At 32.3% G+C, this 72,089-nt stretch overlaps 1 protein-coding gene, 1 long non-coding RNA gene and 1 other non-coding gene across 3 annotated transcripts; 1 reads left to right on the top strand and 2 right to left on the bottom strand.

The window, feature by feature from the left end:
- Nucleotides 1–7,227: 7,227 nt before the first annotated feature.
- Nucleotides 7,228–11,266, bottom strand: LOC133203407 (uncharacterized). Its single transcript, XR_009723405.1, has 3 exons — nucleotides 11,027–11,266; nucleotides 10,039–10,155; nucleotides 7,228–7,342 (listed from the first exon to the last, which is right to left on the bottom strand). It is a non-coding gene; the product is annotated as an uncharacterized LOC133203407 (long non-coding RNA).
- A 15,524-nt stretch (nucleotides 11,267–26,790) lies between these two features.
- LOC133203352 (uncharacterized) lies at nucleotides 26,791–29,215 on the top strand. The gene is made up of 5 exons (XM_061339147.1): nucleotides 26,791–26,795; nucleotides 27,630–27,691; nucleotides 27,881–28,015; nucleotides 28,581–29,028; nucleotides 29,164–29,215. The coding sequence occupies exons 1-5, from the start codon at nucleotides 26,791–26,793 to the stop codon at nucleotides 29,213–29,215; spliced, it is 702 nt and encodes a 233-aa protein (XP_061195131.1).
- Nucleotides 29,216–42,747: 13,532 nt separating this feature from the next.
- Trnaf-gaa (transfer RNA phenylalanine (anticodon GAA)) lies at nucleotides 42,748–42,821 on the bottom strand. The gene has a single exon. It is a non-coding gene; the product is annotated as a tRNA-Phe (tRNA).
- Between the last annotated feature and the right edge of the window lie 29,268 nt (nucleotides 42,822–72,089).

Raw genomic sequence — 72,089 nt, 5'->3', positions numbered from 1 at the left:
CATTATTTTTTAAGCATAAATTAAGAAAGTATATAACACTTTTCCCACTGCATGAAAATTTGGCTTTACAAAACAAGTAAAGATAATGTAAATTTAATATTTACAATGCCTTTAATTGGCTTTTCTGAAAAAAGTCAAAGTTGGAAAAGGTAACCTTTACATTAACTTTACATGCACTTAAATATGATGTAATGTCCCACTTTTTCTTGACTTTACAAAAAAGTAAAGTTAATATTTACAAACATTAAACACAGTATTTGGGGTACATTAAATCTGATAATTACAAATATTAAATTTAATTAAATACCATCTTTAATAGCCACAAAAGTTAATAATTACTGTTTTCCATTCTTCTGAATAAAGCTTGTGCATATGATAAATAAGCTTTTCCTTCCTTAATATACTAAGTAACAACAGATTGAATTAAACTTTGTTTATTACTACAGTTGTGTATACCAAACATTTTTATACAAACATATAATCAAAAACATCAAATTTCGTGACAGTATCTGTTGTTCATAGTCTATCCTGCAAATCCCATACACATAAATAAGTATCCAGGACAGAGTACATTTCACCAAAATCCTTTTCAAATATGTCATTTTGTTTTATAAAGAACCAATTGTTCATCCTTGAATTTAAAGATTTGAACTGACATGAAACTGTGCTCCGCTTTCTTGTTACTGGACATGTGTTTCTGTGGAAATCAACAACTGTCCAAATATATATTTTGTCACATCTTCCTTTTCAGAGTCCAAAACTTTTATTCTCATGCAGGCAGTCTTCTACTATTTTCCTTAAAAGAAAAAAATATATGTATTTTCAGTGACATGAATATGAATATTTTCATAGGCATCTGTGTTATCAAATAAACTGTGATATCAGTATTCACAGTATCATGACTAATTAAAATTGAAACAAGATGCAACCATATTAATAGATAAAAATTTCATACATGACCTTTAACCTCAAAAAGAAAATATTTTGAACCATTAATGTCAGCCTTTATTTTTACCAAAAAGACAATGTTAATCTTATTAAATAAGACAGATACAAACAGATGAACATGTTGTTATTAACTTATTTTATGATATAAATGGACTGGGCCACTAGCCCTTATCTTACCCCTAAGATTAAAATTTAATAACTGTAATTTCTTTGTTTATCATTACCTAATTTTTCTTTTGAAAGGATTATTTACAAAATATACTAATGTAGGAGTAATATAAGATTTCTCGTGACCTTCTGTAGCTAAAATACTTTTGCAGAATTGGAAAATGGTTGACTTACTTGCAAGATAATTTGTGAAAAAGTACTGGCATCAGTATCTATGCATAATTACTGAACACATATAATTAACTCCATTTTCCTTCTTAGTAATCAGGTAACAAAAGGACCAATAGTTGCTGCTTATCGAGCTATAGTATGATACTCAAGTTATGGTTTACGATATATGTACCTTTCTCCCAGTAGCATGTTGCTGCTCATGAATTATTTCCTAACCTTGTAATTGTAAATCTGAGAGGTCCCTCATTTTGAAGATAACATGCTAAAATGGAATTCATACTTTGATAAACATTTCATACATTGTACATCTAGAGAAATATAGTCAATGTTTTCATAAATACATTTGAGTTTGAAGCATACCAAAGAATGATTTTAAAAATACACAATACAATCACAGTCAATAGTTATGAATTGCCGAACACCCTTATGTTTGTTTTCTTCACAATTAAAGAATACTTTAGGTCCAAGCAATACTTGCCATCTATAAAATTAAACTATTGAACCCTTCTCAAGTGTTTCTTCTTCATGAAAGATCTGTCAATAAAGTGTTTACTCTCTCACAGTAAGCTGAGTAGCTGGTGCCTAGAAAAAGTAATAACACATTTTTTTGAAAACAGAAATGTATAATTATACTGACTCCCGAACAAGTAAAGTAATTGATAATGTAAATAATTGTTTAAGTAACATTTTTATGATACTATTTATTGATTTTTTTTAAAAACTAATACGTACAAGTACCGTCAAAAACATTGGTATCCCTTGGTCTGGTAAATCATACATTGTTGTCATCCATGACTTTCTTCAAGAACCTGCATAATTGATTTCACTGTACCTGTTTTTGAAAAATGGACATGGTTTAGAATACAAAATAATATCTATAAAATATAAACTAACTTGCCCTCTATTAAGAACATTGCCCCTAACCTGGCTTCTATTTTTTTTTTTCTAGCACTAATGTAAACTGCTAAACATTCTAAAACTGTGACCTAGAATTGTTTTTCTTGGTCTTGTTTGATCCATGATCCTTTATAGAAAAAAATGGAACATCATCCCCAATTTATCAAGTTACTTATCTAAAATACATATTTAGCGTAGTTTTTCCTTACTTTCATCAGTTTCAATGTTCCACAATGTATGCTGAAAACAGATGGAAAACGTAAACAAACCTGCAGTGCATGCCAGCCCCGGAGCTCGAGCAGTTTTCCAAGCAATAACCTCGAGCTCCTTAATTCTACCGGCAGATGAAAAAGTATCAAGTCAACTGATCACTGGTTGCATATTTTCGTCAAAAATACCAGAAAATCCGATGAGACCCGCTCAACTTAATTTGAAATGATTGGCTATTCAACCGAATACACAGTGCCATATTTGGGTTACTATTAAAAGTAGATCGTTCGTTTTGTATTCGAGAAGACTAAGATGAAGAGGATTACACAATACTGAGGTGGAAACATCTGTATAATATGATAATATATAATTCAGTATTTTAAAGTAAAGGTTGTCAAATGAACGGGACATATTACTGATATTACCTCTTATAAACAAAACTAATAAGCGTATGACTTATTCAGGGCACTTCCAATGTATGGGAACCAGTCTACAAGGCCACAAAATTCCGCCAAGAATAAACAAGGACTGAAAGAGATTGCGGAATGTTGTTTACGTATGTCACTCGACACTGACTGCAAGGTAATGAAAATGTGCTTATTTGTTGTGTATAACTGTTTTCTGTCTTTCAAGATATTGAACAAGAGTCGTTTAACATTTCAGACGAAACATCTAGGGGAGGGAGGGAAGAAGAGGGGTCACCTCTTAATTTGTTGCATCTACTACCACTGAGTATCAGTGTCAGGATATAATAAATTAAAATGAAAAAATATCATCATAATAAAAATTTTGTTATAGATTTAGGACAGATAAATAAAGGGGCGACTATTTTTTGTTTGATGCGGGGAGGGGGGGGGGGTTAAAGATATATTAACCTCAAAAATGTAAAAAAAAAAAAAAATGTTTAAAAGATATAATCTCATCTCAACTGAAAAAATGAATAATAATCTTTCCTTGTCTGATGCCATTATTGCCTTTTCCTCACTGAACTAAAAGTTTCTGAGTCAGTTTATTTTTTTTCCTTTTGTAGTGGCAATGGGGGGGGGGGGGAGTCAAACTTTGTTCATTATAGATAAACATGAATAATCTGTCCCTGATTTTTAAGGAAATCAAATATTCTGTTCATCACTGGCTGGAAAATAATTAATCTAACTTAGCTGTCAAAAAATTACGTTTTCATAATTTATCTTTTGTAGAAACAAAGAGTGGAGAGCTAATGCATGGTGCTAAGTATGGAAATGTCTCTTGTGGATTGATTGTGCCAGAGACAAATGTACATTATTTCTGTGTTGGGTAATGTCCTTAAGAATGGAAGTTTTTTTTTCAAATATAAGGGACATGACTTTTTCATGTTATCACTGTACAGAGATCAAAATATTTTTAAACATTGTTAGATACTCACTACATTATTCCATCTTTAGAAAAGTATTTAAAATTATTTTCTCACATTTTTGAAAGAGACCAATATGGTGAAGAGATTTTTTTTTTATTTTAATCTTGAATTTGGATATTATACAGGTCAGAGGTCTTGGTACACTTTGGGTGAGTGGCAGTTGGGAAGATGGATGACCTTCAAATAGTTTGAGATGAAGAAGTTTTTTTCAAATGATTGAAAGTGATCATCACAGAATCAACTCCATTTTGAAGATAAATTACGAGCAAGTCAGGTGAGGAGTTGACTTCAATGTTTATCACATTGTGTAAATGAATCTTCATTATTAAGATCTTTTACATCTTATTTTTATATTTGAACTCACTTTTCTATTATTCTAAACTTCCAAAAATAAAATTAAAGTAGTTAAAGCATGCTACAAACATTTTAGGTATCTTGGCAAATTTTCAAGGATATTGCAGATGTGCTTTAATTTCAAAAGATAACTAATTAATGCAAACCTGGAAAAGAAATGGATGTTATTATCTATAATTTCGAAGATTATGTTTATTATTAGCACCTCCTTTTGTCCAACACCAGAGAGATCTGAGTACCCATCCTGCTGTTGAATTAATCGGTGACCAAGAAAAGATGACAGAGAGGGGAATCAAATATGGATACCATTGTGATCAAGAATATATACACTGACTCGAAAATATCTGAAAATCTATAGATGAACATTCAAGCATTTATAATAATGAAAGTTATTCAGCAAGAGAGTTTTTGCACAAGTTTAATTTCAGTAAAATTGTGTATATTATGCACTGAGGAACTTAGTATGTAACTCATTATGATTATCCATTTCTTTAAAAGATGTATTCGGAGTATATTTAAATAATCTTAATTATCTTGTAGAAAAGAGCACACAAAACATCTCTCTCTGAAGCATGACACATATGCATACACTCAAGCATTTACCACAACCACAGTTACATATTTTCCAGGGCGTATGAAGTCGAGCACACACATGAAAATGTGTGAAGCTGGACACATATGCAAACATACAAGCATCTACCACAGCCAATTACATATTTTCCAAGGCGTGTGAAGTCGAGCACATACCTGAAAATGTTTGAAGCTGGACACATATGCAAACACACAAGCATCTACCACAACCAATTACATATTTTCCAAGGCGTGTGAAGTCGAGCACACACATGAAAATGTGTGAAGCTGGACACATATGCAAACACACAAGCATCTACCACAACACCAGTTACATATTTTCCAAGGCGTGTGAATTCAAGCACATACATGAAAATGTGTGAAGCTGGACACATATGCAAACACACAAGCATCTACCACAACCAATTACATATTTTCCAAGGCGTGTGAAGTCAAGCACATACATGAAAATGTGTGAAGCTGGACACATATGCAAACACACAAGCGTCTACCACAACCAATTACATATTTTCCAAGGCTTGTGAAGTCGAGCACGTACATAAAAATGTGTGAAGCTGGACACATACGCAAATACTCAAGCATCTACCACAACCAGTTACATATTTTCCAAGGCGTGTGAAGTCGAGCACATACATGAAAATGTGTGAAGCTGGACACATACACAATCACTCAAGCATCTACCACAACCAGTTACATATGTTTCAAGGTGTATGAAGATGGACACAATGCAAACATAATCTCCTACCACAGACACAATACACATGTAACATTTAATCCAAAGTATAAAGTCAAGCCCAAACAGGCTCACTGTGTGAAGCTGGACACATGCATTTACTTATGCATCTTGCAAAACTACATCTGAACCTATATTCTAATAGGTGTTTCAGCATTTCTTTTCTTTATTTTGTGAATATGTAAATTGCACCATTATGCATCTTGCAAAACTACATCTGAACCTATATTCTAATAGGTTTTTCAGCATTTTTTTTCTTTATTTTGTTAATATGTAAATTGCACCATTATGCTTACAAGATGTCAACATTATTAACCTGTACATAAATACTCATTAGATAGCCTTCAATGGTTTAAATTGGAAATACTAGTACTTTGCCTGATTTATGTTGTGTAGTTTCTCATCAGTGGTCTTAAGTAATAACTGAGTATGGCATTTTTAGTTCCATTTAAACTGCAAAGTTTTAACACATGTACATGCACCATAAAGGATAAATAATGTATTGTATTTTAAACCTTTTAATTTTATTATTTGTCATTTTATTGCCTGTTCTAGTAAAAGATTTAATCTTGTAATGTTTGTAACTGTTTTTGGTAGATATTTATGAAGCAGAAATTATAACAGAAAAGGTTTCAATATATCTACACTAAAAGCAAATAAAAAAGAGCTTATATTTTGTAGGTGACAATCTCTAATACTAAATACAACTGGAAATTGATATAACGCTTGAAAATTTGTGTGTTTTTAGTAAGATCGAGTTAAACAAAAATGGTGTGGGGGTAACACAATAGACACATCAGATACCTATTTATTAAAAGTTAAAAACCATTTGTTGAAATCTTAAGTACGAGTGTATTAAACAAAAAAGCCAATATTTAAATAAGGATTTAAAAAAAATTCATATCTATCTATCTATCTATCTATCTATCTATCTATCTATCTATCTATATATATATATATATATATATATATATATATATATATATATATATATATATATATATATATATATATATATATATATATATATATATATCAACTTTAATGCAGCATTAAAGGTGAAAGGTTAAATTTAATTACCTTTTAGTGTAAGTAAAGATTACCTTTTCACCTTTACTTTTTGTAAAGTTGATACAAAGATGACCTTGCTTTTTGGAGCACCTTTAATTAGATTTACTTTGCAAGTTAAGTTTTGTAAAGGTGTTTTTTCAAGCAGTGTCCTCAGCTACATATTTCAAAAAATTAATTTTATAGTTTAAGGTATGAGAAAAAACTTCTATCAATATTTAAATAAAACAAAAATGCATTGATCTATTATTTTCTAAAAACAATCAGAATTTTCTGTAGCAAGAAAACAGATTTTTAAAGCTGTTTTTATACTTTCACCATCATTATTTCCGATTAAAAAACTTGGAAATTAATATTGAAATCCTTTTAGATATTGAAAATATTATTTAACAAGGAAAATCTCACTTGTAAAAACAGAGCTTAATATTTTATGAATGCTTTTAAAAAATAAAATTTGATCAGTTACTTTACAAATTGTAATCAATGAAATTAGACTTGTCATTTCTATAATGACAATGCATTCTTGAATAAACTGGTAACTTGCCAAATACCAAGTAAGGTTTTTCAAGATCACAGGATCAAAAAAGAACTTTTAATGTTTTTCGTGATGCTGTTACTAAAACTAGATTAATAAGATTCAAAATCTTATATAACTTTTGATGTTTCGTAAACAAATGCACAACATAAACAAGATATAGCTACATGAATTGAGAGGGGTGTGTGAAATAATACTTACGGAGTTTTCTCGGTCGAGTGATTGTTAGATGAAGTTGTTTTGGCTTCCCAATTGCATTTATAGCATTCTTTATCTGCATAAAAGTGTATCTATATTTAATTTTGAATATGTTAGAAAAATCTGCAAGTTTTTATTAAAATTGAATACATTTGTGGGAAATAACGAATGACAATTACTCGCCTAGGTATACATGTATATTATATTTTTCTACCTCATTTCATCATATATTATCAAATTCTCTCAATTTCTATCAAACCAATAATTGAATTATATACTATTATTGCAAACTAAAATGTATTTGTATCTCTTTCTCAAAATATCAGACTTAAATAAGGTTAACATATGCTTAACAATAACTTTTTTATTAACAATTCGGTGGATATAATTAAATATCCACCGAAATATCTCACAGATGGAAAAAATACATTTTGGAGTTTATGAATGCAAAAGCCATTTATTTGACTAAGAAAGGGACAATTTTTATATGGTAAGAAGACAGTAAACCAGAAATAACACTTTTTTTTCAAACAAAATGCTGGGGCATTATGATTAATCAGTGCCTGCGTTTTTCAATTTCCCTAGGAATGTTATTTTTAACATAGAATGCAATGTACATGTTTTAAATTTACACAAGTTTATTGATGAAAAGAAAAATTCCGGATAATGTTAAAATAGACGATAACTTACATGTGTATTAAGGAATGTTTTTGAGTTTTGTGTGAGTTATTGGTGTGTAAATCTCACAGACTTCTCATGAAAGCATTTTCATGAAGCGTGCTAGAAAGAAGTGTAGGTTACTTGTGTTCGTAATTTTCTATAAAATGCACAAACAATTAAAGCATAATGTAAAATATTATCTAATAAATTGATTGAGAAGAAATGTATAATAAAGAACCTTTGCCTTTTTCAGATATTGATGTGAATAGAAAGCGAAGTTTGAAAAAAAAAACAATTTCACTTCAGTCAAAAAAACTATACAATATATAAACTAAAAAACAAATGATACAATGGTTATAATCTTATCACATTTATAAGACTTTTATTGGCTAGAAGGAATTTTTGGGACACATTGAATGTGCAGACGTGTAAGTTTTCATGATTTAAAAATAGATCGTCCTGTCTAAATGGATAATTTGATAATTTTTATAAAAATTATTTTTTTTTTTTTTTAAATCGTCAGACCTCTCTTTTATAACGTATAATTACATTTTTAACAGTGAAATACTGAAATTAATTTATGAAATAAAAACGATATTGTGTCACACTGTGAAATGATATCAAAATGATATCCTTTCACGGTGTGACAAATATCATAAATATCAGTGCGGTAAAACTCTCGTTTTCCTTCTCATAACTAGGAATGTTGTAAAAGGTACTCCTTGCCCTGTTTTAAGATAGAGAAGGTAAATAAACTATTTTGAAAGAGAATAAAACTGTCAAAATTCCTCCAATATGTCGTTGAAATTCATGTTTACAGAAATTTCAATCTCACATCATTTAGCTATGACGTCTCAACCGCTCAACTATGACGTCATGTAGCCTATGAGACTGTATTACAAAAAGACAAAGGCAAAAGAAAAACCAAAGGAAATGTAATAAACAGAAAATTCAATGTTTTGTTGTTGAATATGGAATTTATTTCACTCGTGAGACAGGATTTCTTTCATGTTCACTCGTGAAAATATAAAAAAAAAATCCTGTCCCACTCGTGAAATAAATTCCATATTCAACTACAAAGCATGCAGTATCCTATATTTGTTAGGGGGCATTCATTAAACAAGAATCACCATTTACCTAGTGGTTTCCGCTCATCACTCATTTATTTTAAAAAGGCAACAAAGATAAACTTTAAATTACAGATCTTTGAGATTAAACAAATAGACTTTACAAGATTTTAGCGTTCGCTCTTGCAAAAAAAAAAAAAAATACAAAAGGCTATAAACAAACTCGTAAGAAATGCAATATCAGTATTTACGGTATCAAAGGTTTTTATAGCGATAAATGCAAGATTAATATTAGAAATTTTAGAATAGTGCATGGAAAATGATAGTGAAGGATTTTTTTTTTTTTTTTTTTTTTTTTTTTTTGATTTCCAAAAAACGTTCGATTCAGTCAAATGGACAATAATTTCTCAAGTTCTTAAAAAATAATTTTTGGTGACAACTTTATTGAATGTGTTAAAATTCCATTTGAAATCATAAAATAAATGGAAATAGCGCACAGTTTTCAAGTCCAAAGTCAATTCAAACAATACAAATCAGAAGCAGAGGAAACACAGACCTCTAAAACATCAGAGGTGGGATCAGGTGCCATGGAGGAGTGACCATCCTCTGTCAACCGGAAATAACGGAACTAATGACAGATTGTATTCGCTGTCATGCAATACCTAACTTAAGAACCCTGAAACCAGGGCCATGAATTTTGAAGTTTAAGTTGAGCTAAGACTCAATGTTAACTACATCTATGTTAATAGTTTGGCTGCATGGTGTCAACTCGTAAGGAAGATTTCGTGAAAAAACACTAATTTTTATGATTTTATCCCCACCTCTCAGGCCGTAGAGGGTCGGGGATCATAAGATTCTTACTCTTTCAAGGGTTGATGATATATGCCAAAATTCCTTGAAATTGGTTCATAAGGCCTAGAAGAGAAGTTGAAAATGCTTAAAAAGTTTATAAACGATGATGAATGGACTTCGCATGACGCACGACGGCAGATAAAATTAGATGGCAGTGGGTCACCTGAATGACTCAGGTGACCTTAAGACTTACATAAATAGGCCTCTGTTGAGTTGTACTGTCTTGGACAAGGTGAAGTATAATTTGTGCAATCAAAGTGGTAGTTGTCTTGAATGATTGCTGCTTCGGTGTCAAACTCTGTACAAAAACCTTCAATTAAACATTAAAATTGTGTATTTGGATTTACACTGATACATGTAGACATTTATTTAACACAAAGTTTGATTAATATCAGACTTTTTCATCTGATGTACAGTACGGTAAACAAATGCAATCAATTGCTGCTAGAAAATAATTATACTAAGTAAAACTTAGTCTTATATTGGCATATATGTAAACGTTTGAAAGCAGATCAATCTCATCGCTACACTATTATGTGACTTTATTCATTTTAAGAATCATTTCCCTTACGTTGAAAACCGAACATATTTATACTAGCTAAACGTATCGTTCAACCTTCCCAGAATATAAATTCCTAGAAGTAGATATTTTAGGAATAACAAAACATAATCATTAAAAGTTTTCATTTTAAACGGTTTCATATCTCATAAGCATATTTATACATTAATTTTTAATAATCCCCATCCACCCAACGCCTCCCGGGAAAATATCGCACACACAACACTAACTTATATCCATAGATCAGGCCAGTCTTCCGGATTACAAAAATGTATATCTAGAAAAGTTTATGAAACCTTAATTTATTCTATTCATGTAATATTACTTTTTTTTATTATTTAACAAACTGCTGCTCGGTCACGTTGAGAATCGATTGTATCAATAATTGATAGATCTAGAAAGAGAATATGTGATGCTTGTGTTTAGTTAACACTCTTGCTTACACAATCCTTCAACCACATCTACATGTTTTTTCGTAATAATCTAACAAAAGACTAGCTAAAAGTAATCAAATGCATGAAACTTGATTGAATCATTTATATCTTATCCTTTGTTGTTTTAAAAACGATTTTGTTTCTAAAATTCTATCTGAATATTTTCTAAAATATCGAATAAAATTTACCGTTAACCTTCTTTCCAGGTGCACAAACTTCAATATTTTTGTCTCCTTTTGCATTTATAACGCAATGGTATTTGAAATTTTTCGGATTTGTGCATGATTGTAGTCTTGCATGGTGCTCACAATTTTTGCGCAAAGCTGACTGTGCTGCTTCTAATTTGTTGGAGGGACAGGAGACTACATACTCTACTGTACCCAAGGAATAGTCACACGATTCTAATAGACACACGATGCAATCCTGAAGAAATAAAGATATTTTATTAACACCTCATTTCGCAAGTTCTATGGTAGATACAATCACCTTGTCAGCAAATACAATAAAATCACTGAGTCAAATGCTGACTGACGTTTTTCATACTAATTGTTAGGCCATTATTTACACACTGATTTTTCCGTTATTTTCCCGATTATGACAAGGAGCACACGGCGGATGTGACAGGTCGGCAGGGGATGCTCACTCCTCCATGGCATTTGATCCCACCTGATGTTTTGGAGATCTGTGTTTGCTCTGCTCCTGCTTTGTATTGTTTAATGGACTTTTGAGCTTGTATACTGTTCGTTATCTTCATATATTTCATTCCCCCATTTTTTAATCCTGAACTAACATCATAAATTCATCTACACAATGCATAAAGTTGAATTGTACACGATTTAGAATAAAAAGAGTCCAAAGGGACTCTATGGTCCCTTAATACAACGTTTGAAATGATCAATGGAATGAAAATTTAATAACTCACACCTAATGCACACCTTAACAAAGGTATTTTAGAAGATTTTGAAAGTTATCTATCTTTAATTGCGAAAAAAAAATACATAAACACTAAACTTACGACACCTTAACCAAAAGAGGTCATTATTTAAATGAAGACTTGCATCAACATAATATGTCAAAATATCTAATATCCTTGCTATCTGAATGATTTTTAAGAAAAACTATCCCAAATTAAAATGCCATTCAAATCCAAGGTTGATATGATGGGGAAAAACTGGATTAAAAAAAAATGAATATCTGCTTATCAATAAAGATTATTGTAGCCCAAACCAAATTAGTCAAAATTTATAAAATATAGGATAAATCTGAAACACACTGAAATACTTGCATAATAATATGACTACTCACAATGCACCGATCTTTCTTCTTAGGAAATTTTAAAAGTTTTTGCTCATATATATATACTGAAACGCAAAAGAAACGCAACAAGCAGTAATCTACAAATATTTGAATTTTTTTATCTAATGATTTTCAAAAATAAATACACTAAGGTAAAACTTGATTTGAAAACATCAGAGATTTGATGAAAGAGTTATATGATTATCTTTTACCTTTAGAAAGTAACATATGACTGTTAAAACACCCCCACCCCGGCCATTCAATTACAGCGTGCAAGACTGCCATGTACAACAGTTGCAGCTTGATTTCTACGATGCAATAGGTTCATCAATCTCGAGATCTGAGCGAAAAAAATATTCTTTACCAATTTTAAATGCCTGTTTTTCGGACAATGAGGTCGAATTTTCTCTAGCCAAGCGCAGTATAGTAACCCTTGGACTTCCGGTCCAAGGAGTGTCATTCATGCTAATGATACGTAAGAGTCTGTTGAGGCGTGATGTGGGTCATATTTGCATCTGCAACTCTCCATCATCTTTAGTTTGAGATTGTCCAGCTAGAGCAATGGAAATGCCTGCTTAAGTCATTTTCAGCAAGCCTTGGCGTCGCTTACGGAAAAGAAAGGGGAATTTATTCTTCGGATGCTGCATTACTTATGATGAACAGATACAAATCCTTAAAACCCCATATTATTGCCAAATGTTTTGTTAAACATGCAATTTTTGATTTCTGTTAAGCAGACTCAAACTTAACTTACGGTAATGGTATGAAAATCATTCAACCGTTAAATTACCACTATTTACAAAGTTGAAGATGTCCTTATTTTTTAGATAAAAAATTATATCTTATATGTAATATGTCCTCCGAAAATATGATGTTGCGTTTCTTTTGCGTTTCAGTATATATATATATATATATATATATATATATATATATATATATATATATATATATATATATATATATATATATATATATATATATATATATATATATATATATATATATATATATATATATTATATGGCTATTGAACTTATATTGGTGAATATTGGCATGAATTGTCTGCACAGCCAACGAGTGCAAATATTCACCAATATTAGTTCCATAATTCTTTTAATATACAGCTAAAACACTTTTCCATGATCTATGATAATTATTTCAACTAAAAAACTTGAATTAATGCTTTTTTTAGCATCGGTTTTCAAACTAACGCCTGTCCTGTAAGTTTTCAATACCGCACCATTCCAATGACAAACCAAGCGTCATATTTTCCTTATTTAGGTTTCATTTCTGCTAATACGTACCTTTTCAAATATTGTAAACATAAGCAGAGTTTTGATAATAGGAATCCATTTGCTCATTTTCACGCAAACATATCTTTAGATCTGTAAAAACAAGAAATAAAAATATTGTTTTCTTTGCATTTCCTTGAATCATGAACAAATGTATAGTTTCCATATACCCAACTATCCAACTTCCTCCTACGACTACTTATCTACTCTCTCTCTCTCTCTCTCTCTCTCTCTCTCTCTCTCTCTCTCTCTCTCTCTCTCTCTCTCTCTGATCCATATGGAAATAAATTTTGTAAAAAGAGAAACATTTAAGGAGGCTGGGGGGTCAACAAATTAACCACAAATTAACCACCAGATTTAACTTATTTTTTTAGATATGATATCTTAAGCTGTCAACTATCATTTGGCAAAGAAAAATTTCAAAAATTTTAGTTTTAAAATTTGATCATTTTCTATATCTTCATATGGAGCTCTTCTTCTAAAGGAGATCAATATAGTCTAAAAATGGCCACAACCCCCCAGCCTCTTTAATCAAAATTTTAGTGCATAATGATATATAAATATGTTGTACTTTGATTACAAAGTATAAATAATAGGAACCTAAAAATACACTATTTATATACATACATACATATATATATATATATATATATATATATATATATATATATATATATATATATATATATATATATATATATATATATATATATATATATGCCTCCTCTTTCCCTACAAACACATCAAAATTAGACAAATACACACACACACACACACACCCTCACACACACACACACACACACACACACACACACACACACACACACACACACACATATATATATATATATATATATATATATATATATATATATATATATATATATATATATATATATATGCATTTAAATTAATTTCCTTACAGACTGGAAATACAAAATATATATTTATTATGAATCCTATTACATCTGTAGGAAATCGTGATAAGCATTGTAAGTGCATGTTTTCTATTCTTTTGTTTTCTGGGAGCTAGCTTTAAAAAAGATAAACATATTAAAACATTATATAAAAAAATCATCCTACTCTATATAGACAACGTATGAAAATATGTATGTTCAATTTTGCATAAAAATATAAAATTAATTTCCCATTGGAAAGAATGGATTCAACGTAATCGTGGTTAAGTGCTCTAATTCTAAGCAAAAATTATCTGACAATAAATTCCGATACGCTATGGTTTACTCACGCATGGAACCCAGCTTGGAAATGTCTTCGTTTATTGAAAGAAATGCCTTTTGAATCTAAAACGAAAGTAGAATAACTCAGCATAAACAAACATCCATTAAAGATGAGTATTTCAAATATATTGTGCAAAACGTTCTTTTTTAACATTCCTACTAATAAAGCACACAGATAAAGAAAATGATTGTCACACTTTGCAAAAGGAAGTTTCTCATTTAGGAATACGAACGATCAAAGTGCGCAGACGCAAAGTCCCACATAAATCAGGGTAGATAAAGCTAGAATCTTGCTAGAGGATTATTAGTCTTGCTAATCTTAATATCTATGGTTTTCTCTGTCTAGTAGATTGGTCCCCACCCTTAATATGAAAATAAAATTTTATGTTACGCGATTTTCTTCATTATATATTCAATGTTAATTTTCTCCATTTTCATTTTCGCTTCAGTGAAAAAAACCCTGACATAAGTTAAAAAAAACGAAATAGGCAGTTAAACGAAATCCATATCATATCCTTATGCAGTGTATGTACAACTCTCGTACTTTCATCATTTCAAAATATTATTGATATCCTCTGGATTTTGCTTATATCCTGTAAAAGTCCTGCTTTCTCATCTCTGAAATAAAGTATATTTCATATCATTTATAATTCTAAAACAAAGCTTCTATGCAGTACCCTGACAAAATATCTACGCAGCATACATGCAATATCTTTATGGCTCGTTAAATTTTGAAATAGTTAGGGCAATTGCAAATCATGTATTTACTGAATTGTGTCTTGGTAAAACTTACAGACTCTTCATTTTTTATAAGACAAAATTTCAACGTTACACTTTCATTCCTTAGCTGACATAACATGTTGTGTTAAAACCTATGCACGCAGTAATTATGAAACTTCGTGCCCTTTCAATGATGTTATCATAAAACAACATTATGATAATAGATAGAAGGAGATTCTATAATTATTTCACAATTGTTAACATGTATAAGAACTACATTAGCTAGAGAGATATAACTACCATCTCATTCTATTTCATAAATTTTGTTCCTGGACAAAGTGCTTCTAAATTTGCTGAGCAGAATTCCGCACAAATAAAATATAAGAACAGTGTGTAAAAGATAATATTTAAAACGAAAATGTTTGTTACTTCAAAGGATATGGACCCTGGTAGAAAAAAAACATTGTCAGAAGTGTCGAAACTGAACATATCAAGTAAATACTAAGAAATGGTTCCAGATGACAAGCTTGTAACAACTTCGTCTTTGTTCGTAAGACTCAATATCACATCTGTATTTTAGAAGAACTTTTATTCAACATCTGGAAATCCTAGTTAGTATACTCATAGTTCACCTTCAATGGATAAATTTCTTCAAAATCATTTTTCAGTTTTAATACTGTTAACATTCTAGTCACCATAAATGACTTAGAACAACCTACCTATACTAGATTCCTAAACTAAACAAAAATCCTTATAAAGATACATTTTTGTAAAGGAACCAATACCCTATAAAACATGTACTGCTCTAAGAGAAGACATCAGGCGCACTGAGTTACAGTATATTCGAGAAGTGGTATAAATTAAATCTGGATTCTCAAAATCTCCTAAGAACTTTTAGAAAACTCGGAATTATCATTTTGTCAAAATTCAGTAACATCAAAACGTATGACTTTTCTACAATTTAAACAGCCATTCCCGACAATAAATTAGAACTTGGCGTTTGATGTCAAAGACTGCGTTTTCATCCAACTGTTTTTTTTTTTTAATCTTGCGATTGGTTGTCTACAAAATTACTTTGTTAACCATCACTCTGATTCTATAAACAGGTGCTCTGAAGTTGATATTCAGACAATGCTGGAGTTCCTCATTGACAATATATACATGTATGTAGTCTTTGGAGACCAGGTCTTCCAACAATCTTTATCTAATCGTTATCTAAGCGAAAACGTACAATTTAATGTCTAACCATAATAGGGAGAAAATATGACATTGTACATAAAAAGTGTAGTGCCATGCACATGATTTCATATAATAAAACATATTAAGTGTACTATTCTTCAGAATAATACAGTCATTCTGATTAATCTACATTTTTGATGTCTCCCTCACATGCAGGGTGACAAATGTGCTGTTTCCTTTAGATGACAAAAAATAATGCTAGCAAGCATGCAGAATAACAATTGTGCTGTCTCCCTTTAGATCTGGATCGATATACAATAAATTCTGTAACGGTGACTTGAAATTGCCTGATGGCATATTTTGAAAACAGTGGGTAGGAGAATACAATAGGTTAACCTGGTATTTTAAATTCTATTTCATTAAATTCAGAATAATTTATTACAAGTTTGTTAAATTTTCGATTCTTCGGGATAAAAAAAAGTATTTGGATTGTGTTACATGTAAATATCAAAAATGCCCTCAGTTGACAACCGTACTCAGGCCTCATAATTTGTGATGTCTCCCAACTAAACTGCCCATAGTTTTATACTGAAACATTGCTTTATAAATCGGAATGTCACATTAATGTTTTTGCCTGAAGCAAAGAATCCATTTATTAGCAAGACTTGTCTTTCTTTAAATTATTTCTTTATTTAAAAATATACGCACTACCAATAAAAATTCTATATATGTTAAAAGATAAATTTGCATTTAAATTATTTATAACGTGATCAATACACATAATCCGGTTAGAGTCTGGACGTGTCAAGAGTTACAGGTGGGTGAGTATAATATACAGTCATAAATATCAATTACAGTCATTTACCAGGAGCTGTTTATTTTTTATGTACAACAATCTTCCCACTTTCCAGGTGTCAGTGTCTCAGTCAAAGTGTTCTGACTCTTAATATATACAGGTATATGATTCATAGAAAATATCAGCAAAAACACCTTTGTATCCTTTTTAGCAATCTCATTATAAGCGAAAGAAAAGTGACTTAACACTGAAAATTAGTAACTAGAAAATGGTATATAGCTTGTGTTAAATAATTCTATTAATTCAGTTTAGTTATTTTAATCCACAAAGTATTTATTTATTTATTTATTTAATTTTTCATTATTTATTATTCATTTATTTGTATCTATGTATCAGTATGTAGCCATTCATTTTAGACATGAATTCAACTTTTGAGAATTCATAAGGACATGAACTATGACGCTTCACGCCGGCATATTTCATGAAGCGCGTGCGTTAGCGTTAGGGCATCATAATAAATGTGCATCCATGAAGCGTTTTAGTTGTACATGTACCTCATGGATTTTCAAAAAATTGAATTCATATCTTATATATATTAACATTTGCAAATTTAAATATTTCATGCGTTAAAGATTATAATCGGGAAAATATGTTTTAAAATAATTTAATTTTGGTTGTAACGCGTCAATTGGATAAAAAATTTAGACTATATCGTATAACCTGGGTTGCCAACGTCACAATGACTTAAGTCAAAAACGTATCAATCTGCTTTACGTTTCATTTAAAATATGCACAATTTGAAGGTATTTTTGAAGGAGAAATTGTTTTATTTTCTACTCTTAATGATGGAAATTAAATTATAAGGAGTGAGTTTAATAACTACCCAAGTTATACTTGTATAACCTGGATTGGAACAGTTTACGCCTTTTTATAAACCGCTTCACAGTTAAATAAGTCACAAATGTAAATGTAAGTAATAAGGTATCATTTTAAAACATGTACACTGTATTGGGATATAAATATGGGTTGATCAAATATACAATAAAGCTCTTCAGGGTGATACCTCATTTTTTAAATATTAATATCATTTTTTCTGATTATTTGCCACAATTTTATGTCATTAAAGGATCTTTTTTGAAGAACTTCTAATGTCAAGTACAGTATTATGATGTCACAATGGTGATATTCATGTTCATTCATGGTAGTTCCTGAGAAAATGAACTGCATTCTAATTTGCAGAGGATTTTGAGGAAAAAATTATATCTTTAAGATATATGATAGGAATATCAAAACGCAGACATGATAAAGTTTCCCATAGAATATCACTGTGAACTCTGACTACCTACATATGAGGGCATAAACGAAAATGACGTCAGGTCTCTGCATCTGAGCTGTCATGACGGAGAGAGTGTCATGAAACATATAATTTTGAAATGTAAGCTATACCATGTCCCCGGTCTGAGATGGAATTTATATCATAAAAATCTAGCACAGGCAATTAAATTTAATTGGATAAATTTCAGATTATTTTGTTGAAACCCATAAAAGAAGTTTGTTCTCTAACTTATTCTTGTGAAAAGGTATAATACAAAGTGGAAAATACTATCAAATGTATACTAGTTTTAAAAATATTTTGTAATATTTTTTATGCAAGTAAATGCTTACGTAATGCCATATTTCAGGTGCCCTAGAATACGGTAAGTTCATATACAAACCAGAGTCAATAATTTATCACCTGCGGCGAAGCGATTTTTGTACAACAATTGAAAAAAATCTTTATAAAACTTTTCGTGACCAAACAAGTCTTGTTATGTTACAACAAATGCGTTGATCTATAGCCGATATAACCCTCTACACCAAGTGCTTAATACCTTAACCTTTACTTGGTAAAGTCAAATCAAGTTGGCAATTCAATTTCACGTTGTAACGCATTTAAAACCCTCAGGCAGCCAAACAAAGATAGCTACAAAGATATATAAGGTGAAACCTATTCCATTCACATTCCATCCGAAGACAAATTTATGTCAGAATAGAGAGGTTGTCGGATAACACCGAACATGGAAAACAGTAAACGGAATTTTAAGCGGAGTCACAGTGACACAGATTGTAGAGATATCGGATTACACAGCTTTCAATATATATATATATATATATATATATATATATATATATATATATATATATATATATACTTAGGCGGTGTCTGTTGCATAAACCTATGCGAATTATGCTGGTCAAAAAACGAAATGTGGCTAAAATTAATTATATATTTACGAGGGTCATTCAAAAATGTTCCTCAATATCATATTATTTTTACAAGATCTAAGATCAAAACATTTTCATTTTTAATAACATTTATTTTGTTGATGTGTGAAGTTTCATTCCATTTGTTAAAATGGAACTCATGTAACTCAATTTTAAAGCAACATGTTTAGTCACCACGGAGCAGGCTATAGAACAACGTATCGTCAAGTACAACGTCGAGAAAGTTTCAAAAAATTTGCCATTTCAATATACAAACGGTTTATAGCGTGATATCCATTCATGAAAACGTATCCATAACACTTGACACCTAGTTTGCTAATAGCTGTTCAAGTAGCTCAAATTTAAATTGTCAGAGATTTCAAATTCTTTAACGCGTTACTCTGCTTTCACAAGTTCCGCAATAGTGAAGCTCACATCACGTTTCATGATGTTACTAACTCTTTTGACAAGATTATTAACTTTAATCTGTTTCTTTGCAGACCGTACATCGTCCGGTTCAAGGTCTCTACCACTCAAAAACTTTCTTTTCCATGTTTATACGAATGCACAGCTCATTTCTGATATATTTTGTGTTCCTCCAACATTTTCAGAGTTTGTTTTAGACGTTTTCCGAATGCAAAGCGAAAATTCATCGTTATTCGCTGCTTTCTGGCATTCTTTTAAGTCATCGTTTTCTGCTTTTTTAAATGAAGTATATCTGTCTTAAGAAATTGATCTCTTTTTAACGAAGCAATGTATTACATTGCATTTTAGCAACAGATGTGAAACAACAATACTAAATTTGAACATTTAAATCTTATTTCGTTTAAGAACCATTTATTAGGGGAAGTATTATACACATAATAAAGTATTTAATTAGTAAATATCTCAGTTTTGACCCTGTTCCGTGACCCCATATTTGATGTCTTAAATCTTTGATAACTTGATAAATATCAAGATTTATTTATACAGAGAAAATGACATAAAACTCAGTATAGAATTTATACTTATTTATTGTGGCGAGTATTGGCCGTGGCACAAGAAAATGCAAACATTTGTGGGATGCCATTTCAACTGGGCAATCCCACCAAATTCAAACTGCATGTGTGTTTCAAAGTCTAACCGTCCCGGGTTTACCGCGGAGGGTCAGTACACATACAAACTGTTCAAAATCAACATACAAACTGTTCAAAATCAACGTCATATCTCAAACTTCAAATATCAAGCATATCAACTTCATATATCAAATCTTGTACATAATATATCAAATACCGTATATCCGGGGTTTTTTTCGCGATGATCTAATTTTCGCATTTTTGCGATCATATTTAATTTGCAAAAACTAAAACACGCAGAAGTTTTATCGGTTATTGTGTGCCATAAAAACGTTACCTTTTTTTAATTTGTTTTTTTTTTTAAATCGCATAAAATAACTTACGCAAAATAAAAACTGTACAAATCTACCCTTTCTTCGCAAAATTTGCAACACGCAAAAAAAAAAAAAAAAACGGATAATTATACGGTATCTCAAACTTCATAGATCAAACATCTCAAACTTCAAATATCAAACTTTTTCATATTTCAAACCTGTACTATACATTACAGCTCTAAAGTATACATCCCTGTCACCAGGAGTAAGCTTATTAGCTTAGTTTACACTAGCATTAGCATATCAACAAGGTGACAGTTCAGAACAAGTTTCACACAAATATTCAGTTATCAGTAGACTTGGTGTGCGCAGACGCCACATGGCTACAAGCTGGCTTAGATTGCAGTCACCCCTCACATTGGGGGAAGCAAAACAAGTCAACTGTTCCACGACCAATACTGCCCATGCAAGACCCCCCCCCCACCTTCCCGCTGGGTACTTACACACATCTTGATGTATGGTTGTGTTAATCTTTCAGCAGACTTGGAATAAATTTTGAAATTCCCTCTATTAAGAAAGGTGCTATAACACATTAACTAATAAAAACTTGCCAATGAAATATGTGCAGCAGAGCAAACATGTGCACAGACCTCTAAAACATAGAGGTGGGATCAGGTGCCATGGAGGAGTGAGCATCCTCTGCCAACCGGTCACACCCGCCGTGTGCTTCTTGTTATGACCGGGAAATAACGGGAAAATCCCTCGATAATTCAGTGTGTAAATAATGGTCTAACAACTACCAGGAAGTATGAAAAACATCAGTCAGCATATGACTTAGTGATAGATTTTATTTGCTGACAAGGTCATTGTATCGACCATAGAACTTACGAAATGATGACCTTAGACGAGAGTTGATATTGTGATATGATATCATATATATATATATATATATATATATATATATATATATATATATATATATATATATATATATATATATATATATATATATATATATATATATATATATATTTATATATTTATATATATATATATATATATATATATATATATATATATATATATATATATATATATATATATATATATATATATATATATAATGTGATGTATCTCACCTATTCCCTCTATGCTTAATAAAGCTTTAATTGGTGTTCTAGAAAGAAACTTCCCTACTATCCTGCTTCACAAATGTATATGCCACCTTGCAATGCATTTACATAAAGTTTAACATTGCTTGTTAATTTTGTTTTGAATTGTCCATTAGCCAAGACAAGTTTTATATACATGGTTGTAATTAATCAAAACAAATATCTGGAGATTTATAACGAAATAGGGGGAGTTTCATTCATTATCATTACATATAGCATAATTCTCAATCCATGAAAATTGCTAGGAAAGCCAATGCATATGCTGCTTTTTGATGAACCAAGTTTCATACATTCACTCTCTAATTAGCAATTTTAAGCAGAGCTATTTGAAATCCTTAATCACATTTCAAAAACTCCAGTTTCAAGGTTGAATCTTGCTATATTCCTATTGATACCTAAATATGTAGTTTCTCGGGAGATTCCCAACCCAAATCTGGATTACACAATTATAAGAATATATCACACTACTTTACTTAGTGATGGTTACCAATGGTTGTAGAACTGTTAATTATAATAATATTGATATTTTGAAAACATATACTGGTCTTATTCCTAGGAAAAGATACATTACCTGATACATGTAACAAGTTTATTCAAATTTATACTTACCAATAACCAGTTTAGCTGCAATGAAGATATCTGGCACTTTGACAGTGCCAATTTGAACCTGTGATTTTTAGGCTGCAATATTATTTCAGATGCTTGCAATACTAGTATACTTAACTAATCATATTTATGTGTTAATTCCTTTACCTCTGATAAAGAGTCTTTCAATAAACATTATTAATGCCTGTGACCCATGTATGTGCATCAGAACTCTATACAGCTCTGCATGACCATATTGTTCCAGTGTAGTACAAAATGCACAGCAAAGTATAAAATTCTTTTAGGTATAGATGTTTGATTATTTATGACACCAGTTAAAGAGATATATTTTCATATGCAATGAGCCTGAATATAACTAATACTGCTATCAATATGGACTTGATCCAAAACGGAAATTATATATTATTCTGGTGCTCTGATTAAAAACAAAACCAAACTCATTAAAAATGTAAATCAATTGTACATCCTGAAGTCTTAGAATCAGCATTATATACGTACATGTACAAAATTACAAAATATAAGCACCCTGCTAGGAGTTTTCAGATCCAAACACCTTAAAATGTCATCCAAATGCCCTAAGTCAAACAATCAGCATTATCTGTATAAAATTACAAAATATAAGCATCCTTCTAGGACTCTTCTGAGAAATAATTGCTACATTATGAAGAACTTAAGGTACATGTACTTGACAAAGTCTTTCTTTGGGTCACTTCTGATGTCTAAAGATAACTAAATATAGTTAAAATAAGACCATATATTCATTTTGCAACATACAATCTGATGAATATTCTATATGTTTTAATTGCTTTACAGAAGTAATTGTAATATTAACTTTGGTATTTGGAACACTGATATCTTAAATAAAATGGTTACTTCAGATTGACACCTACTCCTCAAGCATTCTACCCTTGACATCTCAAATATCCGACATCTCAATTGAAAGTTATTTCTTGACCAATAATTTCAAGACAATGACGGTTGACTGTATTTACTTTTTTGATTTAATAATTGGTCATCAAGATATACATGTATTCATTAATAAGTGATCACAAAACATTCTTGTACAAGATGTTGCAATTTCCAACCTTTCATTTGCACTATACAGGATCATAACAAAGATATCCTAATTCCAGTAATAGAAGATGGATGTTAATATAAAAATATTTTGCATTTTCCTTTTCATTCAAACTTAATCAATATGAGATTTATAAATTATGTGGTTTAACAATGATAAATCCCCCCTTTTGTAATACAAGATCATTTCATTTCCAATTTAATAGCTAGCAAATAGAATCCTCAACGAGAGCACCTAAAGATACGAGACTTGAGAAAGGCCTTTTCTAGAGGTTTACTGCTCCCAGACCCCACACAATTAAGATCCCTCTGTTTCAAGTCATATATATTGAGTTGGAAGCTCAACTCCAGTGTAAATCTGTAATAACTTATGATATGCAACTGATCTTATGACTTACCTATATAGCAGAGCCTCCTTTTCACAACATTAGTCTAAAATTTCATGAATACAAAGCACTGAACTCCAGGAAAGCTCTGGAGCATTTAAATAAATATAACAATACTCTTTTCTTGGCAAGGTAGGTGGTTTCATTCTCCCTTTTATTTAAATTCATCACATACTAGAGATATGATAAGGAGGTTTGCTTATAGATTTTATTTTTTCTTTATATAATCTAGTGTTCTAACTTTAATTACAAATTCTTTCATGAAACAAGAATTGTAGGGCTTTCTTTGTTTTGATGCTTTCATAAATTGTTTCTTCAAACAAATTATTGTTGAGTCTGAGCCCTGTTGTAAGTAGTGACTAATAGTTGGATTTGAAAGATTCACCAAGTTCTACTTTTACAATTACACAGAACATTGTATCTGTTATATTACATACTACCTGAATTTATATAAAAACTAAATTTAATCTTATTACAAATAGAAACCTAATATAAATGTATAATAGGTCCAGAACATTCTACTAATATAACCGGACATATGGCAAAGTTAAGGCTGCTGTACAATGTGCACCTAATAATAGCACCTATGCACAATCTATTGAATTATTTTGACCTTAGTTTTGAACAATTCCAGGCAACTGCAAGTCTTTTGTCCTTATTATGAGAGAATTCTATGGTAAAATTATAATATGATTTTTTTTTTTTTTTTTTTTTTTTTTTTTTTTTTTTTTTTTTTTTGCAAGATTATTTTATTGTGACATAATTTTGTAGGATTTACTGGTAGTTATATTTAAATATATATATTTTTTTCAGCTTAACTATAAAATATATGGAGATAACGAACAGTATTCAAGCTCAAAAGTCCATTAATCAATACAAAATAGGAGCAGAGCAAACACGGACCTCCAAACATCAGAGGTGGGATCAGGTGCCATGGAGGAGTGAGCATCCTCTGCCGACCGGTCACACCCGCCGTGTGCTCCTTGTCATGATCGGGAAATAACGGAAAAATCCGTCGACAATTCAGTGTGTAAATAATGGCCTAACAATTAGTGTGAAAAACGTCAGTCAGCATTTGACTCAATGATAAATTGTATTTGCTGACAAGGTCATTGTATCGACCATAGAACTTACGAAATGATGACTTTAAACGAGACAGCTGATATTCTTGTTTCATCAACTTATTTGTCAATAATTTACCTCGTTTTAGAAATTGTACATACGTAGAGCACGCTCTTGCGTATCGAATCAACTGAGAGATATATACCCCGTATGCAGGTGATGAAGGTATATTGCTGCATAAGTAAGGGAAGTTGACGACTGAAAAGTTAAAGTCATCACGTTTATCATAAAGTTTGGTTGTTAGATTATCATTAACGTCTTTTTCAAGTAAAATATCCAAATATGGAACAGATATGTCAGAATCTGTGGTATCTTTTATCTCAAGTTCACAAGGATATATCGTATCGACATAAGAATGGAAATAGCCATTGTTAATTGACAATACATCGTCGATATATCTAAATGTCGAGTTGAAGGCCACAGCAATTATGTCTGGTACTTTTATCTGGTACTTTTGTTTGAAATTTAACTTAATAGATTTACCTTAGTAAGCCCCCCCCCCCCTTTCTTTAAAAATAGAAATAAATTCTACACTCTAAGCTTGAAAGATAACACTTTAAGCAAGGATCTACACTCTAAGCTTGAAAGATAACACTTTAAGCAAGGATATTTTAGAAGCATATCTATGCACTGTATAAGCAGACTATTGCTTATATTTTGGTCTCATTCTACAATGGCAAAGATTAATCAAGTATAAACATTCAACCGATTTATGTATCTCAAAGGTGTTGGATGTACCTGATATATTGGATTGTGATGATACATATTTTCAATGTCTGGTTTTCCAACTGTTTCACAGATTATTTGCTATTCTTTTCTTTGACGTATTTGGGCCCATCCTCTCTGTGTCCACAAAAAGGTCCGACCGAGTTTCCATATTGTTGTTCCCCTATTCTGGCTTTGCATTTTCCGATTTCGACGCAGTATGAAACAAAATAATTAATGTTGATAACCAGTATTTGATCATTTAATGACAATACAAAGGTAAAGTAATTATTTTTTGGCATAACCGCGTGTGTGTCGTCTGCTGCGTAAATATTTTGAAATCCAACATCATCCGCCTTATTTAATAAACATCAACAGTAATAAAAGTTTTAAAATGGTTGCAAAACAATACATAAATGGAAAATTATACGATTTTTGAAAATTACAAAGCAAAAATTAGATGTATTTTTTGCAAGCATTTGTTATGCGTCTTTACTTTTGAAAGGTTCAGCAGAAAGGAATGTGAAGAACAAACCCGACCCTTTATATAGACAACGTTTGCTGTGTCATCCAAGCCCGAAAAGCCAACGCACAAGGGACCTATATAATAGTATATAGGTCCCTGCAAATATATTTTTCTCGTAAAAAAAAGGCATCTATTTTGTATACACAAATAGATGCTAATATTCTAATTTTTGGACTCAAATTATTTGAATTTATTGTTAGAATATGTGTACCAAATTTGGTTAGAATATGACGTAAAATAAAAAAATGTTATGACAAAAGTTTACAAATTCTTTTTGATTGACCCTCGTACAACATCACGACGTCATTGTAGTAAAATAATAGTTATCATTTTACTATCTTGTATTAATTTTTCATTTTGAAGTATATTAAATAAAATATTTGACGTATTATATTTTATAGACGTTTGTCAAACAAGAAAGTTGGGATAAAAAGACCTTGAATGAATTTCAGACTTCAAAGTACAAAAAATAAATTACATATAATTAAAGTACTTGGCACATAAAGCTTTTTTTTTTCAATTAAGGAAGTTGGGATTAAAGCATGCCAAATTCAATTTTTCATTTTGAATTTTCCAGCGTGCAGAGGTAACCGATATCTCAAAAACAGTCTTGAATGACTTAAAGAGTGGTTTACAAAGAGTAAGATTTGGAAAGATATTTTTAGAAGTCTTAAATGCTCATTTTAGCTCGTATGTATTCAACAAGGCCTGAAACCTCACATGTTGTAGGAAAATGATGTTATTTAGAATTAAAAATTATTTCATTATGAAACTGCCTTGAAATATGTCATGAACTAACACACATTCGGGAAATTAATCACAAGCTCATACAAGGAAGTTGAGTATTTTGAATGCTATTAGTTGTAATATTTTTTTCAATATGTTATGGCGAATTATTTCAATTTTGTATTTCATATCCATAAATTGTGCTGATAGTCGACGATGTAAAGGGTAGACTGTTATAGATATCATTTGATTGTTTTCTTTTTTTCTTTTTTTTTTTTAATGTTTTTTCTTTGCAGCATTCCATTGATTATCTTTTTTTTTATATGCATTTATTTCACAGGGCTGGAGAACATGTGTGCTGCGCTGGATTTCGTTTGAACAAAAGTACTGATAAATGTGAAGGTATTCTAAAAATATTGACAAATGATTTATAAGTGATAGTCATTTTTTGGACTAAAAAATCAAACTTTCCGAATTAATACTACTAATAAATACGTTTCAAGTTTTATTATTAATTTCAAAGTTAGAAACCTCCATATAGATTATATTATAATGGTGTGGCTATGGGCTTAAGTATATTCTCTTTTTCAGAGTGTCCAATCGGATTTTATCATTGGAATTGTGCAAAAAAATGTTCTTATCCAACCTACGGTAGAGATTGCCAGAAAAAATGTGATTGTAATGAAAGTCTATGCAGTTTTTCTTTTGGGTGCATTAAGTCCGAGTGTGAGTATTTGTGAAATATCACTAGTGTGGTATTCATCTATACCAGTTACAAATGAATCTAAGTTAGCAAGTATTTTCTTTTATACAAATTATCTTTCAAAAGCAACTGTATATACAAGGTTACAACACATCTACGATGCAAATATATAACCTTCAAAATATTTTAATAAAATTAAAAATAGATGCACATATTTTAAATGACCAAAGAGATCGCATTGACGATTATAATTTATATGCACATTCATGTGTCGGAAGACATATATAAGATACTTATTAGTTAACTAGTTGGACAATAAAGCAGGTTTTGTGATGGATTTTAATAAAAATTTGAAAAATAAATCTTTTACAATAATTTTAAGTTGTTGATTTGTATTTTTTGCCATTTTTTGTAAAGACTTTATTAGCAAATCAGTTTTGGTGTTTTTTTAATTTCAATTTAAAATAACAATATATGTTCACCTTTTAAAATCTGAAAAACAGTTAGGATCTATAATGAATGAACAAATTTAATGAATAATTTTAAGGGAGTATTACATTATTGTATAAGCTGGTATTATTATTTTAGATCAAACGCAAATCCAAACCAAAGTAACTCGACTATTAAAGAAAAAGTCAGAGCGCACACTTCATTATGATGTGGACCTTTCCACATTCCAATTTCACTTAATTACAAAGGGAATAGACAGTAAATCTGAAACAATCACAGGATCCAGAACATCAACTGCAAACACAAAGACTTCAAGTCAACAGAAAAATGTATTCCCTACTCACATCTTATTTATAATAAGTTGTTCAATAGCAGTCTTTGTCGTATTATTTGGTGTCTATGTTGTGATCACAGTTTATAGAAATTGTTTTATGAAGAAAGAGCCAATCAATCAGGTGGATCAAAAAGCTCCAAACAAAGATCGCAGGTATTTTCAAGTTAAAAGAGCAATTCAGGAACAGCGTGTTGAGCTTCAACAATTAGGACAGAGCTATTCGTGCGACGATTCGATGTATTTATCCCCATCATATCTTGCAGATCCTCAATATGAGAAAATTGATGCATATGATCTTTCTCCGGATTGTTTTTCATTGGAAAAAATTCAAAGTTCGAGTGAATTTTCTAGGAATAAAGAGATATCAAATGAACTGGAAGAAGAAACTTATTTGACGCCAATATCTGATCGTCATGACTATGTTGAAGTTACTGGTTAGAGAATTTTGCTTAAGAAATGATTTGGTGGCGGTATTGATTTAAAATTATTTCTTAATATAAATTAACAATAACTAAAAAAAAAAAAGACTAAAAAATAGAGTAAATGATTCAAGATAAATCTTCACCCCGAAGAACGTTGTAACTTCTTCAGTCCACCAAGAGTGCCCTTCGCCGATAATTGTCATTTTCCCGAGAAGAAATGAGAAATAAATTAGTGTACCCCAAAATCCGCGCAATTAACACAGAATATACAAAATGTAAAGAAGATATATACACATCACCTTATACAATCCAGTTCCTTGTACATTTTGGTATCCTGATGTTATCTTTTATTTTCTTACTATCGTAATGTTTTAGATTAGTGGCAAACCCATTTTTCTTTGTGATTTCATTCAAAAAAAGTATAGTTGAATTTATTTATTTTTTGTCATTATGATAAATAAATACATGTATCTGGTGAATGTATGACATTAGTAGTATATTCTGCATATTTTTGTGCAGTTGATTTTCATAACAAATGTATAACTATAGCTTTGAGCAATTTTGTTTGCATTTATTATTTAAGTATTTAAGATCCCCAACGTTTTTTGAATAGACTTATGACTTGCATATGCCAGAGTGTTCGTACTATAGCTGTTTCGCAAGTGAAAACATAATCAATTATAGAATGTTTGAAGCATGAAAATTAAAAACAAAAAGATACTTACTACTCGATATATTGAAATTCAAGGGAATAACACATTATTTTAATAAAATTTTAAATAATATTTTAATAATTTAAATTTATCTTCTAATCTCAACAAAAGTTTTTTTTTCTTTCTAATACATGCGTTATTTTATGATTATGTATACTTAAAGGGAAAATGTAATTTGTGTCTGTATAAAAAAAGGTTTCCTCAAATAAGTGGGGAATCTAAAAACTTGTCATGTGTACTATCAATATAAAAATCAACATCTTTTTCAAATTTAAAAAGGAAGTTATAGATGAAATATGCAAAATATTAAATGTCCCTCATTAATGCTATGGTATCATATCTATTTCCGCTATTTACGATGCAGTTATCAAACCAAAATCTGGAAACAAAGATTTGTGTATCGTATATCCTTCCATTGTTCCTGACCTGCTAAGTTAGAAAAAAAGTCAGTACACCAAATCACAAAGGCGGATCAATTTGTGGTGGAAGATCCAGGAAGTTCGAACACCCTCAATGTTTTACAGAGTGATTTAATTAATAAAATAAAGTAAATATATACCTTTGGTCTCTACAGAAATATAAACCACTCATAATTTGTTTTTTGCTCTTTTGGTGTTAAACACTTCTGTGAACGTAAACTTTGAAAAGTTCTTCTTCAGTCAGAATAAGAACCGGCGTTGTGGAGTGAGACTTCTCCCATAGCCAGACCTCCCCTCGGAGGTCTGGTCCTAGAGTTAGATATCCCTCTGGGGGAATTTCGACTCTAGTAGGAGAGGAACCCGGGGAAGTTTCACTCTAGAGCTGCACTTTTCTGCAGGAAGACCTTTTCAACTACCAGTTGTGGAGTAAAACTTATCCCATAGCAGGTCTTCTCCTTTCCTTTAATCTTGCTCTTACTAGCACTACAATCACTCTTTAGAGATACATGTACTTTAGACACAATACATTTACAACGGTGCATTAATTGCAACCGCTTTCACTGAGAGTGGAAGATATTACTTTGGGTCTTAAAGTCCGTTTGTTCCTCCGCCCGAGTAGTTGATATTCTGTCCATGCCTAACACGTTCGTTTTTGGAATATTTAAAAATATTTTGATCTCTTGCAATGGAATTTTAAATTTTCATTTCGTATGGGTTAGATAAATACGCTGTACTTTTAGTATATATTAACGGTTAATATAATTTTTATGTCAGGTGACTTACTGCTATCTGTTTTCGTCCGTCGTCGTGCGTTAACATTTGAATATTTTCAGCTTCTTCTCTGCAACCGCTGAATTAATTTCAACCGATTTGGCATAAAACATCTATAAAAGACAAACATTCTGAATTTCAAGGTCCCCCCCCCCCCCCCCCGGCGTCTTAGGTGTGGGACCGAAATAATAATTTACAATCAAAATGAGTGCAATCTTTAAAAATCTTCTTTTTACTCCTGGACGTCAAGTGTTCAAACTGTTAGCATGTTTGTAATAAGCATTGAGCCCTCTACCAAAATTTTGAAATTCATTGCACTAGGGTCAGGGTTTCTGGAGTTAGGGTTGGGCTCTTATGATCAGTAATATCGTAAAAAACGTAATATAGTAAAAATGTATAAATTCTTTTAAAAAATCTTCTTTTCTCCCCCTGTATGTAAAGCAGATAAACTAGGTGCATGGTTATGATGATCAAGGGTCCCTCTTTCAAAATTGTGAAATTTGTGGCCTGAGGGTGAGGGGTTCTGCGGGGGGGGGGGGGGGTGTGACTCTATTGATTATTTATTTAAGGTGCATGATTTCTTTAAAAATCTTTTTGTCCCTAGATATTTAGCAGATAAACCAAGTTTATAGTTATGATGAGCAAGGTTGCCTCTTCCAAAATCGTGAATATCTTGGCACCTGGGTCAGGGATCTGGTGTTATGGCGAGGATCTATTGATCGTATAGATAATTGCAGTAATTCTTTGCAAATATTATTCTCTGCTCCTAGGTATTTAGCAGATAAAACAAATGTATACATGTAGCTAGGGTGAGCAAGGATGCCTTTTCCAAAAGAAGATGGGTGAACAAGGCGGGCAAAGTGCCTATAGTGCGACAAACATGAAGTGAAAAATAAAATCTCAATTTTATCAAAATTTTCTTTGATATTTCATCTAACATTAAAGTATACTTTATGTAAAATCTCTACAATTTATAAAACTCTCACAAAGACTTAAGTTTTTAGCCTACGAAATAGCATACACACACTAAGGAGGACAAAAAGGATCATTTTCTCATACTTAAACAACATTTTACGGATATGAGTGGGTCTTCGCTCCATTTCTTTGAAAGTTAATCCTAAAAAATAGCATATAAATATACATTGTTTGGTTTACAAAAACATGAGCAAAAACCAACTATATCTTAAAAGAACACTTTTATGACAAATCATTCGCATCTTTCTGTGAAATACCTGAAGTCCATTCAGTCAAGAGTCATATCATAAATATGATTTAAATACCACTATCCATCAGGAGCTATGTAGCGTAGTGGTTAGTGTGTTAATCTCAAAGCAATATGATTTTTATTGTTAGGAGTTCGAATCCCACGAATACCATTTAACTTTTTTATTATAAGAATAATTTTTTTCCGAGATTTTTTTTTCTCAGAAAAGTTTTGTTGATCATAATTTCATAAATTTCAATAATGAGAATTTTACTTTGAATACTTAATTCACAAATTGAATATGATTTTAATATCTGAAGCTATAGGCATTCTGCACGCTTTGTTCACCCATCTTCTGTTAAAATTTGTGGCCCTTTGATCAGCTAGGGGTTCATCGGGCGGTCTATTTATTACTTTTGTATAAATGACCTATATATTTTATAACATAAAACATAAAATTTAAATATTCCTTATCCTGTCTAATAAGTTCAAAAGCTATTATTTTTCTCATAAATTATCAAAAAGTCAGTATTTATCTTAATGGGTAGGGGGTGTTTCACACTATATACGAAACAAAACTTTATAACTGGAAAACATGGCCCTAGAATGGTCCTTCCTCAAGGGGATACATGTAGTATCACTCCAGAGCAATTTATGCGGGGGAAGTAATGCCCTGAAGTTGGGCTTCCCCTTTGCATAGACTTATATACTCTCATTTGATCCTTTTGGAGGGAAGTATGGCTCTGGAGGGGAAGCATAACTCTAGAGTTAGACTTTTCGTAAGGGGGGGGGGGGCACTCTAGAACAAGAATTCCGGGAGAAGTCTAACTATGGAGGAAAGTTTCGCTCTAACTCAGGTACACAATAAATCCCATGCAATTTACATCATGGGATAAAAGGCAGCGTGTGTATATCTATTAAATTTGAGTTGAATACAGCAGCTTTGAAGTCACATAATATTATTTCAAAAAGAGCACTGCATGTGCATATTTTCAAGTGAATTTGCATGTATTTTTTTTTCAGCAGTACACTTACCAATCAAATCTTGAAAAAATTGTCAAATATAGAATATACTTGTCTGGGTATTATTATAGGTCTGTTCTGAAATGAACACTGAAAAACAAAATGATGGAAATTACTCGCATTTATATATGTTGAAGAATTTGAAATTGCGATATGCACTTGGTGCATTTTTTCCATATGAATTGTCGTATAATTTCTTAACACACCATGAACAGACGGAATACATATAGACGTGCATAATGTATCAGTTCATGTATTCAACCAAGAATTGTAAATAAATTGTACGCAATCATTTGCAACTCTTGTACACGGTTTATATCGTTTTTTTAGATATCATTTTAGAAAAAGAATTATAATCATCGGTGACTTAGTCGCTCTTCAAATACTTTATATGAAGTTACTATTTACGTACAATATCAACTTGCAAAAGTGAAGATGGACGGAGTTTTTAAGTGACTTTTTTAGACTTAGGTACCTGTATACACTAAGAAGTTTTAAGAATCCCAGTCCAAAATATTTACTCTTTCAAATTGTGTTTTATCATCATCATTTTCAGAGGAAAAAAAATATCATTGATAAGTAACTATTGACATTTTTGGAAGCAACATTGTGATTTATTTCATTTTATAAAAAGCATCGTGTGATTTTACTTAAATCTTTAATCATTTGAATTAAAAGTTTAAATAAATAAGAATTATTATATTTTACATCATTGAATGAAAAACAAATATGGACAACTGATCATCGACATTGTACTATAAGCTTGCAGGAGTTACTTGTTCTTTGTCACCACCACTGCTGAACATCTTCAATGCACCCAAGGACCCAAGACTTTAAATACCCTAACCTGTTATTTTCTATTCCACAGTATGACAGATTGTTTTCACACTTTGTAGAATCTAAAGTAGGTCAAACATTAAAAGCATTTATTAAGGACCCTCTCTACACCAACTAAAGATATTTTTAAAGCAATGAAAATGTTATATACATTACATTGAAACATTTTGAGCTGATTCAAATCATTTTTAACCTTGGTTGCCTGTTGTTTTTTGTCAAATTATATTGATATTGGATAATAACCCATAAAACCAAAAAATATTTTCTCCTGTCAAGAATACAAAGGAAAACTATATTGGATGAAAGGGAAATCATTTATTGTTGTGTATTTCATTATATATTGTGAACAAATGTCAAATACAAACTTCTAAAAAGTAGAAAAACAGTTGTTTTTCAATTACAAAATATAACAAAATGTAGAATATATCAATTTGCATTACCTTATACCAAAATCTATTGGCTTATTTGCTGAAAGATATAAAGTTTAATTTATCTACTTAAAATAATTTGCATGATTGCATGGGGAAGCCTTGTAAATAAGAGAGAAAAAAAATCAAACATTGTTAAAAAAAATAAACACTCTCAAGGGACATAACTCATTTTTTAGCTGAAAAGTAATTTGCAACAGAACTCCAAATTTTTTTACACTTTGAAACACGCACTTTACCACCAACATTTTCAATGAATAAGTTTCTGATACCATCTTCTTGATGTCTTTGAAATGCTAGCTTCAAATGTGAAAAATTCAAACCAGAGGAAGCAATCTTATTAGCCATAAAATCAGATACAACCTTTTGATGAACTAAAACCTTCAAAGACTTGTAATTCTTTTCTTTACACAGTCTCCGTGAATAATTCTGACAAACATATTCAAATGAGACACTGTGTTTGATAAGAGATTTATCTATAATATGATGACATTTTGCAAGTTTCTGTAAGTTTACAGAGTCATAAAGTGCACAATGAGCTTGACCGGCAGATTCCAATGCACATTCTCTCATCAGACTTTCCTGTGAAAAACTACCAGTATGTTGGTGTAAAAGATTTCTGAAAACATCTAAAGTGTCCACAAAGCCAACAACATTTTTAGAAACATTCTTATACAATAGATTTTTCACAAGCAAAGGGAAATCAAAATTGTGTCCATTGTGCCCTAAAAGTACATTGTTTTTACTTGATGACACCCAAGAAGAAAAGTCTTCCAATGCACTTTGAAGATCAGTTGTCTGTAATACTTCTCCTCTCTTCATCAAAGTATTCTTCTTCAAATGGATTCCATGAACCAAAGTAGCCTTTGTTGAAATACTGCCAACAGGTTTTATGAACCTCTGAAACGTTTCATTCCCTCTAGCAGCCCCGATTTCTAGGATTTCACATGTTAGACCTATGATACCAACAAATTTGAAAAATGAAATATATTTTGGTTCAAATTTTCTTATAACTTTGAGTGAGAAATATATATCTGTAAAGAATTATTGTTTCAAAATAATAATAAATATGGTTCTTTACCTAACCCTGTGGTCTCTAAATCAAAGAAAATCCAAGTATAATCATCATCCATTAGAGGTGTTCTGGTTGGCAATGGAAGGGCGGGAGGAATCGATTCAATGTCTTAATTATTTTCTTCTTGTTCTATTTCAACTGATGTTTCGTAAGTTGTTCCTTCTCTCACTTCTTTACTTTCTTGATCTTGTGATGATGACTTCTTCAGATGAAACTTTCTCTTCTTGTATTTAGAACTTTGGTACCTTTCCTTTTCCAGGGCTCTTTTCCTATCCATTCTTTCTACTACCTTCTGTGTTTGGGAACCAGGTGAGAGACTCAGCTTCTTATTTACCTGAAAATAAAGATACAATAAATTTTGTAATATGTTACATACAATTTTCTATGGTATTATGCATAAAAAGTAATGTTTTAGCATTTATACATGTATGTGTATATCTTACCTCTGTTACATAACTTTTCCTAACATTTTTCTGGGCCACTGCTGCTGCCACTCTGAAGCATGTACTTTCAGAACCTGAGAGAAAAAGTGTCTTTGGATGCTTGTATGCAACACAGTTGTTGAAACTTTCACAAGCCTGAGTGGATCCTAAATGTGATAATTTCTGAACTTGCTGTATGTATGTTGAAATTATGTTTTCCAAATCTACTTTCAGTTCTTCACAAGTCAAATATCGACTATAGGGCAGGTTTTTTGGAACATAAGTATCAGGGTTCCTGCGATATTTACACCAAGTTCTGCATTCTGAGTGGTCCCCATACATGTGTGGCACAATGGCTCCCAATGATTTCCTCATTTCCTCTGGGTTCTTCTGGTGTTGGGCAAGAGCATAGGAAAAACACTTTTTCAAGTGAGCAATTGTTTTCCCCCTCAGTTGTGAATATTTCTTTACTCTCTGCAGGTCATATAATTTGTTGGTAAATGTTTTCTTTATATGGTTTCTGTCACTATATTTTGTAAGATCTTTACCACACACTTTTTTCGCTCTTGCTATTGTCGTACTATCTTCATCCATAACCAATTCACTGACACTGATGTTTTTATCGTTCATGTTCTTGATCATACCAACAATCATGTCAGGTTCCATTGACTTTGCTGATCCATCCCAATTTTTTCTGCCAAAAAATGTATTATACTGTATTTTTGCTGATGTGATCCAATTTTTATCACAAGGGCTTTTTATGATTTACTTTTTTTCTAATTTTTTTTTTACCATCCCAATACTATAAAATACAGTGTATTTTATAAAATAATGGTGCTCAAATAGTAATAAACAAAATAAATTATGACAATCCTCTGTGGTGGAAATAGTAGTGATTATACATTATGGTAAAATATATGTTCTTAAAAATATATTTATAGTTTTACTAACCTACAGTCATGTGATGCAGGAGTAGTTCCCTTTTTCTCTGCATTATAACATATTCGACATTTCCTGCACCGTACATCATACTGCAGTACTTTGCCTGTATTTTCCCCTATCAAAACACTGTGACCTATATAAAAAGAATTTGGAAACACTTATAATGTATGACTCTTCAAAGATTATTTCAAGAAGCAAGGTATTTTATAATATAGTCATAAGTGTACTGTACCAAATGTTAGGCAAATGAGATATATTGGAAATATTTTTCTTTCATTACAGATAACTTGTAAAATCTCAAATATAGGATAAATGTTATTCATGTACAAACTAAAACACTTATTACCTGAAAAACTGTTGTATTTCCTGCCACTTGACCTTGTCTGCCATCCAGCATCAGCTGACACCCTAATGCCTCCATTACTATAAAAAAAAATTAAAAAATGAAAATGTAAAAAGAGAAGGAAAACAAGTCAAATTCTATATGTCATATTTGCAGCTGAAAACATACAATGTGAAACACACATACGTAATTTAGCAGATAATATATTATACACGTGTATAGGTAAAGATAAAAAACATTACCCCTCATTCTTTTCAACCTCTTCCATGCATGCTTCAGTGCATGTCTTTGAGGCTATCGTCTCTATAGCTTTTCCAGATTCTCTGTCTCTTTTTTTCAAAGTTGTTGAAGTAACGCCAGGGATGTTCAATACAGCCAAAAGTAAAAGCAGGGCCGAAAAACTTATCCCACTGCTGGTCACACCTAGAAAGTACATGTATGAATAACAGAATAAATATATATAGATATATATATATCTCCAGATTTCCTTTGTCGAAATAGAATATAAAAATACATGAGAGGAAAACAAAAAAAAAATTGAATAATTTCTTTTTGTCAGCATTTTTCGTACCTGCACCAAGTTTTGTGTTGATGTCCCATATACTCTTCCCATGCCTTTTCCCAGGAGGTATGCAGGTAATGTGACCACATTCTCCGTTTTTACACTAAAAGAACCATAAGAGTTGAAATGAGAAAGGCTTGTCTTTTATATTAAAAAAGTAAGAAAACAATAAATATATATAGTTTATAAATAAAAAGAAAGACACTACTTACAAGTATGTATAAGAGACTCCCAAGTCTATAGTGTCTTTCTTGGAGACAATTTGATAATTGTAGCATAAATCTCACATTTCTCACATCCTTTATGCAGATAAAATGCCAGAACTCCTAGCTCAACCACTCGTCTACCCTCATTCCATTGAAGAAGATTTCTTTTTACATCGTCGTGTAAGGGCTCTAAGAAATTTTCAGCACATTCTTCGTTATTATCATCATCGTCCTCAAAATCTGAACAACTGTCATCAGACCATCCCTCGTCCGCGGCGAAAGTGCGAGAATAATCATGGTCTATACTAAAAAAATTATTTACATTCAAAAAAACTTTACAATAAGTCACGATTTATCAACGATTTCTTTTCACCAATTATTAACTTTATAAAATAAGTTTGAAATATCTTTAGCGATTCATGATGTAGTTTTTGACTACTACCTTGGATGCACGATAGACACTTTGGCTTCTGCTGTTTGTGTTACTGTTACTGTTCGGTTAGTACGTTTATATCGGCCGTTTTTAAATCTTCTTCTTACATTTCCCGCAATTTCGTCGGCCATCTTCAAGCTTCGATAGAAACGATGCGTTTTTTATATCTTCAAGTACTAGAGAGCGTAAAGGGGGATAACTGAATTTCTAAAATTAGCGATATGAGCAGATATTTTTTTTTCCGGAATATTGTCAATGGGCAGATCACTCTATTCCCTAAAAAAACACTTTCAAACCGGAAGACTCTTCAGCGTGCAGTGTATAGAGGTTTCTTAAATAGTTGTGCGAGTTAGGGCGTTTGCTCAAAAGTCGAGGAGTAAGTTGATCCTTAAATGTACGTCGCGGAATAGAATTCCATTACGAGACATACGCATCGGTCCTTTGGAACCGATGTCCCATAACACAATAGGTGCTGGCTCGACTGCTCAAAAGCAGTAAGTGCTGAGTACGGCCCTCCACCGCCAAGTGGTGGCCTTTCGATATAAGTGAAATTTGAGGAAGTTACGTTAAAAATAAAACAAACATTGTATCAGCTTTGCGTGGTGAAGGACACATATTTCTTGAATTCATGCAATGTAAGATACAGGTTTAAATTTGCAGTTCTCCACGGGTAGAGGCTTCTCAATATAAGTGAAATATTCTGGAAGGGACGTCAAACAAACAAACTGCGAAGTCAATGTCGGCATTGCCAATATTTCTGGAATTCATGCGCTGTCATTCGACTATTTAAATTATGATAATAACAACGGGTTCAATAACAAAGTTGAAGAAAATTATGTCAGCCTAATAATCCTTTGTATGGTGATTGAGTTTTGGGTTGTCAAAAATTAGCAAGGCAGCTAAATAACAAGTTTCTTGTAGTGAATAACAAGTTTCATGAGATGTCGTCGTAGCACTCAAAATTTTATAATACATGTATGTGGTAATAAAATGTGATTGATTCTAAAATGACAAATATGTATGTCTGAGGGGAAAAATAAATGCTAAATAGATTAATCTCTGTTACCACGTGCCCATATTTTTTTCATAGAAATATGTCATTATTTCAGACATGCACACTTGCAACTTAAATGTAAACTGATATTCCACGTCAAATCCCCAGGATGTGGACAAAATTTTTGCTTTAATTCTATTTATAGTTGAATTACATGTATCTTTATCTTGCAGTATATGCCTTTGCAGTCTTTGTATGGAAAAAGTCTGAAAAGAACAAAAGACAAAAGGAAAATCAAATGCACTTAAAAGTTCAATCATTGTCAACCTGACGAGCATTTCAAATTTTATTTTCATTAAACTGGTGTTCTAAGATATATTAATTTTACTTGAATCTTGTATTTAACCTTCTTTTCAAACAAAAAGTTTCTCATTTGGCAAAGAGACTTTAATTATTGGTTCCCTTTCAAAACACCAAACCAATTCCCATAAAAAATTTTCTTAACCTTCCAATGTTTTCAAATAAAGGTTAATTTTCGTACCATTGATAATCATTGTACGAGATAAGTCATTTTCTAAATTTCACACACGCACAAATTTTCGTTCAGTTTAAGATGAAAAATTAAAATATAGTTGATTAATCAAAGAAGGGGCAACTGAACATCGCCTTTATCTTTCAAGCATGCAAGAGTAAAAGTCATAAAACATCATCCTTTTAATGACAAGTTTATCTGATACTATTCAATCTTAACCAACACGACGGACCTCGATCAGTTCCAAAGTATAGTTTCATACAATCCAGTGATCAAACCCGAAATTCCTCCAAATATTCCTTTGAAAATTGAAATCTGAGTTACTTTGTGGCACGTTCAAAAGTAAGTTCTGCTTTCAAATGCTATTGAGAGAACGTTGTAATTAAATAAAAATACAAGAAGGCATTAGACAAGATTTTTTAAAAATCGTGAACTTTATTAATCCCAGGCGGAAAAAAGTACGTCGACAGTAATTTAAAGTTTATCCTGAGTGCAATTTAAACTTGGTTGAAGAATTAATTTATGTACGCGATCAGAAATTCTTTTCTGTTGAAATTTGTCCTTGGGTACAGAATTTAAATTACATTAAGGAAAGAAATACAATGACAGCCCAAGACATCCGCGTAATTTTCTACCAGCATACTGAACAGAAATTATTACGTTTACATTGACTTTATCATTTATTGTCATAAAGACTTCTAAAAAAATTGTCTTTATCCAATTCCTCTTTTTTTCTAAATGAATACTTAATATATATAAATGAAAATGCACCTGTCCCACTCCCCATCGCCCAACCCAAGGAAATCAATTATTTTACTTTAATGCCTGAAAATATCACTTCATGGGCACCATCTGAAAGCAAATGACTTCCTTGAGCAAGCGTAACATAGACTTGATCTCCTGATTTTAGGCGTATTATGAGAAGATTCGATGACGCTATGGATTTGGGTACACCATACGCGTTCGTAACAATCCTCTCTTTTGTTTGTCCATTGACAACGATATCGGCATTAAAAGTATGGTTATTATAGGTTAAAATATTACAGAAGGAGAGGCACGTCTTGTTTAGGGACTGTGAATATTCCAGTACTTGTGTTGTATCCGCCACCTTGACTGTCAATCACAGCTGTGAATACAATTTTCTTTCCTACCGTCCAGTCCTGTTTCGTGGCTGTTCTCCCAGCTGTGAAGCTAATTCTGGTGTTTACATCTAAAATAAAACAAGATTGTGTTTGTGAAACCCTGATGCCCCCGTATGGCAGTTCAAGGCCAAGGTTAAACATTTTTCAAATGTAGGTAAAATTTCAAGGTCAACTTAAAAAAAAATGTTTGTTCCAAAAGAAACATCTTGTCACAGGGAATACACATGTGAATAATGAAAACCCTAGCAACAACCATTTAGAAAATTCAATTATTAATCTCAAAGGTAAAGGTCTTGAGGTAAAAAAAAATATTGGTACTAAAGAAAAGGTCTTGTCACAAGAACTACTTACGTGAAATATGATTGTCCTAGTATCAACCGTTCAAAAGTTATAGGAACTGTCATATTAAGAGTTTACATATGTAGGTCAAACTCAAAGCTCAAGGTCAAGAGGGAAAAAATGCTGGTACCCAACGGAGGCATTGTCGTAAGGAATGCACATATGAAATACAAAAAAACCCTTGCAGCAATCGTTCAAAAGTTATGGCCAAGGTTAAAGTTTAATAATTTTTTGCAAAAGCATGTCAAAATCCAAGGTCAAATGATCAAATATGTTGGTACCCAAAAAAGTGTTGTCAAAAGGAATACACTTGTGAAATATGAAAGCTCTGGCAGCAACCATTAAATGATATGGGCGTTGCAGACAAACAAACAAACAGAGAGATTCACGGATAGATCAAAAAACTTCAATTAGGATTACGATTCTTCGATTACGGGGGCATAATTAGACACGTTTAAGTGATTGTATTTTGCAGATTGTTTTGTATTTGTAACAATAACTTAAGATTGGGATTTTGTGCATCTTTAGAGACTATCAGCTCCTCCAAAGCAAATTTAGAATTTGTTCAATTTACTTATTTATTCACTTGGGGGAGGGAGTGGCTAAAAGACACTACAAATACCTGTTTCTAGGTGTTGAATCTTTGTCTGCATTCTAGATAAGGCAATGTTTGTTGTCATTTCTCTACTCCTAGAGTCGTTTGTTTTAGGGTCTATTTTGACTGAAAAATAAAAGTTAATTATCAAGATAAACATATTTGTACGTAAGTACAATATAAACATTATTAAATGTAACTGCAAAATCCTGGATCTATCCCTACCCCACTTACAAACTTTTAAAAACAAAGAATGTGCAATAGATTATTGGCGAGTGGCATATGGTGTATTTTTCCTCCTGCACAATATGACTCTAATGATGAAAATAGATAGGAAATATTTATTTTACATCGGGATTTTTTTAAATTCATTCTGATGATGATTTGATTTAGACCATAATGATTTGAATAATCCTGACATTACGTTGATGAGAAAAATCAACAAAGGTTGCTCATGTAGAATGGAATGTATTTCAAAGATCAGTTTTGAAGAATGATTGATTTTTATCATTTATTACGTATATATATAATTTGTCATAATTTTGTAACAGGAAAGGAGGAAAATGCGACGAAACAGACCGGGATTCGAACCCAGGCCTCCTGAATCTTCAGTCAGGCGCTCTACCAACTGAGCTATCTGGCCACCGGCGATCGAATCCGTCTGACGCCAAATTCCTCCCTCCTTACAGGTCTTCGGCCCCCGAAGATTCCAACTTAGGTTCTTCCCTGGCAGGTCTTTCACTGTCACTTCCAGGGCATGGTCACAGAACCAAATGTAACAGGAAAGGAGAAAGATCCCTTTGACCTTGACATTGGAGTTTGACCATCTTTTGAAAAAAAATAAATAACCTTGGCCAAACCAGGGATCGACACTAACTTTTAAACTATAGTCGCCCGCAGGGCTAGCAGTTTGTAGTTTCTACTAGCCTTGATCATGAATTAGTTGTCCAGCAGGCAAAGGTTGCTGGCCGAGTCGCGAAGCGACGAGCGGGGTAGGTGCGGGAGGGGGTTTTCCCCTCCTGCTGGTGGGGGTACGGGGGGACCTCCCCTGGAAAATTTTAAAAATAGAGATGCCAAATCCTGCATTCTGGCTACATTTTTGGATAAAATTATATGTCACTTCATGTCTGAACAAAAGACATTTTTCTTATTGAAAAATTCCACATTTACAGTCATTTAGAGTATTCCGAATTACTATTTACATTTTGACTGCAAACTATCTGATTAAAAAGTTCGTAACTGGTTATTTAGTATTAAAGAAAAGTCAGTTATATGAAAAACCAGATCTAGATTACAAGGCAGGTCCGTCTTCGATACAGTCAAAAATGTATGAAAATTGATATCAGAAACAAAGTATTATTATTTCTGTATAACATGAACGTACCGGCATGCTTGTATAGATATGTGTGAAATGTATTTCAGTGTATGATAAAAAGATCAACACTGACCAATATACACCCGGGCTAATCTTCAATAGCTGTTGTTTTTTCATACTTTAACTTTTATATTCCTTGCATTTAAAGAAAGCTACATCTTACAAAAATATCTGACATATTCAGCAAGTGTGCAGCGTGTGCAATTTGTTCGGTTGCAGTCTCGTACACACGTGATTCGAAATAACCCAAACTGTAAGGAGCTAAAAATGCAGTAATTATATTTTTTTTTCATTTTGAGGTGTTGTCAAAAACAATAAATGCTCATGGAAGCTTTTGAAATTGCCAATCTATCAATCTGTCAATTCCTAATGCATCATGTTTCACCCACCAACAATGCTACGACATCGATGATGAAAACCACTGCAACATTTTCAACACGAATATTTCTTCAATAAGGATAATTTCATCAATTTAATTGTTAATTTTTTATTTAACACATGATGTTTATCTCTTTAATTTTTTTTTGGTTTGTTGAGATGTGAGTTATACACCTTTAGAACCCGAATAAATCAAGGAAACAACAAACTGAAATTTTAACAAAATTTAATAAACAAAACACGTTGTCAACTCCTGATAATTTGAGAATCACCGTATCTCTTGGTGTATCTTGTATTGGATCTACAACTTTAGACTCAGACTTATCTAAACACAACCCAACATTTTCTGACCTTTTCTCGGGCTTTGTGTCTCTCTGACCTTTACCGTCAAGGCCTTTTGACTGATTTTTCTTAAATAAACAGTTTGATGCAATATGTCCAACTCTATCGCAATTGAAACACTTTCTGTTATCTCCCTTATTAAAGGTGGACTTAAAGTTTGACTTACCATTTTGAGAATTTGTCGAACCAAACTTGTTTGGCTTTCCAGTCGACTTATTCCCTGTACCATTAAATTGGACACTATTACCACTAAGATAATTACTCTTATGTGCCGCCTGAAATGCATTAGACAATGCCACAACCTCCTCAATAGACTTTGGGTCATGCTCAAGAATCCACAACTGTAAGTCTTTTGGACAGCTTCTTACAACCTGTTCTCTCAAGACCATATCATACAACTTGCCAAAATCTGAATCTATTTTCTCACGTTCACACCAGTGATTAAGGTACCTTTCTACCCTAACAACAAAATCTTTAAACGACTCATCATTTGACTGCTTACCCTGACGAAATTTTTCCCTGTAGTCCTCAGAAGTAAGCTCATATCTCTTGAGAATAGCAGTTTTGATAACCTCATACTTATCACTATCTGCATCCAACAATCTTGAATACGCTTCCAAAGCCTTACCTGCTAACATAGGAACTAAGCGAATGGCCCACTGGGATTTGTCCCATTTCTGCAACCCAGCTATCTTTTCAAAAGACCGTAAAAAGACATCAGGGTCCTGCCCCTCCTCAAACTTGGTTAACCTAACAGTTGGGCATTTAATCTCATGAGGTTGAGACCCCCCACTTTTAGCATGTTCTAGTTCTTTTTCTCTTAAAGCTAACTCTCGTAATTTCAGATCTCTTTCTACCTCTAGTTTTGCACTCTCTCTCTCTCTCTCTCTCTCTCTCTCTCTCTCTCTCTGTGCCTGACGCTCTTCTCTCTCTTGCGCCCATCTCTCCCACTCGAGCTCTCTCTTGGATTGCTGCTCCTGACGCCACATCTCGAGACATTCTTTTACGTTTGTACCCTTTTCAATTAAGTCAGACATCCACTCTGGCATATCAGACATTGTGAAAGTTTTGAACCTGCAACACAAAAACAAAGTTAATAAAAGAAACAAATAAGCAAGCAAAATATTTCCTTAATTTACCCAAGCTCAGATGTATCCCACCGCTGCCACCAAATTGTTGAGATGTGAGTTATACACCTTTAGAACCCGAATAAATCAAGGAAACAACAAACTGAAATTTTAACAAAATTTAATAAACAAAACAAAAATAACTTTTTTACAACAAAACAATTAAAAATAATAGAAATGAAATGTCTATCTGCAGACCGTCCTAGGAAATGTCCTGGAAAGTAGGGTTAACTAATCACAGCACCTCTGCTTAACATTGTCAGAATTTTGGTGTTGAATTTCCTCATACGTAACCTTCACAAATGAAACATTGAATATAAATTCACAAATAACACATAAATCACTGTTTCCTAAACTTTCATAATGCTGTGTGGATTATCTTTTGGTTTAATCAATATAATTTTCAAAGAGTGGAATTGTTTTAAACACATAACTTTTTAAATGCTGGTCCCGAGTTGTCCGTCAGGGCTGCTGTATCCGACTCTCTCTCACATGTGCTGTTGTTAATGCATAACCAAGACTCTCCCTCTCGCCCTGGACTGGCTATTGTATCAAAGGAATTTAAGTACCCCGCCCAAGACTCGTGTCATTTTAGAAACGGGACGAAAGCCCGAGGAAATAGGACCCTGGGGAAAAATAGTAAAAAAAAAAAAACAACTATACTTAATGTATAGATTCTAACTATATAAACATATTTTACAAATTACATTTTCAATCCCGTTAATACCTGATGTACTTTTGAGCACCCGCCCTGGCTACTTCAGAACAAGCCAAACAGGTCTAATCGTGGCTGTAACTTCCCGGGTACTACCCGAACACGAGCTCTCAGGTAGATAAAATTGCTAACCGAGGGGCTCCCCACAGGATAAAGACCAATATCTATTATCACACGAAAGGGGTATCTTAAGGGCAAAATTTAGTTTGTTACATGGTTGTATCTGATGTCTTTTTGGTAACTGGTTGGTTGTCACACATGTGGATGTGTCGTGCAATGTAAACCGATAAGGTAAGTTACCAAGAATCGCGAAACAAAGGGTGATTCGGAAAGTAACAAAATCGGGACTTGTGCGTTTTTAAATTAATTTTTAAATGCTCCGAGTGATTGTTTGATAATAAATTGCAGTAGCCCTGCAGGACAAGCTCGATGACATGTTTAGTCCGACCTCAATTTCAGGTGTCCCGGGCTAGCGGGCTACCGTTAGTGTCTAACCCTGAAAACATTTGAACAGTTTGTGCTAATGCTTTCATACTTCATATGTGTATTTCTTGTGACAAGACCTTCCTTTGGATACCAACAACTTTGACCCTTTGACCTTGACGTTTGACCTACTTTTGAAAACCTTTAACCTAGGCCATTATTTTTGAACAGCTGGTGCTAATGCTTTCATAAATCACAGTGTATTTCTTGTGACAAAATCTCCCTTTGGATAACAACAGCTTTGACTTTTTACCTTGACCTTGGAGTTTGTCTTACTTTTAAAAAACTTTAACCTTGGAAAATTTTGAACAGTTTGTGCTAGGGCTTTAATACTTCAAGTGTGTATTCCTTGTGGCAAGACCTACAACAATTTTGGTCCATTGTCCTTGGCCTTGGAGTTTGGCCTACTTTTAAAAAACTTTATCCTTGGTCATAGCTTTTGAACGGTTGGTGCTCAGCTTTCATGTTTCACATGTGTATTTCTTGTGACAAGATCTTTCCTTGGGCAACATTAATTTTGTCTATTTGACCTTGACGTTTGACTTACTTTTGAAAAACTTTAATCTTCTTCATATCTTTTCAACGGTTAGTGCTAGGACTATCATTTTTCACAGGTATATTCCTCCTGGTATACGGGGGCATCAGTGTTTCACAAACACATCTTGTTAATATATATATGTAAGAGAGAGAGGCATGAACCTATCTGCAACACTCACAACCTTGTATGAATATACGACGTACAATCATGTTTATCCTAAACGTCTATGTTGTTGTTTTCTCACATTTTATCGACTTTTTTTAAAAAAAAAAGGGGGGGGGGCATGTCTTATGAATTCCATGTTATGAATGATCACAAATTTAAAAATTTGAGAGGGGGGGGGGGGTATATATCAAGCACTTGTCGTGTACAAGACTCGTAAAACAAAGTTTAAAACGCTTAATTTCTACAAGAACATGTCATTCAAGTGCAGAGTAAATATTTCCGTAAATTCTTCAGAATTTGATACATTTTTGGGAAAATGAACATGAATAGGTCCTTTATTTGTCCATCGTTTGAGTGTTGAAAGAAGAAAACTTTCCATATAAATGTAGTTGTAGTTCTAACGTGAAGCAATTTGAATTGTGCATCATTGATTCTGAGAATGACTTGATTGAGATAAGGTCTATAAAATGATAAAATCATACAAATAATTGGCTGAATAACCATTGACAATTAAAAAATATACTGTATATACAGGGAAAGTTTTTCCCCGTCTCTTTTGCCCTCATCCCGGGTGGGCGAATATAAAACGGGCAATTTGAAATAGGACATCATTATCTCTTAAATGCAACTGAATCTTTGCAAATTTAGTGTGAAAGGGCGAAAAATAACACGGGGCGAAAATAACCCTGTACGCATACAGTATTCTGACATGAATTTCTTTTCAGTTTGTAAAAGATCCCATCTTAATTGGTCATAAAACTTTGAATAAAATGAGTTACTTTTTTTAAAAAATTCTATAGTGGTTACCGTACATTACTTTAGATACATCAACTTTAATAGCTTCTTCAAGACTGGAATCTTATATGAAACATCGAGTTTAGTTTTCTGATTACTTTTAATATAAAACAACATTTTTATAGCTTTTCTTAATATCAAATCAAACCCCGGGGGCGGGGGGGGGGGGGGGGGCGGGTTACAGTGCCTGGTCATTCCATTGTATACGAGTGTTGTCCCAAAAAGTCGTAGACAATATTTTTAACTTTGTAAACATTCAACCAATACTGACCAAATTTTGCACATATAGCCATAATTTATTCCATGTTCCTTAATTTTTAAATGAATATATTACATGGCAATAATATTCTGACGATTTTAGGAAGGCCGATATGGTCTGTATGGTCCGGTATAATTTATGTATGTAACTATTCCAATTGCATTTGTTTCTCTGCATGTGGAACATAAAACTTAAACTTATATCAACGAAACCAGAAACAAAGTCTTAGTAATTCTAGTATGTCAAATGTTCACATAAATGTTTATTATTATTTTTTTAGAACGATAAAGTTAGTCACTGCTGGACTAATAGATTCCATGAGAATCTGAAATATTTTAGGAAAATATAGAACTGGTGTAGTAATTATAAGAATCCTTAATAAATGTGTAGAAAACATAGCGTCTGTATTTCATATCACAAGAGTAAAAAAAAGTGGAACACAATTCAAACATTATGTTAGTACATGAATATTTATATTATCAAATTACTCTGAACTTTAACACTATTTCTATAATTGAATTGCATAATGATTATAAACAAATATAAATGTATTTCAGATTCACAAATATAGTTTGCAGGTATGAAGGAGCAACCCATGATGCCTACAATGCCTACATACTTGCAAACAGTAACATACCATAGATCATGGAGCAGCTACCAGGTTGAAGTTGGCTTCTGGGAGATAGTGGATACCCTCTCTGACCATGGCCGATGACTCCCATACTGGCGCCTCAGACGAGACAGCAGGAGAAGTTTAACGAGAGTCATATCAAGACGAGGAATTGTGTCGAGAGGGCCTTCAGAGTCCTTAAGTCCAGATTTCGGCAAGTAAAAAATAGATGATTTAGTTTAGTTTTGGCAATTTTATATAAAATACAGGTATGAAAATTATCAGAAACACAAAACATAATCAGATTTTAAAAAAAAGAAGAAAGGAAAACATGAAAAAATAAGAAAATCTAGCATAAGAAAAGAGGGGGAAAATACTTTTTTACATAAATTAAACAAACTGTAATAATGTATCATTTCAATTACTGACTGCCTGCTATTCTATCCATAATTATGACATGAATGTAATTTTATATAAGATGTCTACACAAAACAGGAGGAGCTTTGGCTTACACCCCAACAAAGTGTTTTTGTATTATTGATTGTTGCTGTCGTTTGCACAACAGAGCCATGAAAGACAAACTTCCAACACCAATGGCAGGAAAAGTTCCCATCTATTCCAATAGCCATACTATTATTCAAAGACAGTCCTACAGTAAGTACACAAGCTCTCCTATTGTCAAACTAATGATGTTTGGCATCCGAGCGTATATTTGATATTGTTGATCCGCACTTTACCAATGAAAAAATAATGATGCTGTTATGCTTGACTAACATTTCTCCAAAAAATAAAACTATTACAAAATGATCAGAAAAAATATAATTCTAATTCTCGAGGGATTCTCCGATATGAATGTCCGTAGGATTATGATCAGAGTCACCATTTATTCTGGGGAAAGGAACATTCTGTATCTAAAGCACACACATTGAGATCAGTTACCAAAAGTAAATTAACAGTTTTTTTATCTCTCAAGAATACGGGAGTTTTCGATAGTTGAATTAATGTATGTTCAGTCTTAATATTCCCTAAATCGAAAACGGTCCAATTTTTCTAAAAAAAAAAAAAAAAAAAAAAAAAAAAAAAAAAAAAAAAGTATTTCTCTGTGATTCAGAATTTATATGCATGTATCTGATGTAGACTATAACCAAAAGGACCGTTCTGTTTTTATTCCCATAATACGTAGATATAACATGTAGTTAAACCAATAATATCAGCCTGTTTAATGAAAAATGCATGAATTATGTATCTATGTAGAACATAGTCTGAACAGATTAAATCAAAATTGATAAAGTATTTAAAAATGTATATAAAGAAAGTGTTCAGCTCCCATTAGTCCATTCTGCATTTTGATTGTCCAATGTATTACCCTCTCCCTATTTTGTACTTATCTTTTAATATTTATTCATAAAAGAACAAAGAGTCACAAACCAGGACGCAGTTCGCAGTTATGGGGTTTTAAGAGAGTATAATAATACGGTATTCCTCATAATTATAAACAATCAAAACTATTGACACTACTGAAAACGTGTGTTGTTTATTTACTCTTGTTTAAAACTTATCAGTATTCTTGTAGATTCATTATGTTTCGTTGTAGAAAAAGGGGCCGCTGACAATAGTTATGGGATATAATCCTTCAACTATAATCATATACTATGAAAAACATGGTTTAATTTTCTTTATTACATTTTCAACAGCGAAATACTGTGATTTATTTATTGAATAAAAGTGATATTCTCTCACAGTGTGAAAGGATACCAAAATGATATTCTCACACAGTGTGAAAGGATATCTAAGTAAGTAAAAATAATTTCTGGTCTGTCATAAGATAGAGATAGTAACTAACCATCTTGATAGAGCTAAAACTGCAAATTTATCCCCAAATATGTTGCTAAAATTCATGCTATGTAATGTTTTCAATCTCACAACTGCTAAGCTATGACGTCTCAACCGCTCAACTATGACGTCAAGCCTAGGACACTGTGTTAAGAAAAGACAGAGGCAAAGGGAAAACCAAAGAAAATGTAATAAACAGAAAATTCAATGTTTTGTAGATGAATATGGAATTTATTTCACTCGTGAGACAGGATTTTTTGATATTTTCACGAGTGCGAAGCACGAGTGAAAATATCAAAAAATCCTGTCCCACTCGTGAAATAAATTCCTTATTCATCTACAAAACATTGAATATCCTCTATTTATTTTTTTATATAAAGGGACTCACAAATTCACTACCAACCATACAATATTCAAACAAAGCAAAATTTTCCCTAGTGATGAAATATGAAGATAATGGACAGTAGTCAATCTCAAAAGTAAGGAGTAAGCATTCCCTGTTGACAGGTCACACCCGCCGTTGCTCCTTTTCATGATCGGGCAAACGAAAAATTCGTTGACAATTCAATGTTTAAATAATGGTCTAATAATTAGTATGAAAAACGTCAGCCAGCATTCGACTCATAGATTTTATTTGCTGTTAAGGTAATTGTATCGATCATAGAACTTTTGAAATGGCCTTAAACGAGACTCTCGATATCCTTGTTTCATCAACTTGTTTGTCAATAACTTATCTCGTTTTAGAAATTGTTCATACGTGAAGCATGCTCGTGAGTATCGAATCAACTGGGAGATATAAACCCCATATGCAGGTGATAAGGGGATATTGCTAGATAATAAACGAAAGTTGACAATGGAAAAATTGAAGTCATCACGTTTATCATAAAGTTTTGTTGTAAGGTTACCATTAATGTCTTTTTTTAAGTAAAATATCTAATTATGATACGGATGTGTCAGATTGTGTGGGGGTTTTTTTATTTCAAGATCACTAGGATATATCGAGTCGACATATGAATGGAAGAAACTATTGTTGAAGTTCATTGATAATACGTCGTCGATATATCTAAATGTCGAGTTGAAGGTCACAGCAAGTGGGATCTTCTTCTCATGTATAAGTTTTTGAATAAATTCTGCTTCACATGAATATAAAAATAGGTCTTCTAATAACCCTAACAAAAAAATACTATAGTTAATTATAGTTTACTATAGTTAACTATAGTGATAACTTTGACACTATGAAAACTTTGATTTACTATAGTTATAACTTTGACACTTTGATTTACTAGAGTTATAACTATGAAAACTTTGATTTACTATGGTCAGAACTTTGATTTACTATGGTCAGAACTTTGATTTACTATAGTGATCACTTTGAAACCTTTGATTTACTATATAGTGATCACTTTGAAACTTTGATTTACTATAGTTAACTATAGTAAACTATAGTATTTTTTGTTAGGGAATATGGCACAATTTGTACCCATGGGAATTCCGACAGATTGTTGGAGGACCTGGGGCTTACGACTAAGACCAAAAACTTCAGTTGCTTGTAAAATTTTGCAACATTAATGATTCTGTTTGAAATTGCTAGCATAAAAATGTTAAATTTTGTTAAATTTTGTTAAATTCTTTTTAAAAAGATTAAAACCATTTTCAAATCAATGTGAAATAGAAAGTAATGAGCAGACTTAAATGTTGGTCTTAGTCGTAAGTTCTTTTGTAAAACGGGCCCCTGATCTCCAAAAACTACACAGATATTGTCAATTAGGAAAATAAAGCATCTTTTTTATATCTACTTCAGAGTACTTGTGTGTACAATCAGAATGTTTTTAACAAAATAACTGTTAATTACTGATGACAAGGTACGTAAATTAACCAGTTCCATTTTTATTGAAAAAGCTGTTGTCTACGATGTCAAAAAGCCTTGACTAAATTTCATTAATTTAATATATTTATTATTTAAAGCCTAGACTTTAATACCAAGAAATACTCATCGATTGAAAATATCAGATTTTCTTTAAAATAATTTCAAAGTTTGAAAATTTAATGTTTTGGTAATAAACAATTTAAATTAGAGGTAGTTGAAGATCAGTCAGAAATATGTCTGCTTGTTATATACATACACATGTTATCATATACATGTTTATTCATAATACAATTATGGCGTAAAACTACATAAAATCGATCAGTGATATGTTTTATTTGGACACCTCATCGCTGTGATGACAAGTTGAAGATAACAAACAGAAATCGATCTCATAAAAATATACGAACAACACAAATTTGTGAGCAGAGCATTAAACAGGGACCCCTGAAAATTCCAAAGGTGGGATCAGGTGCCTAGGAGGAGTAATCATCCCCTGTTGACCGGTCACATCCTCCCTGAGCCCTATGTATAGATCACGCAGAAGGGACATTCCGTAGTCAAATTTGGCTTTCTTAGACAGAGCTACTATTCTCAAAGCTAGCATTATTATAAAAATATGTATTCAGTTACTTAAATCCAAATAGATTGAGTCCTCTCAACACCTAGGTAACATAAAATACTTCGATCCTGTGTCATCGTATGGAACAAATAGGAGAATCCCTCTGAAATGTCAAAGCAACAATCCCAGTCTGAAATTTGAATTTCTTGTCATGATCTATCACTGTTATCTATCATATGTTAATGACACAATAAAACACACGTGTATCTTTCTACTACAACACAGACAGCGTATATCATTTCTAGTAAATGCACTAAAAGTTTCACTCAAAGAAGAACTTAACAATAAAGATGCATAACATATTATATATAATAGAATAGTGTTTCTGCATTTTCAGCAGACAATTCAATGAGATTTAGTACCTTGTGTATCACCAATATTTTACTAAACAGTAATTTCATGACATCCAGTTTTCCTAGAGTTCTTTGATTCTTGAATTTTCAGTAAGGCATTTTTGACTGAAAATGGCATGGTTTATATTAATCCTCGTTATATAAAATGAAAATTGTCCTCTAACTGAAATTTAAAATGTGAAATATTTTACAAAAGCTGAATAGCCTACAGTATGAGTAAGTAGATTTTTCTACAAATATCGTTAAAACAAAGTTAAAAGTCTTATTTAGATGTCATAACCACCTTTACATATGTAACCAAGCTCATAAGCTAGTGGTCACTTTTATATAAATAAGAAACTTGCATGCAAAATTTGGTGTTGGTTTTAAGCGGTTATGACGTGTAGGAGTTTCCAAACGCATCCACCTTCTCGTGTTTTCCCAATGCCCTAGCAAAAAAGCTTATAGAGAATGATCCTTTAGCCCAAAAAAAGTTCTAACTTTAGTAGAACGTGCTATATACTTATGTTCTATGTACACTATATTCACAAATTTAGATGTAAAGACTATATATTAGTGTTGTTATATAATATACGATTGCTAAGGTGCACACAAATCACTAGACTAGATATACACTTAATTCACGTATGTCTAATGATGATGTACAAAGTTTACAAACTAAATGTACAAACTCCTAGTGTACACAAAAATGTACAAGCTTTCCCTACCAATTTTCATTTTATAAATGGCATATAAATGATTTTATTCAAATCTTTTTATGACTACTATATTTTTTTTTTATCAGGGAAGGAAAACAAATGAGAGGTAAAGTGGAAGCAACTAATCATCGACATTACACTTTAAGCTTGCAAGGGTTACTTTTTCTTGGTCATACACAATTAATGCTCAACATTTTCAATGTATCCATGGACCCTAAAATTTAAATACCTTTACTTGCCTTAGTATGACAGATTGTTTTGACGCCTTTGTAGAATTTAAAGTAGGTCAATCGATAAAATGCAGTAAAACGTATTGTTAGAGCTTTGCAAGGTCAAGGTCAACATATTTCTGAATTGAATGATAGTGCATGATTTCCATTAAACATTGATAATAACAAGGTGTTCATAGGAAAAGAGACAAAAGTACAGCTTTGTAAAAGTGATTGATGAAAAAAATATGTTATTACAACGAATTAAAATACAATAATGCAGAGAATCGAGTGTGAACATTTAAACGGTGCATTGGATGAAAAGGTTAAACATTTTAGCCTTGTAAGTTGTTAAAATATTTTATTTGTTAGGAAATTGGATGTCTTGGTTTTTTTTTTTCCGAAGGTCTGGAACTTTTGCTTTCACATCTACCTTTGAACTCCAGTTGAGAGATAATTTAATATGTACAAGATTGTAGTCATGATCATTTCTTTTTGATTGAATAATTTCATGCAATTGGAAAGGTGGAAAACAGTTAATTCTATCTGTTGAGGCAATGACAATGTACATGTAATTGACTTTAATTCATCTTAATAAGACTAGTGTTCAATGAGTACTGGAGAGACTTAAAGTCTTTATTTTCAAACTCATCAATAGTTTATTAATTGAAAAAACAAACAGTCGGTCGTACGGACAGTCATGAAAGTCAGACCCAAATTAATATCCTCCATTTTCAGTAAAAGCGGGGACAATGTAAAGGTTTGTTAACTAAATTATCTCTGAGGAGTGACTGTAGTACTAGTAAAAGCAAGTCTAAACAAAGGGAGAGACCTGTTGCGGGAAGTCTGACTCTACAACTAGTAGTAGAGTAGATCTTCATGTAGGAAAGAGTGGCCCTAGAGTGAAACTTCCCCGGAGATCCTTCCGCTCTGGAATCAGAATTCCCCCATGGGGAAGTTTCACTCTAGAACCTGACTTCTGGGGGAAAGTCTGACTAAAGGGGAAGTTTCACTCTGCAACACCGGTTCTTCATTTTGTATTTGAAATTTTCTATCAGTTGAGAATGAAATTTAAAAAAAAAAAAAAAAAAAAAAAAAAAAAAAAAAAAAACCTCATCAGTTAAAGTGGGAATAACTGAACATCGCATTTACAACTCAAGAATGCAAGAGTTACTTTTCCTTCATAAAACACTTGTATTCTTTTTATGTTCGGCTGTTAAATTCCACATCCTGTTAATTTAAAAGTACAAACCATTGTTATAGAATGTCCCTGTTGTTGTTCAATTTTTTAGGTCGTTTGTCAATTATAAAACTTTTGGACTCTTATTTTTCAACTTATCGGATAGTATAAGGTAATCCAAAAGACAAAAGAAAATTGATACACGCGGCAATCAAAAGCAATTTTTGATTGCACATTAAATGAATGCCAAAATAAACGTCCCAAACTCCGTGAATTTTATGGAATTCTTATTTCATTTCTTAACTTTTAGGTTTACGATTCACATTTAAATTAATACCCTACATAAGAATTGGAAAGGCAATGCTTATATGAAAAACAACTTATCCACACAGCACATTATGAAAAGGTTTTATAATATCTCCACTTAGCTTCCTTGTTTTTTGATGGTCAATTTCATGCCAAATCATCTTGATAATTTTTATTCAAATAATTATAGAATCTTTACATAATTGCAACTTATTCCTGGCTTTAACTCTTTCCTCATCAGATTTTTTTCAAAAATCCGTAAATTTTTAGCCAGAAGTATGTCTTTATATAATTCTCCGCCTCCATATTTATAATATAATTGGAAATAACGTTAGTACTTGGACCTTGAATCAATATTGAGTAAAAAATGCCTTTCATCATCAGAGAAAGACATATGCATGTTTTTTTTTCTTTCTTTCTTTCTGTTTGTCTGAGTAACAAATTGATGTTGTCATTAATTACAGAAGGACTTGATATCTTAATCAAGGCAGTATATTTTTGAATGGTTACCAGACTTAATTTGACCTGTAAATACGAGGGCCGTTCAAATTTTACGCGGACTTGTTGCACAGAAAAAATATTTGACGACATAATCAAATCATACATAATATAAAAGAATCGATCTTTACTTACATGTACATTAAAATTTCATATCAAAATATTGTAAATTAAATATCATTTTATGTGATTGACATGATATATCATAAAGTACAGGTACAGGAAAATCTTCGACGTCACGGGCATTATAAAAATGTGAGCTTTAATTTTCTCAACGTTCACCCTTAGTGTTTGATACTGTACTGTACATTTGGGTTACCCTATTCACTCAACATAAATATCTATTTCTTGTCCAGCTTAAACACTAAAGCTGGTATTGTATGTTATAGTTTATTTTAAATCCAATACTGCTGATATTTTTTTAAAAATTCTTAAAAATGCTTGTTTTGTCTATGATTTTAGCATTTTCAGCTTATATCCACCTTACTGAAGTCAATGTATTCTTTTGATCAATCAAGTTATACATTTTCTTACAATTGTTCAAAAACCAAAAATACGTAAAATTAATAAACTAAGTATCTAAACCTTTTAAGCTTTTAAAAACCTTAATGTTTACTTAACAGCAAAACTTTGTGATAAACGTGATGACTTCAACTTTTTAATCAACTTCCCTTACTTATGCAGCAATATACCCTTATCACCTGCAATATGGGGTTTATGTCTCTCAGTTGATAAGATACGCAAGAGTATGCTCTACGTATGAAAATTTCTAAAACAAGGCAAGCTATTGAAAAAAAGTTGATTGAACAAGGATATTAACTGTCTCATTTAAAGTCATCATTTCGCAAGTTTTATGGTCGATACATGACCATGTCAGCTAATACAAGCTATTATTGAGTCAAATTCTGACTGATGTTTTTCAATTGTTAGACCATTATTTACACATTAAATTGTCTACGGATTTTTCTGTCTTTCCCGATCATGACAAGGAACACACGGCGGATGTGACTGGTTGGCAGGGGATACTTACTCCTTCATTGCACCTGATCCCACCACTGATGTTTTTTGAGGTTCGCGTTTGCTGTGCTCCCGATTTGTGTTGTTTAAATATATTTTGGCCTTGAATACTGTTCGTTATCGCCTGATTTCCTTATAATAGACAAAATGATAAACTTTTCGGAAAAGTATACTGCTGAAATTTAAGATTTATTGGATTAAATACTATATATATCATACATAGCACTTGCCATGAAAGTATGCTTACTAGTAAAATTTTTCATTCTTAAATAAATAAACAATTACCATAATTTAGATTTGGTCGTCAGCATAGCATGTGGCATGTCGTTATATGGAAATGTACTTAGAGTATAATAATTATTATAATAACTGTTTCATTTTGCTATATTAGCATTGAAAAAGTAAAAAAAAAATCTTAGAATGAAAACTTTGTTTTATTCTTATCTTCAGTTGTTTCTACCATAAATGTACATATAATTACCCACAACATTCTATGTCTCTTACACAAATTATGTTTTTCTTCAGTTCGGTTATTATGAAATTCACGTATAAAAATTCACTATAGATAAGTACCTACATTCATTATCAAACAGGTTCATTGCAAAGAATTGATTTCAGATATTCTACGAATAGAATGTACCTTTCCGCACCTTTCCCTATATCCCGAGTCACATTTCTTTTCTCCACATTAATGATAATACACACACAGGTACATTAAGCATCGATAAGCTTACATGCTTACAGATTAAAAAAAAAAAGTCGTAAAATGCCTTCTTCTTTTAACCAAAGTTTTGTTACGATGTTGTTGAAAACTTCGTTAACGAAGTTGAAATTGACTCAGGATAAACTTTAAATTACAAGTTATTCCTTATTATTTACTGTCATAAAGCAATCTTACTGATCAATTCTAAAAAAAATATTCTATATTCATTTGCTCTTTTTCCTAAATGAAAATATACTTTGTATAGGAATGATAGTACACCTGACAGGACCCTCTCCCCATCGCTACAAAACCTAAAAAAAAATCAATTATTTTACTTTCATGCCAGAAAATGTCACTTCATGGGCACCATCTGAAATCAAAAGACTTCCTTGAGCAAGCGTAACATAGACTTGATCTCCTGATTTTAGGCGTATTATGAGAAGATTAGATGACGCTATGGATTTGGGTACACCATACGCGTTTGTCACAATCCTCTCTTTTGTTTGTCCATTGACAACGATATCGGCATTAAAGGTGTGGTTATTATAGGTCAAAATATTACAGAAGAAGAGGTACGTTCCGTTTTTAGGGACTGTGAATATTCCAGTACTTGTGTTGTATCCACCACCTTGACTGTCAATCATAGCTGTAAATACAATTTTCTCTCCTATCGCCCAGTCCTGTTTGAAGGTTGTCCTCGTAGCTGTACATGTGAAGCTAATTCTGGTGTTTACATCTAAAATTAAACAAAATTGTGTTTGTGAAACACTGATGACCCGTATGGCAGTTCAAGGCCAAGGTTAAAAAATTTTCAAATGTAGGTAAAATTTCAAGGTCAAGTTAAAAAAAAATTTCCCAAAGAAAAGTCTTATCACAGGGAATACACATGTGAATAATGAAAAGCCTAGCAACAACCATTTAGAAAATTTAATTATTAATCTCCAAGGTAAAGGTCTTGAGGTAAAAAAAATATTGGCACTAAAGAAAAGGTTTTTTCACAAGAACTACACGTGAAATATGATTGTCCTAGTATCAACCGTTCAAAAGTTATAGGAAAGGTCATATTAAGTGTTTACAAATGTAGGTCAAACTCAAAGCTCAAGAGGAAAAAAATGCTGGTACCCAACGGAGGCATTGTCATAAAGAATGCACATATGAAATACAAAAAACCCTTGCACAAATTGTTCAGAAGGTATGGCCAAGGTTAAAGTCTAATAATTTTTTGCAAAAGCATGTCAAAATCTAAGGTAAAAGGTCAAATATGTAAGTGTTGTCATAAGGAATACACTTGTGAAATATGAAAGCTCTGGCAGCAACCATTAAAAATATGGCCAAATTTAAAGACTTTGCAAACAAGCAAACAGAGAGATTCACGGACAGATCAAAAAATTTCATGTCCCGAATCTTCGATTACGGGGGCATAATTAGATACGTATAAGTGATTGCATTTTGCAGATTTTTTGTCTTTGTAACAATAACACAAGATCGGGATCTTGTGCATCTTTATCAGCTCCTCCAATGCAAATTTAAAATTTGTTCAATTCACTTATTAATTCATTGGGGGTGGGGGGGGGGGCTAAAAGACACTACAATTACCTGTTTCTAGGTGTTGAATCTTCACCTGATTCGAACAGAGTTACAGATATGAACCGACAAAAACGTTAACGGGGTTACAGCTCTCAATGCTGTCTGTGGTATTACCATTATACCATATACTATTGGGGTTAGCGTTCAGAACAGTAACACCAGATGCAATACGGAAAGTCTCTGGTCTTAAAAGACAGAGGGAGAACTAATTCGTACAAGTATTATTCATATTCATGATTTTTTTTTTAGGAATGTAACACAAAATGCATAAATAAATAAATATATGAATATGATAAGGCCAGATATATCTGGATATGAGACTTTTGAAAACGATTTTGCTGAGCACGTACTGCACTTGGCCTAATCAAGTTACAATAGTACGATAATATATATATATATATATATATATATATATATATATATATATATATATATATATATATATATATTAGTTTGCTTGTATGTTGTTTAACGAGAATTTTTCACTCATATGGAGACGCCACCACTTGCCGGTGGAGAGCTGCAAATTTTGGCCTATGCTCGGCACTTGCGGCCATTGAGCAGTGAGGGGTCTTTTTCGTGCCAACACCTACTGCGACACGGGACCTCCGTTTATACGGTCTCATCCGAAGAACCGGTCTCCACGTCCCACAGTGGGATTCGAACCCGCGACGTAAGGATAAACTCCTTACTCCTTACCTTCCGACTCTAGAGCAGACGCTCTAACCACTGCGCCACGCGGGCGACTATTAAGTAATACATTTGAAATGTGTTTTTTTTTATATATGATATATGATACAGTGCCGGCTGCATACCTACCAGACCCCCCCCCCCCCGTCATGTTAATTATCAGTGCCAGATGCCCGCTCCTGCTGTTGACCGTCACGTGTACACTTTGATTTATTTCATACATGTACTTAGGCCTATATAATAGCCTAATAAATTAGAAAATATTTATCAGACTGATGTAAACTTTTGTCACTTGATAAATTAAAGACGGGTGTTGATGATAGGGCCTACAGCCTCACCGTCACTTTCGCCATTTTACTTCGCACGTGCGCTTTACAAAGACAAAAGAAGAGAAGAAAAAAGTAATCAAGGAAGTTTAGTCTAGTTTTGTCAATCCTTTACTGATTTGAGGACTTAAAATGGAAAAGGTAAGTGTAAAACACCAGTTTGCTTATGAAAAATGTAGATAAAATAAAATGGAAAGGGGGGGGGGGGGTCGCGGGGTATTTTCCAGAATTATTGTAAAAGTTATGTGTACACTCAGTATTTACACACACATATTAGTAATAATATGATAATAAATTTACATTTTTACTTTGAATATTCACATTAACGAAAAGAAATCTCATACACAAGCTGTTCAGAAGAAGTGTACCGTTTTAATGAATAAATATAGAAACAACTTCAGATTGGGAGGGGGTGGACAAACATTTTCAGTTTGGACTCCAGGCACTGCCAAGTAAAAAAAAGATCTTGGATGTAATTACTGGGGGAACACATAATAGTTGTTTTCTATCGCATTTTTAACAAAATAATAGGTGTCATCGAAACTTGGCATGAACCCCCCCCCCCCTCAAGGTCTATTGAAAAAAGGGGGGTTGTAGTAGGAAAATTCACGGAATTCCTTCCCATTGACCTGAATAAATAAACTGCTAGCTCCAGTCAAAAATTCAAATTCTTCAACCGCATATCAATTACCCCCCCCCCCCTTTTTTTTTCTTTTTTTGAGAAAAATATCCATGCTCTGTATAGGAATGCATTTATCGTGTCTATAAATTTATATACATGTGTACCCATCAACTGACTTCTTTATATTATTAATGCACCTGTGGGTATCCACAGTAACAATGATGAAAGGTATCAGAGTGAGGGTGTTTATTTTTAATTATATGTTTGGTACCTAATACAAAATTGTACATGTATGTAATTGATTAATCTAAATAATTCTTTACATGTACACTTTGATAAATACTACTTTATAATGTCCCAGAAATATAAATTTTTATCTCAAATTCTGTTGTAAAACTGAGTATAGTGAAAGTTTAGTTTTGTTCAAACATTCAATGCTTTAGCAAAAGAGAACAGAATTTACGCCAGAACAAGTGAGGATGCTGGAGGAGGCCTATGGACAGAGCACGAGGAAAGGAAAGGCCTGGTTAGGTGCTCGCCAGGAATTGGCACCAAAATTAAAATTTAACAGAAATTCAAGTAAAGGTAGTCCCTTTATCCATTTAAGTTTTAAATTTGTTTTTAAATAAATAAATCTTGGTACATGTATGTATTTGCCTCAGATTGAACAAAAGCTTTAAACAGAAGTACATAATGTTAGTAATTTTACATGCTTCATTGTTGTGTTTTCTATCTATCTATCTATCTATCTATCTATATATATATATATATATATATATATATATATATATATATATATATATATATATATATATATATATATATATATATATATATATATATATATATATATATATATAAAGTGTCTCCTGTCTGACCGATATAATTTTCACCGCGCCGGTTGCGGTGAAAATTATATCGGTCAGACAGGAGACACTTTAAGACACAGAATGACCGTACACCGACAGCAAATTAGGGAACCAAAATACCAGTGTACCTCTGTCAGTGACCATATTAGAAACTGTGCCAAGAATAGAAGTCCCAATTTTACCGTTTTTTCCATTTTACAAATTTCGAAGGGATACCACAGAAAAAGAACGTGAAACCAAAGAAAAACTTTTTATTAACAGATATAAACCTGTTTTAAATGCTACATAAGTATATTTTGTATCAAAGATATACTTTTTCCCGCAGTATATATCTGTATAATTTGTACGGAAAATTTTAATTTCCCATACTTAATTTCTTACGTTATGTCATGACGTCATAATTAACTTTGGTAATGCGTAAATTAATATTAGCGCTTTTTGACGTCACAGTAAGAATGTTGAATTTGTATTTATGTGTAACTAAGCAATATGTTGTCAAACTCCTGAAGATTGAAAATGAAACCGGTAGAGTTTATTTCGGTGTTGTGATTTTTTTGATATACGACTACGTGTGTGGATTTATATTATATATTTCTGCATTATATATATATATATATATATATATATATATATATATATATATATATATATATATATATATATATATATTGGAATGAATTTTCTAAAGCTTTATTTAAATTCTTTAAAAAATGTGTAGACCGGCCCCACAGCTATGATCAGAATTGAAGAATCTTTTGCGGGTTAGTTTGAAGTTAAACTCTGATAGTTCATGAATGATACTCTGGAAAATAATGTAAAATTGTTTCAACTGGAAAGGTTTCAGGCAAATCAGGGTGCTTTCCCCTACAAGATGGTGCGAAAAGGGGATATTGTGGTGGAGGGACTTCCCCAGACTGTCTTGCCTTTGCACCCTCCATTACACTATGGAGAAGAAAAGCTGCAGCTTTTATTGTCCTGTCCCAGCATATCAATAAAGTATGTGTAATAGTTATAGTTGATCAGAAGTGTTTAATACTTAAAAAAGCATTTAAAGGCACACACCTTTAATTGCCAGGGTTACACAGTATATGGTAGTCTCTTTATTTAAATAAAAAGATAGAAGTAACACTCAGACATATTTGAACTCTTAGCATATACCTATGTTCTACTGTAAAAATGCTTTGTAGTAGCTGATTCACATGTAAAGAAATTCACTTATTCAAAAAAAAAATGTTTCCTTTCCTCTCTAACTCAAAAGAAATTCAGAAGCTTAGATGAACAAGTTCGTCTACTTTATGTTCTCTCATGGAGAACATAACTACTTTGAATGGACATATTAGCATTTCTTTTTTAAAAAGACTGCTTCACTGCTCCTCCTTAATAGGGGAAATATAATCTCCTCCAGGGACATTGGTAGGGTTTTGGAAGTTCAAACTTTGCAAAGGGTTGGTTTTTACTTAAGTGGGGTGTTCAAAGGGTTTACTGAATTATTCCTTATAGCACAACCCTCACTTTTCACCAAAAAAATAATTATATCAGGGAGTGTCAAGAAGGTAGGCCAAGTGCATTGTTTCAGGATATGTAGAGTTTACAGCGCAGCTCTGTTAAGGCTGCATAAAGGGGGCGGGGCCTAATTTATACGGGAAAAGTTTACTGTGACATCACACAAATATACATGTAGCAATTCCTCACAGTAACAGAAAATGAAATAATTTGCGAATCTAAACTGCATAAGAGTAATGAACTACATCAAAACTTACCAATGCATTCATTTTTGTCGCTAGTTAAATCGCACACAGCAAGATATAAACAAGTCACTGATCGCAATGCACTTGTCGACATGACGTCATCGTGGTAAAGTTTGACGCATTTTATGTGCAGTGAGAGGCGGATCAAGTAATTTTTTCACAGTGAAAAATGCATTTTATTATCAAACAGAATATTATTTGAAAATCTTAGGTAGACCATTAATACAAATCTGAAACGTTTGTTTATTGCCATTATTTAAAAAATATCGAGAGAATGTACTGAATTAATTCTACCGTGTTTTTGTATACAGGGTGTGCATGTTTCACGCCGAGGTGCCTCATTAAATCGCCTTTTCGCAAGGGCATACACTTCATAGATCTTGACCATTTTTTGAATACACATAATGGACATATTCCTTAACTTGAAAAGTGCTGCTGCTTTCCTCAAATCGATAGCATAACTTAATAAATACATAAAATACTTGGTAAAGGTCACACATATTTCGACATTAGCAAGATAACTTGAAATTTAAACTAAAATGCGAATTCTATTTAAAGCAGCAGCACTTACCATAAACTAAAAGTTATGTAGAAACAATCCAATACTTTAATTTTTTATTTTAACTAGGGTATGCCCTTGCGATATTGAAATTTGTTTGTGACCTACATACAATACACATTACATGCATTTATCACGTGACTATCAAATAACGTGACCAAACCAAATTCACTACAGAGCGGGGTATGCAATGTTATTTCAAAGAATATTAAAGTCATAAGATAATATAGTACCTTTACAAAATTAAAATTCATTTTGATAAGGTATGTATTTATGCACGTTCATATTCTGTTGATTTCTTCGAAGTACGCCTTAACAGTGCTGCGAGAGACTCATACTTGATGCAAAGGTTGCTTATGGACAGGGGATGTAAAATCCTTAACCTACCTACTGAAATTCTTGGTCACATTTACACTGCTTGAAATCAATAAAATGTCTATATAATTTTGGGGGGTATATTTTCAGTTTGTTCATTTTTTAAATATGTTTGTATTGAATGTTTCATTATTATGCCCAATGGTCTTTTAAATTAGCTTCAATAGGACACCTTTATTTATTTATTTATTTTTTTTTTTTTTTTTTTTTTTTTTTTTTTTTTTTTGGATATTGCATTAAAATTCCTAATTCATGCAATTATTTAGAAATTTTTTCCCCCTGTTATCAAGTTATCCACAGTCAGCAGAGGAACCTACAGATTCACTATCCCAGGAACCATTCATTGAACATTCATCATCTGCATCCTCTACTGAACCATCTACCTCCAATACTAGGCCATCATCATTATAACCATTGCCTTCATTATCATGTATGCTATATATCTTTTTGGTATTGATATAAAGTTTTCATTATAATGTATTTTCCTTGCTCATAGATGTTTTGTATGTAATCATTAAACTGAAACAAAATCTAGTATAAATAGCAGAAATAGACATTGATTTTCAGTTTCCCTTGGGCAAATGACCACAACTTAAGACTTGTCCAAATGAAAAAAAAAATGTTTGCACAAAATTAAGAAAGAAGAAAAAAAAAACAGTTGAACTTCAGTATCTCAAACACTGATATCTCAAATACCATGGACACACCGAAGTGATTTGAAAGTCCCAACAGCTTATTCGTTTAGTATTTTACCCAGGATATCTCGAATCCTCGGATATCTCGAAGTATTTTCTTGGTCCCATCGGGTTCGAGATGTCGAGGTTTGACTGTAACTCATTGATTATATGTACTGTAAATGTTACAAAAAATGTGACCAGTTACATCAATGTCTGTTAAGCAGCTTGAGCTTCTAAAAAATGTCAATAAGTAGGTAACAAAGGTTTAACAGGTAGGACATATTTATCAGGAAAGAAAACAGAATAAAGAAGTAGATTTTTTTTATTTAAAGAGTACAATCTAGAAATGCTTTGGAGGGATTGCAAATACGATGTCAATCACTTTCCCAGTGGAAATGAGTGTCCACTTCAATCCATTGTTTTATTTACAAACTAATGTAGGTTAGATAACAATATTAATCCCATGTTTACCCCTTTATTCCGTGGATATGACTCATTGGATTTTTTTTCATAACCCACAGTTAAGTGCAGTTGTGACGTCACAATGGTTTTTGCGTTAGAGTGATGAAGTAAAATAAAGTGGAGTCCTATATAAAACAGTGTAAAATATTGGTTGTGAAGTATTAAACATGGGATAAAAAGATCCTATATATCTTTTTCTGTTAAATATTCACTTGCCAGTCTAAACAAATACGTTAAAATTACAGTTTTACTTGCCTGAACTTAGATTTACTAGCCTGTTAATGCTGTGATGTAGAAATGTATGATTTTGTCTTCATCGTTTGTTGCATAGCAATCAAGATGGTGAAAAGGTGTTTCATTTTATATGCCTCATTGACAACATACAAAAAATCCTGAGTAACAAATGCATGGGCTTATGTACCACAATGCTGATATGGGATAAAGGAAAATAAAGGAAAATAAATATTGCATTTGCCTATCTATGAGATGTGTTCAGCTTTAATTTACATTCTTTTTTTAAATACTGGATTTTATTATAAAGTCTATAAATAGTCCCAAAATAATCTATACAGATGCGAACAGGTAATAACCCTACAGCGATATTGTGACGTCACAATAAATTCCTCACATTGAAAACAATGGTTGCAACGGCCGGAGCCAGCTTTGTATCTGAGCAGGAATGCTAGGATTTTTTTCTGAACATTTCGACATTACACACAGTGAAAGGAAACAAAGAAGTTATAAGTTGTAATCTGGACTTTTTTTTTTTTTTTAAGACAGAAGTTCGTTAATGAAAATGAAATCGTCATGCAGCCTTCATTGTCTTATTTAATCATATCCTGACTATATAATAAAACAAATCATGGTCTCTTTCATTGGTGAATATGGTTTGTTATTCACCAGAAAATTTTCAGCTAAGACCTCGGCTTCGCCTCGGTCAATATGATATTTTTTTCTGGTGAATAACAAACTATATTCACCAACGAAAGAGTCCATAATTATATATTATTGTTTCAACAACAGTTTGATAGGTAAATTACTTAAATGATTTATTTGTTGAACTATTGTAGGGGGTTTATTTTATCCATGATGACTGTCACATGAAATTAATGTTACTTAATTAGGTACATATTATTAATATTTAAAAATATGTATTTCAGCACAACATGCCACTACAGAGATACAGGGTGTGGGAAATGACCTTATTGGCATACTTGGAGTACATCGGAACTAGGTATTCTGTTACTCTTAATTGTTTAATTTGTAATTTTAAGCTCTTCCGTTGTGGAAATTGAACTTTATTAAAGGTGCTTGGACACAGATTTGAAGTTAATATTTTCTCAAATTTTCTGTATAATTTCATGACTTACATGTTGCTATAGCATTTCATACTAAAATATAATAAAATTCTTATTTCATCTCGAAGTTATTGAAACTTCAAATTTCTGGACGCGTTTGATTGACACATCCTTGCACTTTCACAAATTTTATTTTATTCTAATACTTAAGAAAAGTGGCAATTTTGTTGTGTATTAATGAAAAATATTTAAACTATAATCCAGAAAATTCAGAGTAGAAATGTTCGAAAGCAAAACCCACTCACAGTATTGTCAGTCCGTGCTCAGTGGTGTGTGCAGACTTTAACAATTGAACACACCCGGTGAATCGTAAACATTAACAATAACAGAGCTCGTGCCCTGTTTACAAGGGGGTTTGCTATCACACATTACTACTCTGAATTTTCTGGATTATAGATGTAATGTTTTTCATTAAAACACAACAAAATCGCTTCTTTCCTTAAATATTAAGGATAAGGATAAAATTTGTAAAAGTGCAAGGATGTGTTAATCAAACGCGTCCAGGAATTCGTAGTTCCAATAATTTCTAGATAAAATAAGTTTTTAATTATATTTTCATGTGAAATGCTATTGCAATATATAAGTCGTGATATTATACAGAAAATTTAAAAAATATTAACTTCAAATCTGTGTCTAAGCACCTTTGAGGTCACCTCACTTAATTAAGTGACTTCATGTTACTGTTTTTGTCTGTCATCATTTGCCATCTATCATTGTCATCAGTCCTCCATTAACTTTGGAAAATTTTCAGCTTTTTTCTGGAACCGCAGAACCAATTGTCAGCCACCTTTGACATTAAGCATCTTTGAGTAAAGAGAAACAATTTTTTTTAATTTTCATTGTGCCTGTTCCACTTGGGCCTGTGTGGTTGCACTAAAACCATAAATCTTTAATCTTTAAAAAAAAATCTTCCTTGCTCCTAGGCATTTATTACGGCGGAGCTTGTGTTACGGTGTAAAATACGACTTTTCGGACTAATTATAAATTACTGTGTAAATTAACTTTTCGGACTATGTGTAAATTCTTATAAAAACTTTTCGTATATTTCGGCAAATGTGATAAATTCTATAAATTCCGCACAGCTTTAATCCTACCTGAGGCAGTCTGACATGGACAGTTAATCTCCTAATTGACTTCTGTTTATATTTATTGTCACTTAATCTTTCATCGTCTTTAATTCTATTATATACATATGCCGCTAAAATGTCACCAGTCGCTCAATAATTGTTGATACTTGATTTCTTTATACGTTCTTGTTAATCCCTTTATTTTGTCATATCTTTGTTCTATATGTATGTTTTGTTGTTAAAAATTATAGTCAGTTGGAATCAGTGGCCCTTTTCACAAAAACTCTTACGACTAAGATGAAAATTTGACATCTATGTAATTTTTTGTTTAAAACATATATTTATTTTTTTCTTAAATACTTTTACTAGGTAACTTTAGTCTTACAGAAATGTAATATTTTTTGAGGTCCTACTACAACTTAGATACCTGTTGAGGAATAGGAAAATTTTTGTCTTAGTCGTAAGATTTTTTGTGAAAAGGGCCACAGACCTTCGGTGCTGATAGTTCCCAAACTCATGTTAAAGTTTATTCCATGCTGATTCTATATAAAAGTACTAAAACTATAACGCGTGTTGGCTTATTGGAGATTTTATGAATCTGGGTTCAACAATAAGAGGAAAACTCACGGTTGGCCCAGAATTAAAATTTGACGGACAAGTCCATCCCGTAAAACTGTAGGATTAAAGCTGTGCGGAATTTATAGAATTCATCACATTTGCCAAAATATACGAAAGTTTTTATAACAATTTACACATAGTCCGAAAAGTTAATTTACACAGTAATTTATAATTAGTCTGAAAAGTCGTATTTTACACCGTAACACATGCTCCGCCTTCGCGTAAAACACGTCCTCGTGTTTTGAATGTTCTTTCAATGAAACTGGTCTCTTCTTGGTCTTCCTTGACGTCTCCGTGGTTGATATCGTTGTTTATTTTCCACAAACAAGGCGAGCAAATGATCCTTTTCATCTTCCAATATTCGGATGGTCTGTAGCAGGGCGTTGTTTTCTTCCCTTAACTGTTTGGTTGTTTTCTCAGCTTCTGCCTGAATTTGCATTACATACTGATTATGTTCCTTTCCGATCTCGTTTAATTTCCTCTGCATTAAGTCCATAATCACTCTATCACCGTGCGCGTCGTCTTCCAGTTTGCGAATTTTCTCACGATAGATTTTATCATTAGAATTGCAAGATTGTTCTTGCATCTTCTTTTTCATAATCACATTTTGATTCTGAAGTTTTTTGATTTCAGATTCGGCTTTTGTTAATTTCGTTGTCAAACTCCTTTTCTCGTTATTTGCATTGCATATTTGAATTTTAAGATTTTTCAGCTCAGTTCGTAGAGCACACGAATTATCACATAATAAACGAAACTGACTGTCCCGAAGAGAACTGAATGGCAATTCTCGCAGAATTCGTTTGTTTTCGAGATACTTGCACAGTCGTTTCACGTCTCGCGTCTTTTTCCTGCTAGCAACCGGTCCCTTGTCTTCACTTTTTAGCTTTGTTTCTTTAATCCGTGTGAAGCACATCCTAGAATAATGTCCAATTCTTTGACATCTGTAGCACTTCTGGTTAAACGCGAAACATAAAACGTTAGGGTGTACGTTTCCACACCTTCCGCACACTGGATGCTGACACGAAGGGAAGTTGAACTTCTTCTGTCTCCACTGCGGTCGGAAAGAATGTTCCATTGCTGGTCCTATTACGTGTACGTCTGCTTCATCTGTATCAGCACTGTCAAAATCTGGGGAAACTCGCTTTCTGGCTCTTGTAGAGGTCCAGGATCTGACTACTACAAAATATATGTAGCAGCCCCGGGTGTCGTTACCCTTAGGTTTCTCACACCAAGTTTTACGGGATGAATTTGTCCGTCAAATTTAATTCTGGGCCAACCGTGAGTTTTCCTCTTATTGTTGAACCCAGATTCATAAAATCTCCAATAAGCCAACACGCGTTATAGTTTTAGTACTTTTATATAGAATCAGCATGGAATAAACTTTAACATGAGTTTGGGAACTATCAGCACCGAAGGTCTGATTCCAACTGACTATAATTTTTAACAACAAAACATACATATTGAACAAAGATATGACAAAATAAAGGGATTAACAAGAACGTGTAAAGAAATCAAGTATCAACAATTATTGAGCGACTGGTGACATTTTAGCGGCATATGTATATAATAGAATTAAAGAAGATGAAAGATTAAGTGACAATAAATATAAACAGAAGTCAATTAGGAGATTAACTGTCCATGTCAGACTGCCTCAGGTAGGATTAAAGCTGTGCGGAATTTATAGAATTTATCACATTTGCCGAAATATACGAAAAGTTTTTATAAGAATTTACACATAGTCCGAAAAGTTAATTTACACAGTAATTTATAATTAGTCCGAAAAGTCGTATTTTACACCGTAACACATTGAGCAGTTGAACCGTGTTAAGGAAACAAACTAAATGCATCGTTTTTATAAGCAGGTTACCTATTCTAAGATTGGGAAAATTGTGGCCCCAGATTCGGTAACTCTCATGTTGGAAGTGATGGGTTTTTCGTATATATTGAAATACATTATTTTTTTAGGAATCTTTCTCTCTGCACCTGGGTATTAAGCTAGCAAACTAAGTGCAATGTATTCTAATCCTTGATAAGCAAGGGTGCCTTTTCCAAAATCTTTAATTTCATGACCCCTTGGTCAAGGGCTCTGGTGTTAGAGTAGGGCTCTATTGATTAATTTCTCTGACAATCCTTTTTTTCTGTTTGGGTATAAGAAAATTAAATGTATAGTTATGAAAAGCATGGTGTCTCTTATAAAATCAAGAATTTCAGGAATCAGGACCCTTGGGCAGGGTTAAATGATTTTAATGTTGGGCTCTTTTGATTGTAAAGTGAAAATGCATATTTTAAAATATTCATTGTTTTGAGTATTATGTAAACATGGTACATGATAATGATGAGCAGGAGTGTTTTTTTCCCAAAATTATGAATTTCATGCCCTTGGGTGGAGGTTGGGGGTTCTGGTGTTAGGGCAAGGCTCTATATACCAGGTTTGAAAATGCATTATCTTTGTAAATTAAATGTTGTTCAAAGATTTAGAAAAACCAGATGTTAAAGGGAACAAGGTGAGTTCACTAGAAGTGCTGAAACACTTTTGTTTTGTTTAGTTTGCATCATGATAGTGACCATTAGGGGTATGTACAGATATCATCCTCTTTCTTTTGGCAACATATCTTTACCTGTCAGTTATTATTAGTCTATACTTGTATCACAATGGATTTTTTTTTACAGTGTTGGATTATACTTGGGTGACCATTTAACCCCTTGAGCCCATTTTTTAATACTTTGTCTATTTTAAAGGCACTGATGTGTCTGTAGAGAAAAGGAACGTCGTTTCCAGTGCCGTATTTGTAGAGCCGAATGGTAAAATTTGATATATTTTGAAAACATTTTTAAAAATATTTTAAAAAACTGAATTTGAATATTCCTCTATTTCTACCACTA

This window comes from Saccostrea echinata, unplaced genomic scaffold (assembly GCF_033153115.1).
Source record: "Saccostrea echinata isolate AGI-Se365-2 ecotype Australia unplaced genomic scaffold, CSIRO_AGI_Sech_v1 ptg000050l, whole genome shotgun sequence".
Classification (NCBI taxonomy): domain Eukaryota; kingdom Metazoa; phylum Mollusca; class Bivalvia; order Ostreida; family Ostreidae; genus Saccostrea; species Saccostrea echinata.
The sequence above is the reverse complement of the archived record's forward strand: the minus strand, read 5'-3'. Positions and strand labels throughout refer to the sequence as shown.

What these genes read in the sequence shown, in the direction of transcription:
- LOC133203352 (XM_061339147.1), top strand. An exon ending in TGGGTGCATTAAGTCCGAGT is followed by an intron (nt 28,016 to 28,580) that starts GTGAGTATTTGT and finishes TTATTATTTTAG; the next exon opens with ATCAAACGCAAATCCAAACC. An exon ending in TCGATGTATTTATCCCCATC is followed by an intron (nt 29,029 to 29,163) that starts ATATCTTGCAGA and finishes GGAAGAAGAAAC; the next exon opens with TTATTTGACGCCAATATCTG.